The 72,089-nt window shown below is 41.6% G+C and overlaps 2 protein-coding genes and 1 long non-coding RNA gene across 3 annotated transcripts in view; all 3 read right to left on the reverse strand.

Annotated features, from left to right (window-relative positions):
* Window positions 1–23,461: 23,461 nt before the first annotated feature.
* Window positions 23,462–38,225, reverse strand: LOC135462439 (uncharacterized). The gene is made up of 5 exons (XM_064739662.1): window positions 38,061–38,225; window positions 36,722–36,790; window positions 36,157–36,216; window positions 25,664–25,753; window positions 23,462–23,569 (listed from the first exon to the last, which is right to left on the reverse strand). The coding sequence occupies exons 1-5, from the start codon at window positions 38,119–38,121 to the stop codon at window positions 23,532–23,534; spliced, it is 318 nt and encodes a 105-aa protein (XP_064595732.1). The 5' UTR covers window positions 38,122–38,225; the 3' UTR covers window positions 23,462–23,531.
* Window positions 38,226–44,894: 6,669 nt separating this feature from the next.
* LOC135462617 (hemicentin-2-like) lies at window positions 44,895–51,609 on the reverse strand. Its single transcript, XM_064739840.1, has 6 exons — window positions 51,327–51,609; window positions 49,609–49,896; window positions 48,154–48,408; window positions 46,589–46,852; window positions 45,181–45,498; window positions 44,895–45,049 (listed from the first exon to the last, which is right to left on the reverse strand). Exons 1-6 carry the CDS (start codon window positions 51,607–51,609, stop codon window positions 44,895–44,897), a joined length of 1,563 nt encoding a protein of 520 aa, XP_064595910.1.
* A 13,101-nt stretch (window positions 51,610–64,710) lies between these two features.
* Window positions 64,711–72,089, reverse strand: part of LOC135462705 (uncharacterized) — a 7,706-nt gene continuing 327 nt past the window's right edge. The window contains exons 2-3 of the long non-coding RNA XR_010443478.1: window positions 71,639–71,757; window positions 64,711–64,807 (exon numbers count right to left, since the gene is read on the reverse strand). This is a non-coding gene — a long non-coding RNA (uncharacterized LOC135462705). The remainder of the gene's footprint in view (window positions 64,808–71,638; window positions 71,758–72,089) is intronic.

Below are 72,089 nucleotides of genomic sequence, written 5' to 3' on the forward strand. Positions count from 1 at the left end.
TTATTGTAAGACACTAAAGGACGTGGTAAGACATGGAAGCATATTATAAGACACTAAAGGACATGGTAAGACATGGAAGTATATTGTAAGACTCTAAATGACGTGGTAAGACATGGAAGTATATTGTAAGACACTAAATGACGTGGTAAGACATGGAAGTATACTGTAAAATGCTGAAATAATTCGATATGACAGGAAATAAATAGTAAAAATATTGTGATATTCAAGGCTATTGTAAGATACTATAGGGTATGGTAAGGCAAAGATTGACAATGTAAGACACTAAAGAATATGACATATATAAAGAGTAGGACATGAAAGGATATTGTAAGATCATAACGGATATAGTAAGACATAAAAAGATAATGAAAGATGGTAGAATATGGTAGGGATGTTGTAAGATACTAACAGATATGATAAGACATGGAAGTATAATCTAAGAGCGTAAGGATTTGGGTAGATAATGTAAGATACTAAGGAATATTTCAGGATGTGGGAGCATATTATGAGATACAAAAAGATATAGTAGGATATGGAAGGATAATGTGAAATACTAAGATATAATAAGATATGGGAGGATATTGTAAGATACTAAAGGATATGGAAAGCCATAGAAGGATAATATAAGACATTGAAGGCTATGATAAGATATGGAAGGTTAATGTAAAATACTAAGATATATGCCAGGATATTAAAGGATAAGTTAGAATAAGGTCAGATTTGGCGTGTTTTCCCTAGGAGCTTTTAGAGAACAATCACTGCTTGTATTCCTCTCAGAACTGACCGAAGTCCATTTACCAATAAACCTGCTATGTTGACTATGAGACCTAACACCTTTCCAGTATTTGTGGGATGTCGGCTGGGACTAGAAAATTGTACTCCACTATCCGGCGGAGGCAAAAGTTGTGCGCCGCTGTCTGGTTATAGAGACTACGGCAGAGCGGTCGAATTTCTAATCAAACGCTCAAGAATAAATACTCGCCTTGTAAAAAACCGGTTATGGAGCCTATGGATATGGAGTCCGTGAAGTCTATGGAGCCCGTGGAGTTTATGGAGTCTATGGAGTCCGTGAAGTCTATGGAGCCCGTGGAGTTTATGGAGTCTATGGAGTCTATGGAAAAGTTGACCAATTATCACCATATATAAAGGTTAATGCCCCGTATATTGGTGAAGTTTCTGTGGTATCGCAATTGTCATCACCGACAAATTGAATAGTCGCTCTGCCATTTTACTTGGATACTTCCTCCTATATCACGGTAAATACATGGACGGAGAGCATAATGATAAAGTCTACAAATATCAACACCCACGCCTGAAATATATCACAGTAAAAAACTAAACAAAAACAAGCATAAAATACATGATAATAATTTTTTTTAATAAATCAATAAATATATGTATCAATGAATGCAATCAAACTACCCGTACATCAAAAAATGAACAAGGTAAGAAACCGTGACAGACTGACTACCGCATCAGCCGTATCGTATAATCCAGAAACTTCACAATCACAGCCCGTCTTAGTTCGGTTTTGGGATGTTACTAAGTCATGTATCTGAACACCAAGACATTTACAGTAAAGATTGCATATATAATGCCGTAATTAAATTAAACCATTGACTTTTTTGTTTTTGTTTGTCTTACAGATGCTATCCGCTAGGCCCTCCAGTGTAACCGAGATGATGCAGGTGGCCCGGTGTTTTCACTGATTAGAGGCTGTTTCTTTACTTTTATTTGACTAGATATTGATTGTAAAAGAGCGTCTTGTCAGCGATAGCAGTATACATATATATGTGAACTCTGTACCTTTAGCTTAAATCACAAGGTCGCAGAAAGAAATAAAGGTATATCTCTGTATAGTCAGCTCTGCTTTGCTCTGGTTTGGTCGATACACCTGACAGAGAGTAGGCCTATCACACACTGCCTCCTGACCTATCCACTCTGTACAGCTCTATCACAACCCAATCGAGCATAACAGACCATTACTTCCCCTTCCTATATAATTAGCCGTTACTGTATAATTGCCTTATTCAAGCCGTTCTGACCACTCGACCACAGAGGCCTTACTAACAACCTCTATGATAGCACCGCGGAAGTCGATACGTCTTCACAGAAAGTCTTAACAAGCGATGATAGAGAAGACGCTGTGAAAGGCGCCTGTCAATAAGGATGTTTGGTCACATTAGGGCCGAGGAGCTGAGCAAATATTTGACCACAACAGATTGCTTTGTGTCGAAACTCGAGGTTTGATGATCACCTGTAGCGGGTGTCACCATCAGTCATGAAGGCTACCCACTGGCTACTACGGATGGTATCAAAAATGTGCCTTTGATTTCCAGATATCACCTCGTCGGATGGGTGATATCGTAATCTCTAAACTCCTGACAGAAACAGAATGCTTATGTTTTGCCGACGGCTCGTCCAGACGTCCGACTAATGGTTTAGAACACCCATATCTATCGGGCTGCCGTTCGAGATCGGGCTCTACTCGAGACACACATGTTTCTCTGACCGATCTCGCGTGGACAGATTCACTCAATCTGTCTTATATACAAATAAATCAGAAATAATGCGTTAAACGCCACCTTCTTTGGAATGGACACCTAGGTTGATCAGCATTCTCAGCACTAGAATCAAATGTAGGGCTTTCACACGACTGACTGGCCTGACCCGTATTTGATCCTAGCAAAAGTAATCAAAGGGCGACCGAGAGGCAAGTTTATGTTTGAACATGATACAAGTTATGGTGTGTATAAGTCCCAAACCGATCATCACTGGCAAATGGAAGGTGTGGGCTGTTTGAATCTGGACAATGCTTAACCTTGACGGATGGTATGGTTGTGTCCTTCACTGGTCTTCTTTGACAATAATTTGTTTTTCGGTCTTTGGAGAATGGCCTGGAGTCCTGCCAAGCCATTATTTACTTTGGAATGTGTAATTTACGGCGAATGATAGATATCGACCTGAGAAAAATACCCAGAATTCCTCTGGATGGAACATAATATCTAGAATTACGTGATGTTCTGTATCATGAACCATGGATTTGCCCTGTGCACCTCACTGATTCTGCGAGGTCTGTATCATGAGCCATGGATTTGCCCTGTGCACCTCACTGATTCTGCGAGGTCTGTATCATGAGCCATGGATTTGCCCTGTGCACCTCACTGATTCTGTGAGGCCTGTATCATGAGCTATGAGTTTACCATGTGCACTTCATTGATTCTAAGCAAATATCTGTAACCCAATCAAATCTCAAGAGCTTTCTCCATACAGTTTGGCGCACTGTAACAACTGCATTTATAACAAAAGTAGAAAACCGTTTACATACAATACTATTATAAACCAGAATACCTTTGGATGTACGGAAGGCCCGACTGAAACAGAATGTGAGATTTGCAAAATTAAAGAGGTGGGTTCAAATTGCAAACAAAGGGAATATTTGTGATAAGAAAACCGGAAACTAGACATGTGCTTATTTTAGCTGAAATGAGATGAAAAGTGTCACTGAGTTGATCACTTTACATACCTACATATTTACATCTCGCCTGTATTTACCTGTGTGTCATAAGCGACTTTCATGTAACTTGTAAGAAAATGACGAGAGAGTAGTTTTATCTAGTAGTAATGTTAAACTATATCAGCTTCTTTTCAGATAAAAACATCATTACCTAAATCATGATAGTTATACGAAACCCTTTTTTAACGTCTGTAAAGTGTTTTTGCAGACATCACTTGGCTGTTTTGTACAATCTTCATGCGAGAATTCTTTTGTTACATTATGTCCTGCACAAACGAGAACCAGGTAAGTCTGGACAGTCATTCACTCCATGCTGTGACCGCCGTTGCACCTAATAAAATATTCTTCAGTATGGCTTTTAGTTTCAATGAAAAAGACAAATAAGTAACGGAAAGTCATTCCAAAGATGGCCCAGCTGACAACCTCTTGACTGTTTTATAGTCTATTCTAAAATATGTACCAGCTATCTGTATTTATGACGTATGTCGCAGCCGTAAATTACTCGGCCGTTTTATGCTGTATTTATGACGTATGTCGTAGTCGTAAATTACTCGGCCGTGTTATGCTGTATTTATGACGTATGTCGCAGTCGTAAATTACTCGGCCGTTTTATGCTGTATTTATGACGTATGTCGCAGTCGTAAATTACTCGGCCGTTTTATGCTGTATTCATAACGCATGTCGCAGTCGTAAATTACTCGGCCATGTTATGCTGTATCTTCCATCCACCATCTTCCAGCCGCCATCGTATAAGAGTACGGCGTAAAACACCAATCAAATAAATAAATAAATTATGCTGTATTTATGGTGTATGTCACAGCCGTAAATTACTGGGCAGTTTTATCCTGTATCTATGAAATGTAGCACAGTCATCGATCACAAGATCTTGGACACATTTTGCAGTCTTTGCTCAACATGGGAAGGCCGTCCATCAGCTCCACAGTCTACATTGTAGTCCAGTTTTTCCCGCCAGGATGTCCCCAGTTGTCCCTCGCTCGGCCATGTCGCACTTCACAGGCGCCACACAGTTACAACATTCAGACATTTCCCCGTCCTTGAGTGGCCAGTCTCATTACAGTCCATACTCCAGCATCTGGGAAAGTCAGTTTGAAATGGTAGTTTGTAATGTTTATGTTTTGATAGCAAGGAAGAATCATTGTACGTAAGCAGGGGAGCCTGCCGGCAACCTGCGGATGATCGTGGGGTTCCCAGGGACTTTTTTCCACCATGATTTGATAATGCTGGCCAATATGCTTCCAGTGAACATTTCTCGACTACGGCGTAAATAAATCAACCAATAAATAAATAAGTCATTCTAATATGGAAGAATATTGTAAGATTCCAAAAGACATGGAAAGATATTAAACGATAACTTTAGGATGTACCCAGCATTGCCACGTTTTTGCCCATGAGCATTTAGAGAGCAAATGTTGTTTGTATTCCACTCAGAACTGACTTAAGTCCATTCACCAATAAAACGTACAATGTTCCTCACGAGATCTGACATCTCTGCCGTATTTGCAGTGTGGACTGAGGACTAGAAAGTAGTACCGGGTGAACGCCAATCCCTTACCGCCAACACCAAGTTAATGTACGTCATTTTGTAGATTTTCCCGTGGGCATCATGAAGGGATCGAAGCGTAAAGATGATCTTTTCTGTCCACGGCCACAGACGACCATAATTCCTTCCACTGAATACACTCTTTACCAGTACGCACAGACTACGATTTTGTGCTGGATCAGAGTTGAGATTTGCACAGTGTAGCACGTGACTGTAAAGAGGCCACGATTATCACCAGTCGTATATGCTACTGTTATATGTATAAATTTATATCTAGTAGCTGGTTGTTCTGACAACGTTAGTGCCTTGAACAAAGCTGTGTTCATTGTATTCCCGCTAGAAATATGTATAGCTCTATGTGACACATGCCTGTTACTTTTACCAGCTGTGACTGTAATGTCCTTGAGTGGGTTACCATGGTTCTGACGTAGGACTGTGGGAAATTCCCTCTGATCTTTCTCAATTCCTCTACTTCGCCGCCTCGCAGCATATAAAAGCCATCATTGCAGTTCGCCTCCTGTTATTTGTTGCCATCGCAACATTGCTTTTACACTGCAACTATCTCTATTAACTTGTATTGCCATATTTTTTTTTCTGCCTATCCTTCTGCCGTGTCTGTAGGCAGAAGAAGGAAACCCGTTTGTGTAATCTGGATTTTATGTGGTGCTAATATCAGTTACCTACTCATCTCTTCGAACCGTTGCTCTATGTTTAACACTGTATTGTGTATATCATACGGTCGACATACTTTGTTTTGGAACCTTGACAAGAGTTCACTGACTTCAATATATCATGTATGTATGTACGAACATAGAATCGATATAGATGTATTTGTAAACTGATCGCTATTGTCACTTGGGATTTGTTTCGACAATTAAGCCTCAAGTTCCGTTTCGGCTTGCAGATGGTCAATGGACAATGAGCGCACATGGACAATTTCCTGGCTAAGATAACTCATGGTGACCAACTAGTTACGTCAACCACATCGCTAAATATCAATGGCAGTGCTTATAAAGAAGGTGTGAATTAGTTTATTAGCGCGTGCACGTGTCCTTCCATGCGTCTGTCCATGCGTCCGTTCGTCCATGCGTCTGTCCATGCGTCCGTCCACGCATCCTTCCATAATTAGTTTAATTAGCGCGTCTTCCATGCGTCTGTCCATGTCTCTGTCCACGCGCCCTTCCATGCGTCTGTCCACGCGTCCTTCCATGCGTCTGTCCATGTGTCCGTCCATGCGTTTGTCCATAAGCCTGTCCATGCGTCCGTCCACGCGTCCTTCCATGCCTCCGTCCGTGCGTCCTTCAAGGCGTCTGTCCATGCGTCCGTCCGCGCGTCCTTCCACGCGTATGTCCATGCGTCCGTCCACGCGTCCTTCCAGGAGTCCTTCCAAGCGTCTGTCCATGACGGTCGAGCTGTGTAAGTATGAATCTTGCGGGTATTCCATGTATCCTGTTTACATCAAGCTCATCACCAAGTCATAATGAAACCCAGGAGATCGCGTCAGGGAAGGGTGTGAAGTAGTTTACTCAACTGAAAATTACGTCTTGTTACCAAAGCAAGAGAAGACCAAGTCATCAATATTAATATTTGTCTGGAATCCAGGCGTCCAAACAAATAGTCGTATTCCAGAGGCCAAACAACATGGACGTTCTATGTCAATAATCATAAGGCCAGTTGCACCCAAAATCATCAAATAACTTTAAAAGTATATAAAGTAAGAAATGCGGGCGGAATCATGCAAATAGAAGCAGTCAACAGTTCTAAGACGAAAGGAAACGAGTGAAATTAGTATTTTAGTTTTAATCTCAAACATACACACACCATGTGGCTGACGGTGGAGAAAAATTAGCTGATGCAAATACCCGTCCAGTAAAAAGCCGCTAATTGTTGGCGATATTTAGACTACAGAAAAGTCCAGGTCACATGTCACCACATATAAAGGTTAACACTTGAAAACTTTCTCTTACATCGCGGTAAATACAGGAAGATCTGAACCGAGGCCATAGTGATGAAGTCTACAAATATCAATACCAATGAACGAAAAACATCAGAGTAAATAAATAAATACAAGCAATCCTAAAATCTATAAAATATTTCTTCTAATAAATCAAAATAAGCAGCTATATCAATCATTACAATCACACATAAGGACATCAAATAATCAATAAGTTAAGAAACTTAAAACAAACTGAAAATAGCCTCAACTGTATGATACTACTGTATGATACTACTGTGTGATACAACTGTGTGATACAACTGTGTGATACAACTGTGTGATACAACTGTGTGATACAACGAAGAAAGTTTAGAAGCACTGTTCTTCTTTTTTTCTGTGTTCTCTTTTGTGATCTCGTTAAAACGATGTAACTGAATACCAAAAAATTTGGAATGAATACTGCTTTGTCCTGACTTTGTCGATGCATCTGACATAGAATAGGCCTATCCCACACTGTGTTACAATTTATGCTGCCTAACGAACCATCTCTATACAGTTCTATCACAAACCGTTTTAGCATAACAGATAGTTTCGTCCCCTTCCTATATAATCAGCCGTTACTATATAATTGCCTGCAAGCCGTTTCTGACCACTCGACCACAGAAGGCTGGTTGACATTCTGTGATAGCACAGCGGAAGTCGATACGTCTTCACAGACACGCGTCTTAACAAGTGATATTCTTCATTATACCGTGTCAGCCATTATACCGTGGTGCCTGACACAGGCAGACCGAAAATGCTTGTCTTTTCTCGCGGGCTCTTTCAGACGACTCACCAATGATTTATAGCAGGAGAATCTGTTTGCTAGGGGTGACTTCCTGTGTCTATGTGGGGCAAAATAATTTCTTTTGCAACACCTAGCGTGGGTTTTAGAAAAGCAGGAATAAAATGCTATGCTATAGCTGTGCTATGATGGGGGTAGTAATGTTCAAATATATTGCCTTATTTATAAGTAAACCAAAAATGTTCTCACTATTTACACATTAAAAGACCTTTTCCTAACCCTTTAGATGGACACAACAGTTGATCAATATCCTTAGCCTTTAAATCAGATGCAGTGCTTTTACACCATTGAATGGCATGAGCTGTATTTGAGGCCAGCAAAGATTTTGATGGTACTACTGGGAGGTAATTTTTGTTTGAACATGACAGAAGTCATCGTGTTAAATTTCCAAGCTAATATTGATTGGTGAGTGAAAGATGTATGCTGTTTCCTTTCTAGACAATATTTAGTTCTGATGGATGATTTAGTTTTTTTCTATACAAGCCCTTTTTGTCCCTAATTTGTTTCTTGGTTACCTGGGGATTGTTTAAGAAACCAACAATGACATTACATGGTTTAACTGTACAATTTACGACGAATGATTGGTAAAAAAGAATTTCCTGGATGCAACATACTATCCAGAGTTAGGTGAGTTCTGTATCAGGAGCTGTGAGTTTGCAATGTGCACCTCAGTGATGCTAAATTGACTACGTATTTTTTTACTGAACAGAAAGAGACTTTTTTTGTTTTCTTAAACTATACAAACTTGCAAACGTATTCTGTGCAGTCTGTATGCTGTACTATACTGTATTCCTCCATGATACAGGCCTATGCTGGTGGAGTAAGCATTTCCGAGGTCTAGACAGTTTGCATTGTTTCAATTGTGTGTTAAATGTGATGACAACACAGCATTTTGAGTAATTTTAGACCAGTGACGTCTATTCAATTGCAATTAACATCACTGCATTTGTCCTACCAAATTCTGCTTAACGCATGCTCCCAGGTGGTGTGTAGATTGTTACTATCTATGCATCTACATGAACCGAATAAGACCTCAATTAGTGTCAAAGAGAGTTACGTGAGACAATTTTCCAACTATCACGCTGTCGTCGTTGTCATGGTTTTCGTCTCTGTGATGTAAGTTTTTTTTATATTATTTATCAAATATGTCTCAGCTGTAACTCTAACGACATTTTTACACAGTTGTCATAACATGCCCTGCTGTCAGCTGCTTGACAGTTTTGGACAGTATATGCCCAGAAGATACCTACATGTAGCTCCAGTCGCTTGTCTGGGTGAACATCCAACACTCTCTGCCAGTTACCTTGAAACTTTCATTCTTTTGTATTGCTCTTTAGTTTCTCTTAGTGATAATTTAAAGTAAAGTAAATAAAAACATACTAGCGGTAGGGATGTTAGGCATTTATGCATTCTTGTTATTTTTCATTCCTTTTTGTTTAAGGTGGAACTTTGTTCCATCGCGCTATATCAACGAAGCTAAAGGGAAATTCCCATCGGCTACTGCTAGTTTAAGGCTTGGGAAGTTGTTCCAGTAATACACCTAGGGCGTGGACATTTGGTCACAGACTCCCATTACAACTTCCGTTTTTCGGGAGGGACGAATGTAATTCTGTGTATGTTAGGGTGTAAAGTTGTCTTTTGCTGCCAGCCTGCCGTTTTGGTGTACAGGTGCATGCTTGGTATCAAAATGATGGATATTGTCTAAGCTTTGGGCAGGTATGAGTTTTAATGATGGAAGTTTGAAGTTTGAAATTCTGGGAGAGAGGACACAAAGAGACAGGTGGTGATGAGTCTGCGAGTGACGTCCCCTTGGCGTTGTTAGGCATCCCTCCCAGCTGCCGGCATAGAAAGGTCCAGATTTTGACGGTCAACCTATGTCAAGATTTTTATGGCTTCTTTCTCACAGGCTGGGCCAGGTATGCACCAAAGCTTACTGGCCAGTGATTGTTTGGAACTCAGCTACAACGCTAAACGGTAACACTGTCGCTTATGGAAAACTAATGGGCATCTGTGGGCATCAAGGGTTAAAATCTTTCACCAAATTACATTCCAGCAGCAGTCACATACTCATTAACCTGGACAGTCTTCGTCAAACACATCCCAAGCATCAGCCATATCGGCAATTTTGCCACTTCCCAATGGTTCACAGTGAGGACCGATTTGATGATTTTGGAAAAACATGCATTATTGGGTCTCTGTAGGACTTCATTTTACACTTTAGGGATGTATTTTCCCAGTATGGTCCACTAGTTAAACTGTAGATAGACGTGTCATTGCTCCATATATCCAAGCCCTATACCACTCGGCAGCCCCTTCCAACCCCGGGAATACGTCCTCTCCGTGTTTTATTTTCCAATATATTCTTGCTGTAATCAACCAATGGACAATTTTGGACAACTGGGCCATGATACGGTGAATAATGTGAGAAATGATAGGATATGGCAAGACATAGAGGGATGCGGTAGGATATGGCAGTACATTGTAGGATGTGGAAAGATATGGTAGGATATGGCAGTATATTGTAGGATGTGGTAGGGTATGGTAGGATATGACAGTACAGTGTAGGATATGCAAATATATGGTAGGATATGGCAGTTCATTGTAGGATGTGGAAAGATATGGTAGGATATGGCAGTATATTGTAGGATGTGGTAGGGTATGGTAGGATATGACAGTACAGTGTAGGATATGCAAATATATGGTAGGGTATGGCAGTTCATTGTAGGATGTGGAAAGGTATGGTAGGATATGGCAGTATATTGTAGGATGTGGTAGAGTATGGTAGGATATGACAGTACAGTGTAGGATATGCAAATATATGGTAGGATATGGCAGTTCATTGTAGGATGTGGAAAGATATGGTAGGATATGGCAGTATATTGTAGGATGTGGTAGGGTATGGTAGGATATGACAGTACAGTGTAGGATATGCAAATATATGGTAGGATATGGCAGTTCATTGTAGGATGTGGAAAGATATGGTAGGATATGGCAGTATATTGTAGGATGTGGTAGGGTATGGTAGGATATGACAGTACAGTGTAGGATATGCAAATATATGGTAGGATATGGCAGTTCATTGTAGGATGTGGAAAGATATGGTGGGATAAGGCAGTATATTGTAGGATATGGTAGGATATGGTAGGAAATGACAGTACAGTGTAGGATATCCAAATACATGGTAGGATATGGCAGTACACTGTAGGATATGGAAAAATATGATAGGATACGGCGGTACTCTGTAGGGTAGGGTAGGATATGGCTTGACAATTTTCCACATAAGACCTACCGTCTCTGCTGTACTGGGGATGTTGGCTGAGGGCTGGTACGTCGTACATGGCTTAGGCCAACCCAGTAACGTCAGCATCGAGTCAATCTGCGTCATTTTGTAGCTTTTTCCGTGAAAATTATGATGGGAGCGAGGCGTAAAGACTGGCTCTCTGTCCAGGGTCGACGTCACGACTATAAATCTTTCCACTGAATACACTCTACAGACAGGTCATTTGCCTTTACGTAGAGACTTTGGCCGGATCGGAGTTGAGATTGCACACTGTACCACGTGACTGTGACGAAGCATCGCTGGTCACTCGCCGTGTGTCTTAGTGTGGTTACAACCTCAACGAGTTTACCATGGCAACGTTTCTTGTCTGGAACACAGTTGTGTTTAATGCAATTCCGCGGGACATACCTTTGGGTCGAGGCTTACCTTAAGTAAAACACGCCTGTTAATTTCACCAAATGTGACCTGGCACCCAAGTAACCTCGAAACTCCTCAATATACATGTTACTGTATGTTGTCTTTTATTACCTTTCGTCCGGGAAAGTCCTCCAGGACAACTGAAAATAGTTCCCAGTGTTTAAATGACATTTCCAGACCAGAATCAAGTCATTTAGTGTAACCCTGTGTCAGAATAAATCTGTTGTAAAGATCCCCACGTGGTTTGTTGTGAATCGATTAATGTGATATACGATGTATTTAAATCGCGAACAACAAAATATTACTTTAATAATCACGCTTTGACACTGCAATACAGCACAGTCCCATAAACCCGATTTGTACATATCACCATAACTTACCATACTGTTGCCATAGCGTCTTGTTTGTTGGCCGCCAGAAAATGCAAATGTTTGATTCCGAGTGAAGACCCATTTCGGCCGATTTTGTGTGGAGCTAATATCATCTTTATTCATCTCTTCGCACCTTTGTTCTATATTTTCCGCTATATTATGTACGTCACACGGTCGTCATACTTTGTTCAGGAACATTGCCAAGTCTATTGACTTATAGATTTCATGGATCTATGTGTGTCCATAGCATCGATATAGGGATACATACATTTGTAATTGATCGTCATCGTCACTTGGATTTTGTGTTGACATCTAAGCCTCCATTTCCGCTTCGGCCTGAAGATGGTCAATGGACAATGAACGCACATGGAAAATTTCCTGGCTTAGGTAACGCATGGTGACTGGCTAGTGACCGGTGAAAACGTTCACTCTGTTTTTGAGGGTGGCGCTGTGTACATATTGATAGTGTCTGTAGTACGTCTGTCCATGCGATAGTTCACTTGTCAACCCATGCGTCCGTCCCGCGTCCGTCCATGCGTCCGTCCATGCGTCCTTCTATGCGTTCTTCTGTCACTGCGTCTATGCGTCAGTATTCGGCAGTTAACCAGTTCGCATACATCTATTGTCCATGGCATACATGAGGTATACACATTTCCTTGAATATGTCTCTTGGTGAAAAAGTTTGTCAGATAAACAATTTTTATCAATTAGGTTTTCTTGTTGTCATGATTCTTATTTGTGTTTATTCTCTGACAGACAGCAAATATCCACACTGAGTGCACCTTTTGCGATTAAAATCGGGCGTTGTTGTATACGCACGAGGACAAAAGATGTCAAAAGCAATAATTCGGCCTGAAGAGGTTGATGTAATCTCGTTCTCACGGTGAAAATGGTACATATAACGAAGATACTCCAATTCGTCACGGTATACGTTTTCTGCTAGTAAAGGCTCCACCACCAATTTCTTGTAATCTCTTATTTAAATAAAAGCCTCTTTACTCACCTGTTTGATGATACATGTAAATTACAAGTGCTTTTGAGTACATTTCCGAATTGATGCGCATGTCTTTAATTACAACCTGTGTACCATGCGGGAGGCTGTATTTTAATATGAATGGAGATTTTTATAAAGCTTTTGTCCCGTACAGGTGTCGTTTATCCAGCACCTAACTTTGGACCGTAACTCTCATCTTCACATAGGGCGCCACAGATTGCTATCTCGAATAAAGCACTGACAGCCAACACTTATCTATATAGAAACCAATAAGCAGGCCACATCAAACCGAGAGGAGGTACTCAGGTTCAGATCATCACATTGTGTTTTCGCTGTTTATACTGTAACCTTAAACATAAATCTGTGCACACAAAACATGTTTATCTGATGAAATGTGAGAGCATTTCTCTTTGCCTAGGAAATTATTAGCCTGTTTATTTTGAATAACCATCGGTATACAAGCCCTGGGGTGGAGCTGTCGAGAGTGCTTCAGATGTCCTACACCAACTGACAGTCCATGTACAAGGAGTTCATCCACATCAGTTTTAGCATTTGAATACTCTTGGTATTTAGATGGACACATTATAGATGACTAGTAAGTGATACCAATAAAAGTAAAAATGAGAAGGGAAGACGCCTCTTAGAAAAAATCTAATGACAAAAATCTACTGTACAAAAAAGTCAAAAAATTTTGCCGCAGGTCGTAAATACATAGCACCGAGTGAACAAAAGACGTAATGGAACTCTTCTTCAAGAGTTATTTCATGTCTCAGCATGTCTTTGTGCACAAAACATCAGGCTTTATTATAAGTCTTACATTTATTTTGTAATTTTTGCTTTTTTTGCTTGGAGATATGCAAGCCTTATCCATACCAACTTATCATACATTTTTATTTATTTATTTGATTGGTGTTTTACGCCGTACTCAGGAATATTTCACTTATACGACGGCAACCAGCATTATGGTGGGAGGAAACCGGGCATATCCCGCTGGAAACCCACAACCAAACGCAGGTTGCTAGAAGACCTTTCCACATACGGCCGGAGAGGAAGCCAGCATGAGATGGACTTAAACTCACAACAAATGCATTGGTGAGAGGCTCCTGGGTCATTACGCTGCGGCAGCCCGCTAACCAATTGAACCACGGGGTCCCCCCCATACATGGTTATTAAAAACGTTTAAGCGTTATTCTTGTAACCCTTGTCATGCTATGGTTCTCCGCCAGGGCGGTGTTTCCTCCTTCATGCTATGGTTCTCCGCCAGGGCAGTGTTTCCTCCGTCATGCTGTGGTTCTCCGCCACGGCAGTGTTTCCTCCGTCATGCTATGGTTATCCGCCAGGGCAGTGTTTCCTCCGTCATGCTATGGTTCTCCGCCAGGGCAGTGTTTCCTCCGTCATGCTGTGGTTCTCCGCCACGGCAGTGTTTTCTCCGTCATGCTATGGTTATCCGCCAGGGCAGTGTTTCCTCCGTCATTCTATTGTTCTCCGCCAGGGCAGTGTTTCCTCCGTCATGCTATGGTTATCCGCCACGGCAGTGTTTCCTCCGTCATGCTATGGTTCTCCGCCAGGGCAGTGTTTCCTCCGTCATGCTATGGTTCTCCGCCAGGGCAGTGTTTCCTCCGTCATGCTATGGTTCTCCGCCAGGGCAGTGTTTCCTCCGTCATGCTATGGTTCTCCACCAGGGCAGTGTTTCCTCCGTCATGCTATGGTTCTCCGCCACGGCAGTGTTTCCATGCTGTGTCTCTCTGTGTGTTGCCATAAAAACGTTACATTCTCTCAATATTTTCTGTGTTCAAAATATTTTGGACGGCGAATCTTTATACTGAGTGTTTACAGAACTGATGTGTATCTCTGACTTTTTCCTCTCTGGAATTTCCTTTTGTGCAGCTTTATGTTAATACTCATTCGTGCAGAACTCACACCGTACTTCTGTGTGTGTATCAGATGAGTAGACTATGTCAATGACAACAAACTAGTGTATCATGTACACGTTAATACTTATGGCCCCTGTTCGTTTGGTGCTCCTGCCTCTGTAACACAATCGCGCTATGGACAGTCCTTGTACAAAACCGGTCTATGTACTCAGCAAAACAATGCGCGGTTCTGACTGCATTGTTTTTAATTCAGAGGTACATGTAAATACAGGACTATTACAACCTGTGATATGTCAGTCCCAGGGTAAACTAATGAAGAGCTGTTGTAAATTTAATTACAAATTCACTTTGTTCTTTACGTGTATCAGATGCTCTGTAGTGCTATAGGAAGTAGTTTATTTGTCCTGTCTTTTCTTCGCTGGAGCGGACGTTTATGTCTCAAGGTTTCTCCAATCACTCTGGAATACCTGGCAATGAACAGGCAGATAGTCTGGCCGAACTGGCATTAAGACTGAGTAATATCTCATCTGATGTCTGACTGGCCATATCCACATTTCTTATATGAAGTGGCACCTTTCTGGATTCTGCAATGGCAAACCCACTGGGTCGGTTCATACAATGGTTGTTTTCATCGCTCATTTACCCCAGTATTGGCCTTTTCAACCATAAACGTCTTGTGTTTCCAGCATTGGTCGAGTTATCTCCCAGTCATTGTTTAGAACAGTTCAGCAGAAGCAATTCAGATTAATGACATGTCTGCCACGTGCAGAGGAGACCGTTAAGCACGTTTTACTGGTTTGCAAATGGGAGATCATTGTTTTTTTCAGGTCTTCCAGAGGCTAAAATTGTAGACTCTGGGAAGTGAACTTTGTCTGAGTAATGTGGAAGTTTAGGTTTTAAGGTATAGAGAAATATCTATACAGACTGAGTCAGTTGACTATTGTTGATTAGTATGACCTTAATCCGTGAAACAATGTATTGCCTTGGAGAACCTATGACTTTTCTGATGCGGAAAAATGACTGAGTGAAAATAAAATTGGTCGTTTTTCAACTTACCACAATTTTGCATTCCTACAGTAGTTCTTACGTGGTATAACAGTCAGCCAGGCTTTTTATACGAGCATGTCCCCACGGAGCAAACGGTCACTGGGACACTAAATTTTCAAGTACATTATGACATATCATTGTGAACAGCTATGCACCGAAAGAGATAAAAAAAGAGCCCACCTGTCTGTCTGTCTAACTTTACATAAACAAGTACGGAGTTATTTATATTAAACTGGGGACACTTTGTGGCTCTGAAGCAATCAACGTCTGTCCGCGAGCATTCTGTTAAAAAGTCTGACAGCCAGCATTCTGTTATAGGTCTGTCAGCAAGTATTCTGTTACACATCTGTCAGTGGGGAGAGCCCCGAAGAAATCCAGGACAATTCACAAGTTGCTGGCACACTTTTCTAAGTACGACTGGCGAGGGAGCCAGCAGGAGATGGACTTTAAGGAAGGCAAGCAAACTGCATGTCAAACTTTTCTGTCAACGATAGAACTATACTCCTTGGAGGCTTGACTCTAAAATAAACAGCGTATTGTCACATTCAACAAATCGCACTGGGTACGCTTGTCGTTATAGCCCCATAGCCGTCAGACCGTCGTCTAGTCGGACATGTCAGAAATAGCCAGTTGATCACATATTACATGTAACAATGAGGGGTTTAACGATCTGCCAGAATTCCCCCCATCTCCTAAGTCGTATAGCAGCTGAATTCTTCGCACAGTCCAATCCATACCTAATTAAACGACGACATGACACACGACCCAACATACATCACAAACACCCACCCCGCAAGTTCATTTTGGTGAAACAACGACATGACAAATTGCTCTGCATACACCACACGCGTCCACACACCGTGTTAATTTGGTGAATAGACATGACAAACGGTCCTACATACATCACACAGGCCCACACCCCGTGTTAATTTGATGAAACGACGACGTGAAAAAGTGCCCTACCTCCATCACACAGGCAAACACCCCGTGATAATATGGTAACACGACGACACGACAAACTGCCTTACATACATCACAAACGCTCACACCCAATGTTGATTTTGGTAAAACGACGCCACGACAAACTGCCTTACATACATCACAAACGCTCACACCCAGTGTTGATTTTGGTAACACGACGACACAACAAACTACTCTACATACATCACAAACGCTCACACCCAATGTTGATTTTGGTAACACGACGACACAACAAACTACTCTACATACATCACAAACGCTCACACCCAATGTTGATTTTGGTAACACGACGACACGACAAACTGCCTTACATACATCACAAACGCTCACACCCAATGTTGATTTTGGTAACACGACGACACAACAAACTACTCTACATACATCACAAACGCTCACACCCAATGTTGATTTTGGTAACACGACGACACGACAAACTGCCTTACATACATCACAAACGCTCACACCCAATGTTGATTTTGCTAAAACGACGACACAACAAACTACTCTACATACATCATAATCGCCCACACCGAATGTTACTTTGATGAAACGACGACATGACAAAGTGCACTATATCCATCACATAGGCCCACAACCTTTGTTAATTTGGTAAAAGGATAACACAAAAAACTGCCTTACATAAATTACAAACGCTCACACAACATGTTAATTGTTGTCAAACGACGATATGACAAACGGTCCTACATACATCACACAGGCCCTCACACCGTGTTAATGACAAACGTTCATAGGGATATATAACAAACACCCTCACCCCATGTTAATTTGATGAAGCAACGACATGACAAACTGCCTTACCTACATCACAAACGCTCACACCCTATGCTATCTTGGTGAAAGGACGACTGGACAAACAGCTCTATAGACATCACAAACGCCCATGGCACACGACCAAACATACATCACAAACACCCACACCGCAAGTAATTTTGGTGAAACGACATGACAAACTGCTCTGCATACAACACGCGCCCACACACCGTGTTAATTTGGTGAAAAAACATGACAAACGGCCCTACATACATCACACACGCCCAAACTCTATGTTAATTTGGTGAAACGACGACACGACAAACGGTCTTACATACATCACAAACGCCCACACCCCGTGTTAGTTTGGCGAAACGACGACACGACAGACCGTCCCTCAGAGGGCGAGGAGGTAGGACGGCTTGTTTATAAGGGGTGAAGTCGAGTTAGAGAATGAAGACGGATTAGAAGGTGAAGACAGCTTTAAAGCGCGAACACGGCTTAGAGGGTGACGGCGGAATATAGAGTGAAGATTGCTAAGAAGGTTGACCGGTGAGAAGGTAGAAGGTGGATTAGGGGGCTAAGACGGCTATAGAGTGTGAAGACGGATTAGAGGGTGAAGACGGATTAGAGAGTGAAGATGGCTAAGAAGGTTGACCGGTGAGAAGGTAGAAGGCGGATTAGGGGGCTTAGACGGCTATAGAGTGTGAAGACGGCTTAGATGGATAAACAGGTGGGAAAGTAGAAGACTAAGTCGATGGTGAAGACGAGTTATAGGGTGAAGTCGAATTAGAGGTTGGAAGGCTGGTTAGCAGAGGGTGTAGAGACATAAAAAATGTCGTTTGTCACACTATTATAAGACCAAGCTCTTCTTTGTAAACAACATATGTCCATTATTATAGACAAAAACATACATCCACTATTATAGACAACAACATATGTCCATTATTATAGACAACAACATATGTCCATTATTATAGACAACCTGTACGTAAACATAAGTCGACAAGATGTCGATTTCTTGTTACTCTTTTTTATTTTGTGTCTGCTTTGAAATTTGCGGAGTGGGCAGATTGAAGTCAAGTGAGTGAGTGCTTGGGGTTTAAGGTCGTATTTAACAATTTTTTAGTCATTTGACGACGAAGGAATCATTAGAGAGCATGTAATGTACCTCCTTGTTGCAGGACGGATTTCCACCGCTGTTTTATTTAGTGCTGCCTTACTGAAACGCCTTTTCGAAGGCAAGTGATCCGCCCCACCGGATCCATTATACTGATGTGGGTCAACCAGTCGTTGCAATATCCCCTTCAAGCCGAACTCCAAGCGAGAAAGTTACAACTTCCTCTTTTAAGGTCTTAGGTGTAACTCGACCCAGGATTGACCCGGAATCTATCGCTCCTGAAGCGGATGCTCTACCAACTGTCCTATCGGGGCCGGGAGAAGTCGAGATAATAACTTACGAAGAAAAACTCTGAACATTTTGTGTGTCATGGAAAGTTGAATTTACTTGGGAAAAAAAGCTGGACCACACATACATGTGCCCAAATAACAAAGGAATTAACCAAATCTGGGACATGGGAAACGAGTACCTACTCCATGATAGACGCAGTAATATTTAACATTACAAATATACGGAAAATGTAAAAAAAACACAAAATAAAAGCTGTTGTAAAAAGCATACTTTAACTTCTATAATGTTAAATATATGTCAAACTCTTTACTGTGGAAACTATTGAATAAGAAATATTTATTCCCTCCTAAACACAATATGTTATGTCCTCACCTTAAACAGAACACAATAGGTTATGCCCTCGACGTGGACGAAACACAACAGGTTATGCCCTTACCTTAGACAAAACACAAAATGCTATGTCCTCACCTTAGACAAAGCACACAATGTTATGTCCTCGCCTTAGACAAAACACAAAATGTTATGTCCTCACCTTAGAGAAAACACAAAATGTTATGTCCTCACCTTAGACAAAACACAATATGGTATGTCCTCACCTCAGACAAAACACTATATGCTATGTCCTCACCTTAGAAAAAACACAATATGTGATGCCTTCACCTCAGACAAAACACGATATGTTATGTCCTCACCTTAGACAAAACACAAAATGCTATGTCCTCACCTTAAATAAAACACAACATGTTATGTCTTTACCTTAGACAAAACACAAAATGTTATGTCCTTACCTTAGAGAAAACACAATATGTTATGTCCTCACCTCAGACAAAACACAATATGTTATGTCTTCAACTTAGATAAAACACTATATGTTATGTCTTCATCTTAGACAAAACACAATATGTTATGTCCTCAATTTAGACAAAACGCAATATGTTTTGTCCTCAACTTAGACAAAACACAAAATGTTATGTCCTCACCTCAGACAAAACACAATACGTTATGTCCTCATCTCAGACAAAACACAATATGTTTTGTCCTCACCTTAGACAAAATACAATATGCTAATTCCTCACCTTAGACAAAAGACAATATGTTATGTCCTCAATTTAGACAAAACACAATGGGTTATGTCGTCACCTTAGACAAAACAAAATAGGTTATGTCCTCGCCTCAGACAAAACACAATATGGTATGTCCTCACCTCAGACAAAACACAACATGTTATGTCTTCATCTTAGACAAAACACAAGAGGTTATGTCCTCACCTTAGACAAAAAATGCAATATGTTATGTCCTCAATTTAGACTATACGCAATGGGTTATGTCCTCAACTTAGACAAAACACAATAGGTTATGTCCTCACCTTAGACAAAACACAATATGGTATGTCCTCATCTTAGACAAAACACAATATGTTATGTCCTCATCTTAGACAAAACACAAGAGGTTATGTCCTCACCTTAGACAAAACACAATATGTTATGTCCTCAATTTAGACTAAACACAATGGGTTATGTCCTCAACTTAGACAAAACACAATATGTTTTGTCCTCACCTTAGACAAAACACAATATGGTATGTCCTCACCTTAGACAAAACACAATACGGTAAGTCCTCACCTTAGCCAATACACAATAGGTTATGTCCTCACCTCAGACAAAACACAATGAGTTATGTCCTCAACCTAGACAAAACGCAATATGGTGTGTCCTCACCTCAGACAAAAATCAATAGTTTATGTCCTCACATTAGGCAAAACACAAGATGTTATGTCTTCACCTTAGACAAAACACGAGAGGTTATATCCTCACCTTAGACAAAACATAATATGTTTTTTCCTCTCCTTAGACAAAACACAATAGGTTATGTCCTCACCTTAAACAAAACACAAACACGTATCATTAAAAAGTCTAAATACGACACATTAGCTATATACGAAAAGGGAGACAAATATCAGCAGCATATTGGCGATAAAACAAATATTACGCATAGCATTTTCTAACAAAGCAGAAAGCCACATTGTATTTACTGAAAAAAATATACGATGGTATTTTCAACACGTTACATGGGTAAGCTGAGAAATGTTAACACACGCTAAAACACCAACAATTCGTCAAATTTAAAAAAAAATGGCGAATGTTGAAATGATAAAATGCTACTGTTTGTAATATCTTGAAGAGTGCAAAATGGCACATGTACATCAAACCCAGTCGGTGTAGAATGAAGTCGTGATAGCCTATCCGCCTGGCTTTCAGATTTGGAGTAGCGACTTAACCAGCCACGGGTGGATTCGAACCTTTCACCTCACTGGCCAAGATACATTCGCCGAAGATCCGAACTTTTCACTGTTGTGGAATGTCCCATATAAATGTAGAAATTCCGCTGATAGTCATTTTGTGTTAAATTCAAATACGGATTTAAGAGTTAGTATCTTTATAGTATTGGCGGTGATTTGCTGTATTTGTTTTACAGATACTCATAGACTAGCCTGTGTATCTGGCCTTTAGATTATATACCTCGGATTAGATTATCGCCAATACCCATGCCAAGCATGCTAAGTTTACAGCATATTTACTAACTAGCAGTAAGACCACAGATTGACAGGGACGTCATGACCTTTGCCACCAGGTATTTACAGTAGACACCTATTTTAATGATCACTTTATCCCTGATGACTATGTGCGACGAGCGTGTTAAGGAAAAGTACATCAACATTCGGTCCGAGCAAATTCTGTGACTTCAGGTATGGCGTAAATATTAAACAAAGGTGCATCTTGGCTAAGACTGTGATACAATTTTGAAACCAATTAAGACAAATTCTGAAATATGGCGTTACTTGTAGCATTGTGGGACTGTGAGCACAATAACACGTTGACATAGATGGTGTGCACACTTTCTTCCGTGATTCCTCACAACTTAATAATAGCTTTCTAAATAGCAGATCCAAATTCTTACGTTCACCAACCTTGGTGGGGCTTAACGCCTTGTATGCCACACAAATGGTTCACTTTGATCGTGAGGAAAATCTGATTATATATGGGTTTGTTGCTTGTGACAAATGAAGACAATACTTTGGACATTAACGGGAGATTGATTGAGACGGTTAGACTCGGCAAACGGACTAATGAGCGCCATTACCCGAGAATGGTTAGTTTGACACTCCCAAAATGTTCTGTCCAACACAAGGATTGAAACTCCACCTTGATGGGCCCAGTCACTGAAAAGACAAACGTCATTCGGCCACAGTCCGCTGCCTATTATGATGGAGACAGATAATAATCTTAAGTTTGGGTTGGTCCAGAAAAGCAACGGTCAAATGAGTCGATAGAGGACTTTAAGGACGTTTGGCTATTGTCCGATGGGATAAGGTCACTGTGATGGTCTGACCTTATTTACTCATGGACACTGGGGTGTGCTCACTCAAGAAAAAATACTTTTAAGATCAAGAAAATAAAAACCAGCCTTCGAAGACCATTGTCCATGTACCAGTGAGGTCACAGTCCTGATTACAAACTTGGAAATGTCGTCCCTCTCAAATATTTGTATTAGCCCAGTTCTCACCTCTCAAACGTTTGTAGTCACCCAGTTCTCTCCTCCCAAATGTTTGTAGTCGCTCAGTTCTCACCTCTCAAATGTTTGTAGTCCACCAGTTCTCACCTCTTAAATCTTTGTAGTCGCTCAGTTCTCACCTCTCAAATGTTTGTAGTCACTCACTTCTCTCCTCTCAACTGTTTGTAGTCCACCAGTTCTCACCTCTTAAATCTTTGTAGTCGCTCAGTTCTCACCTCTCAAATGTTTGTAGTCACCCACTTCTCACTTCTCAAACGTTTGTAGTCGCTCAGTTCCCTCCTCTCAACTGTTTGTAGTCGTCCAGTCCTCACCTCTCAAATGTTTGTAGTCGCCCAGTTTTCACCTCTCAAATGTTTGTAGTCCACCAGTTCTCACCTCTTAAATCTTTGTAGTCGCTCAGTTCTCACCTCTCAACTGTTTGTAGTCGCTCAGTTCCCTCCTCTCAACTGTTTGTAGTCGTCCAGTTCTCACCTCTCAAATGTTTGTAGTCGTCCAGTTCTCACCTCTCAAATGTTTGTAGTCCACCAGTTCTCACCTCTTAAATCTTTGTAGTCGCTCAGTTCTCACCTCTCAACTGTTTGTAGTCGCTCAGTTCCCTCCTCTCAACTGTTTGTAGTCGTCCAGTTCTCACCTCTCAAATGTTAGTAGTCGCCCAGTCCCCACCTCTCAAATGTTAGTAGTCGCTCAGTTCCCTCCTCTCAAATGTTAGTAGTCGCTCAGTTCCCTCCTCTCAAATGTTTGTAGTCGTCCAGTTCTCACCTCTCAAATGTTAGTAGTCGCCCAGTCCTCACCTCTCAAATGTTAGTAGTCGCTCAGTTCCCTCCTCTCAAATGTTTGTAGTCGTCCAGTTCTCACCTCTCAAATGGCTGTAGGCGCTCAGATCTCTCCTGTCAAATGTTAGTAGTCGCCCAGTCCTCACCTCTCAAATGTTTGTAGTCGCCCAGTTTTCAGCTCTCAGATGTTTGTAATCGCTAAGTTTTCAGCATCAAAGCCTGAAATAAGACAACGTAAGTAATAAAAAAATCATTTACCATGATTTACAGCAATAAGAAAACAACATCGCCTTTAGTTTCTCGTGAAACTCTCTCTCGTAGTTTATTTTAGGAATGCTACATTGATTTCTTTTGATATGCATCGATAACATCTCGATAAAAATCCCATAACAACGACAGCCGTGTGGTTCCATGATATAAAATAGGGTAAACGCGATGCGAAAAACGGGCAAAGTCAGTAGCTCTCAAGAAAATGTCAGTTCAAAAAACATTCAACTCATCCGACAAGGCGGCATGCGTGAGTAATGGATTCCAGCCATACAATGTATTAAAAATCATCACTTCAACCGGCAGGGCGACATGCGTGAGTAATGGATGCCAGCAATACAATGGTACCAATAAACATCACTTCACCCGGCAGGGCCACATGCGTGAGTAATAGATTCCAGCAATACAATGTATAAATAAACATCACTTTACCCGGCAAGGCCACATGCGTGAGTAATGGATTCCAGCAATACAATATATCAAAAATCATCACTTCACCTGGTAGGGCCACATGCGTGAGGAATGAATTCCAGCAATACAATGTATCAAAAATCATCGCTTCACCCAGTAGGGCAACATGCGTGAGTAATGGATTCCAGCAATAAAATGTATAAATAAACATCACTTCACCCGGCAGGGCCACATGCGTGAGTGATGGGCAGGGCCACATGCGTGAGTAATAGATTCCAGCAATACAGTGTATAAATAAACATCACTTCACCTGGCAGGGCCTCATGCGTGAGTAATGGATTCCAGCAATACAATGTATCAAAAATCATCACTTAACCCAGTAGGGCAAAATGCGTGAGGAATGGATTCCAGCAATACAATGTATCAAAAATCATCACTTCACTCGGTAGGGCAACATGCGTGAGGAATGGATTCCAGCAATACAATGTTTTAAAAATCATCACTTCCCCTGGCATGGCCACATGCGCGAGTAATGAATTCCAGCAATGTTTTTTCTTAACATAGATAAATATTTACAGATTTTAATTGTCATTCCGTTGAAATTACACCATGAAATATCACAATCATAAAGGTGCATAAGCAGCTGTCAACTCGTTGTAGTCTCACACGGTTGTTACGGGGTTGTACATGTGCTCCTAGTTAGAGTATCCACAACAACAGAGGCCTACTTATACACTAAGTTGTCACGTTGTTGTAGCCATATATAGAACACCCAGCATAATATACGCCTACTTATACCCTGAGTTGTCACGGTGTTGTACCTATAATCAGAATGTCCAGTACTATGTGGGCCTACTTATGCCCTGAGGTGTCACGGTGCTGTTTCTGTATTTAGAATGTCCAGTACCATGTGGGCCTACTTATTCCTTGAGTTGTCACGGTACTGTGTCCGTATTTAGAATGTTCAGTACAATGTGGGCCTGCTTATTGCCTGAGGTGTCACTGTGCTGTGTCCGTATTTAGAATGTCCAGTACCATGTGGGCCTACTTATGCCTTGAGGTGTCACGGTGCTGTGTCCGTATTTAGAATGTCCAGTACCATGTGGGCCTACTTGTTCCCTGAGTTGCCACGCTGTTGTGTCCATATTTAGAATGTCCAGTACCATGTGGGCCTACTTATGCCTTGAGGTGTCACGGTGCTGTGTCCGTATTTAGAATATCCAGTACCATGTGGGCCTACTTATTCCCTGAGGTCCCACGGTGCTGTGTCCGTATTTAGAGTGTCCAGTACCATGTGGGCCTACTTATGCCTTGAGGTGTCACGGTGCTGTGTCCATATTTAGAATATCCAGTACCATGTGGGCCTACTTATTCCCTGAATAAGAGCCAGGGGATCTGCAGGTTGTTAGCAGACCGTCCCATTTACGGCCCCAGAGGAAACTAGCATGGGCTGGACTTGAACTCACAGTAATCGCATCGGTGAGAGACTCCTAGGTCATTGCGCCTTGTTGACATGCAAGCCCAGTCAGCCTTGGATGCCTCCAATTACGCTTTGAGATGTCGCTGTCATGGACATACAGGTTGATTGATCACTATGTTATATTTCATGCGTACACATAACTACCTTCTACTCACTATCTGAGTCGTTGCTTACACTTGTCAGGGAAGAGGTGAAGCTACTCCTGTTAATCTGTTCCATCAAACCATCCAGTGTTGTAGGGAAGGCTAAACAACAGAGGGAAAGGTTACTCAGGGAATGTCGAGTGTTGTAGGGAAGGCTAAACAACAGAGGGATAGGTTACTCAGGGAATGTCGAGTGTTGTAGGGAAGGCTAAACAACAGAGGGAAAGGTTACTCAGGGAATGTCGAGTGTTGTAGGGAAGGCTAAACAACAGAGGGAAAGGCTAGTCAGGGAATGTCGAGTGTTGTAGGGAAGGCTAAACAACAGAGGGAAAGGTTACTCAGGGAATGTCGAGTGTTGTAGGGAAGGCTAAACAACAGAGGGAAAGGTTACTCCGGGATTGTCGAGTGTTGTGGGGAAGGCTAAACAACAGAGGGAAAGGCTAGTCAGGGGATTTCTAGTGTTGTGGGGAAGGCTAAACAACATAGGGAAAGGTTACCCAGGGAATGTCGAATGTTGTGGGGAAGGCTAAACAACATAGGGAAAGGTTACCCAGGGGATTTCTAGTGTTGTAGGGAAGGCTAAACAACAGAGGGAAAGGTTACCCAGGAGATTTCTAGTGTTGTAGGGAAGGCTAAACAACAGAAGGATAGGTTACCCAGGGGATTTCTAGTGTTGTAGGGAAGGCTAAACAACAGAGGGAAAGGCTACTCAGGGGATTTCTAGTGTTGTAGGGAAGGCTAAAGAACATAGGGAAAGGTTACCCAGGGAATGTCGAGTGTTGTGGGGAAGGCTAAACAACAGAGGGAAAGGTTACCCAGGGAATGTCGAGTGTTGTGGGGAAGGCTAAACAACAGAGGGAAAGGTTACTCAGGGAATGTCGAGTGTTGTAGGGAAGACTAAACAAACGAAAGGAAACGCTACACAGGGAATGTCGAGTGTTGTAGGGAAGACTACACATACGAAGGGAAAGGCTACACAGGGAATTTCCAGTGCTGTGAAATAAACAAAGGGAATGATATTGAGAAAACCTCCAGCGTTGTAGGGATTGTTAAACACACAAAGGGAAAGGTTACTCAGGAAATGTCTAATATTGAAGGGAAGGCGAAACAAACCGAGGGAAAAGTTACTTAGCAAATGTTCAGTGTTGTAGGCAAGGCTAAACAACAGAGGGAAAGGTTACTCAGGGAATGTCGAGTGTTGTGGGGAAGGCTAAACAACAGAGGGAAAGGCTAGTCAGGGGATTTCTAGTGTTGTGGGGAAGGCTAAACAACATAGGGAAAGGTTACCCAGGGAATGTCGAATGTTGTGGGGAAGGCTAAACAACATAGGGAAAGGTTACCCAGGGGATTTCTAGTGTTGTAGGGAAGGCTAAACAACAGAGGGAAAGGTTACCCAGGGGATTTCTAGTGTTGTAGGGAAGGCTAAACAACAGAGGGATAGGTTACTCAGGGGATTTCTAGTGTTGTAGGGAAGGCTAAACAACAGAGGGAAAGGCTAGTCAGGGGATTTCTAGTGTTGTGGGGAAGGCTAAACAACATAGGGAAAGGTTACCCAGGGAATGTCGAATGTTGTGGGAAAGGCTAAACAACATAGGGATAGGTTACCCAGGGGATTTCTAGTGTTGTAGGGAAGGCTAAACAACAGAGGGAAGGGTTACCCAGGGGATTTCTAGTGTTGTAGGGAAGGCTAAACAACAGAGGGATAGGTTACCCAGGGGATTTCTAGTGTTGTAGGGAAGGCTAAACAACAGAGGGAAAGGCTACTCAGGGGATTTCTAGTGTTGTAGGGAAGGCTAAACAACAGAGGGAAAGGCTACTCAGGGGATTTCTAGTGTTGTAGGGAAGGCTAAACAACAGAGGGAAAGGTTACCCAGGGAATGTCGAGTGTTGTGGGGAAGGCTAAACAACAGAGGGAAAGGTTACCCAGGGAATGTCGAGTGTTGTGGGGAAGGCTAAACAACAGAGGGAAAGGTTACTCAGGGAATGTCGAGTGTTGTAGGGAAGACTAAACAAACGAAAGGAAACGCTACACAGGGAATGTCGAGTGTTGTAGGGAAGACTAAACATACGAAGGGAAAGGCTACACAGGGAATTTCCAGTGCTGTGAAATAAACAGAGGGAATGATATTGAGAAAACCTCCAGCGTTGTAGGGATTGTTAAACACACAAAGGGAAAGGTTACTCAGGAAATGTCTAATATTGAAGGGAAGGCGAAACAAACCGAGGGAAAGGTTACTTAGCAAATGTTCAGTGTTGTAGGCAAGGCTAAACAACAGAGGGAAAGGTTACTCAGGGAATGTCGAGTGTTGTGGGGAAGGCTAAACAACAGAGGGAAAGGCTAGTCAGGGGATTTCTAGTGTTGTGGGGAAGGCTAAACAACATAGGGAAAGGTTACCCAGGGAATGTCGAATGTTGTGGGGAAGGCTAAACAACATAGGGAAAGGTTACCCAGGGGATTTCTAGTGTTGTAGGGAAGGCTAAACAACAGAGGGAAAGGTTACCCAGGGGATTTCTAGTGTTGTAGGGAAGGCTAAACAACAGAGGGATAGGTTACTCAGGGGATTTCTAGTGTTGTAGGGAAGGCTAAACAACAGAGGGAAAGGCTAGTCAGGGGATTTCTAGTGTTGTGGGGAAGGCTAAACAACATAGGGAAAGGTTACCCAGGGAATGTCGAATGTTGTGGGGAAGGCTAAACAACATAGGGATAGGTTACCCAGGGGATTTCTAGTGTTGTAGGGAAGGCTAAACAACAGAGGGAAGGGTTACCCAGGGGATTTCTAGTGTTGTAGGGAAGGCTAAACAACAGAGGGATAGGTTACCCAGGGGATTTCTAGTGTTGTAGGGAAGGCTAAACAACAGAGGGAAAGGCTACTCAGGGGATTTCTAGTGTTGTAGGGAAGGCTAAAGGACATAGGGAAAGGTTACCCAGGGAATGTCGAGTGTTGTGGGGAAGGCTAAACAACAGAGGGAAAGGTTACCCAGGGAATGTCGAGTGTTGTGGGGAAGGCTAAACAACAGAGGGAAAGGTTACTCAGGGAATATCGAGTGTTGTGGGGAAGGCTAAACAACAGAGGGAAAGGTTACTCAGGGAATGTCGAGTGTTGTAGGGAAGACTAAACAAACGAAGGGAAACGCTACACAGGGAATGTCGAGTGTTGTAGGGAAGACTAAACATACGAAGGGAAAGGCTACACAGGGAATTTCCAGTGCTGTGAAATAAACAGAGGGAATGATATTGAGAAAACCTCCAGCGTTGTAGGGATTGTTAAACACACAAAGGGAAAGGTTACTCAGGAAATGTCTAATATTGAAGGGAAGGCGAAACAAACCGAGGGAAAGGTTACTTAGCAAATGTTCAGTGTTGTAGGCAAGGCTAAACAACAGAGGGAAAGGTTACTCAGGGAATGTCGAGTGTTGTGGGGAAGGCTAAACAACAGAGGGAAAGGCTAGTCAGGGGATTTCTAGTGTTGTGGGGAAGGCTAAACAATATAGGGAAAGGTTACCCAGGGAATGTCGAATGTTGTGGGGAAGGCTAAACAACATAGGAAAAGGTTACCCAGGGGATTTCTAGTGTTGTAGGGAAGGCTAAACAACAGAGGGAAAGGTTACCCAGGGGATTTCTAGTGTTGTAGGGAAGGCTAAACAACAGAGGGAAAGGCTACTCAGGGGATTTCTAGTGTTGTAGGGAAGGCTAAAGAACATAGGGAAAGGTTACCCAGGGAATGTCGAGTGTTGTGGGGAAGGCTAAACAACAGAGGGAAAGGTTACCCAGGGAATGTCGAGTGTTGTGGGGAAGGCTAAACAACAGAGGGAAAGGTTCCTCAGGGAATATCGAGTGTTGTGGGGAAGGCTAAACAACAGAGGGAAAGGTTACTCAGGGAATGTCGAGTGTTGTAGGGAAGACTAAACAAACGAAAGGAAACGCTACACAGGGAATGTCGAGTGTTGTAGGGAAGACTAAACATACGAAAGGAAAGGCTACACAGGGAATTTCCAGTGCTGTGAAATAAACAGAGGGAATGATATTGAGAAAACCTCCAGCGTTGTAGGGATTGTTAAACACACAAAGGGAAAGGTTACTCAGGAAATGTCTAATATTGAAGGGAAGGCGAAACAAACCGAGGGAAAGGTTACTTAGCAAATGTTCAGTGTTGGACTCAAGGCTAAACAACAGAGGGAAAGGTTACCCAGGGAATGTCGAGTGTTGTGGGGAAGGCTAAACAACAGAGGGAAAGGCTAGTCAGGGGATTTCTAGTGTTGTGGGGAAGGCTAAACAACATAGGGAAAGGTTACCCAGGGAATGTCGAATGTTGTGGGGAAGGCTAAACAACATAGGGAAAGGTTACCCAGGGGATTTCTAGTGTTGTAGGGAAGGCTAAACAACAGAGGGAAAGGTTACCCAGGGGATTTCTAGTGTTGTAGGGAAGGCTAAACAACAGAGGGATAGGTTACTCAGGGGATTTCTAGTGTTGTAGGGAAGGCTAAACAACAGAGGGAAAGGCTAGTCAGGGGATTTCTAGTGTTGTGGGGAAGGCTAAACAACATAGGGAAAGGTTACCCAGGGAATGTCGAATGTTGTGGGGAAGGCTAAACAACATAGGGATAGGTTACCCAGGGGATTTCTAGTGTTGTAGGGAAGGCTAAACAACAGAGGGAAGGGTTACCCAGGGGATTTCTAGTGTTGTAGGGAAGGCTAAACAACAGAGGGATAGGTTACCCAGGGGATTTCTAGTGTTGTAGGGAAGGCTAAACAACAGAGGGAAAGGCTACTCAGGGGATTTCTAGTGTTGTAGGGAAGGCTAAAGAACATAGGGAAAGGTTACCCAGGGAATGTCGAGTGTTGTGGGGAAGGCTAAACAACAGAGGGAAAGGCTAGTCAGGGGATCTCTAGTTTTGTGGGGAAGGCTAAACAATATAGGGAAAGGTTACCCAGGGAATGTCGAATGTTGTGAGGAAGGCTAAACAACATAGGGAAAGGTTACCCAGGGGATTTCTAGTGTTGTAGGGAAGGCTAAACAACAGAGGGAAAGGTTACCCAGGGGATTTCTAGTGTTGTAGGGAAGGCTAAACAACAGAGGGATAGGTTACCCAGGGGATTTCTAGTGTTGTAGGGAAGGCTAAACAACAGAGGGAAAGGCTACTCAGGGAATGTCGAGTGTTGTGGGGAAGGCTAAACAACAGAGGGAAAGGTTACCCAGGGAATGTCGAGTGTTGTGGGGAAGGCTAAACAACAGAGGGAAAGGTTACCCAGGGAATGTCGAGTGTTGTGGGGAAGGCTAAACAACAGAGGGAAAGGTTACTCAGGAATATCGAGTGTTGTGGGGAAGGTTAAACAACAGAGGGAAAGGTTACTCAGGGAATGTCGAGTGTTGTAGGGAAGACTAAACAAACGAAGTGAAAGGTTACTCAGGGAATGTCGAGTGTTGTAGGGAAGACTAAACATACGAAGGGAAAGGCTACACAGGGAATTTCCAGTGCTGTGAAATAAACAGAGGGAATGATATTGAGAAAACCTCCAGCGTTGTAGGGATTGTTAAACACACAAAGGGAAAGGTTACTCAGGAAATGTCTAATATTGAAGGGAAGGCGAAACAAACCCGAGGGAAAGGTTACTTAGCAAATGTTCAGTGTTGTAGGCAAGGCTAAACAACAGAGGGAAAGGTTACTCAGGGAATGTCGAGTGTTGTGGGGAAGGCTAAACAACAGAGGGAAAGGCTAGTCAGGGGATTTCTAGTGTTGTGGGGAAGGCTAAACAACATAGGGAAAGGTTACCCAGGGAATGTCGAATGTTGTGGGGAAGGCTAAACAACATAGGGAAAGGTTACCCAGGGGATTTCTAGTGTTGTAGGGAAGGCTAAACAACAGAGGAAAGGCTAGTCAGGGGATTTCTAGTGTTGTAGGGAAGGCTAAACAACAGAGGGATAGGTTACTCAGGGGATTTCTAGTGTTGTGGGGAAGGCTAAACAATATAGGGAAAGGTTACCCAGGAATGTCGAATGTTGTGGGGAAGGCTAAACAACATAGGAAAAGGTTACCCAGGGGATTTTCTAGTGTTGTAGGGAGGCTAAACAACAGAGGGAAAGGTTACCCAGGGGATTTCTAGTGTTGTAGGAAGGCTAAACAACAGAGGGAAAGGCTACTCAGGGGATTTCTAGTGTTGTAGGGAAGGCTAAAGAACATAGGGAAAGGTTACCCAGGGAATGTCGAGTGTTGTGGGGAAGGCTAAACAACAGAGGGAAAGGTTACCCAGGGATTGTCGAGTGTTGTGGGGAAGGCTAAACAACAGAGGGGGGAAAGGTTCCTCAGGGAATATCGAGTGTTGTGGGGAAGGCTAAACAACAGAGGGAAAGGTTACTCAGGGAATGTCGAGTGTTGTAGGGAAGACTAAACAAACGAAAGGAAACGCTACACAGGGAATGTCGAGTGTTGTAGGGAAGACTAAACATACGAAGGGAAAGGCTACACAGGGAATTTCCAGTGCTGTGAAATAAACAGAGGGAATGATATTGAGAAAACCTCCAGCGTTGTAGGGATTGTTAAACACACAAAGGGAAAGGTTACTCAGGAAATGTCTAATATTGAAGGGAAGGCGAAACAAACCGAGGGAAAGGTTACTTAGCAAATGTTCAGTGTTGGACTCAAGGCTAAACAACAGAGGGAAAGGTTACTCAGGGAATGTCGAGTGTTGTGGGGAAGGCTAAACAACAGAGGGAAAGGCTAGTCAGGGGATTTCTAGTGTTGTGGGGAAGGCTAAACAACATAGGGAAAGGTTACCCAGGGAATGTCGAATGTTGTGGGGAAGGCTAAACAACATAGGGAAAGGTTACCCAGGGGATTTCTAGTGTTGTAGGGAAGGCTAAACAACAGAGGGAAAGGTTACCCAGGGGATTTCTAGTGTTGTAGGGAAGGCTAAACAACAGAGGGATAGGTTACTCAGGGGATTTCTAGTGTTGTAGGGAAGGCTAAACAACAGAGGGAAAGGCTAGTCAGGGGATTTCTAGTGTTGTGGGGAAGGCTAAACAACATAGGAAAAGGTTACTCAGGGAATGTCGAATGTTGTGGGGAAGGCTAAACAACATAGGGATAGGTTACCCAGGGGATTTCTAGTGTTGTAGGGAAGGCTAAACAACAGAGGGAAGGGTTACCCAGGGGATTTCTAGTGTTGTAGGGAAGGCTAAACAACAGAGGGATAGGTTACCCAGGGGATTTCTAGTGTTGTAGGGAAGGCTAAACAACAGAGGGAAAGGCTACTCAGGGGATTTCTAGTGTTGTAGGGAAGGCTAAAGAACATAGGGAAAGGTTACCCAGGGAATGTCGAGTGTTGTGGGGAAGGCTAAACAACAGAGGGAAAGGCTAGTCAGGGGATCTCTAGTTTTGTGGGGAAGGCTAAACAACATAGGGAAAGGTTACCCAGGGAATGTCGAATGTTGTGAGGAAGGCTAAACAACATAGGGAAAGGTTACCCAGGGGATTTCTAGTGTTGTAGGGAAGGCTAAACAACAGAGGGAAAGGTTACCCAGGGGATTTCTAGTGTTGTAGGGAAGGCTAAACAACAGAGGGATAGGTTACCCAGGGGATTTCTAGTGTTGTAGGGAAGGCTAAACAACAGAGGGAAAGGCTACTCAGGGGATTTCTAGTGTTGTAGGGAAGGCTAAAGAACATAGGGAAAGGTTACCCAGGGAATGTCGAGTGTTGTGGGGAAGGCTAAACAACAGAGGGAAAGGTTACCCAGGGAATGTCGAGTGTTGTGGGGAAGGCTAAACAACAGAGGGAAAGGTTACTCAGGGAATATCGAGTGTTGTGGGGAAGGTTAAACAACAGAGGGAAAGGTTACTCAGGGAATGTCGAGTGTTGTAGGGAAGACTAAACAAACGAAGGGAAAGGTTACTCAGGGAATGTCGAGTGTTGTAGGGAAGACTAAACATACGAAGGGAAAGGCTACACAGGGAATTTCCAGTGCTGTGAAATAAACAGAGGGAATGATATTGAGAAAACCTCCAGCGTTGTAGGGATTGTTAAACACACAAAGGGAAAGGTTACTCAGGAAATGTCTAATATTGAAGGGAAGGCGAAACAAACCGAGGGAAAGGTTACTTAGCAAATGTTCAGTGTTGTAGGCAAGGCTAAACAACAGAGGGAAAGGTTACTCAGGGAATGTCGAGTGTTGTGGGGAAGGCTAAACAACAGAGGGAAAGGCTAGTCAGGGGATTTCTAGTGTTGTGGGGAAGGCTAAACAACATAGGGAAAGGTTACCCAGGGAATGTCGAATGTTGTGGGGAAGGCTAAACAACATAGGGAAAGGTTACCCAGGGGATTTCTAGTGTTGTAGGGAAGGCTAAACAACAGAGGGAAAGGTTACCCAGGGGATTTCTAGTGTTGTAGGGAAGGCTAAACAACAGAGGGATAGGTTACTCAGGGGATTTCTAGTGTTGTAGGGAAGGCTAAACAACAGAGGGAAAGGCTAGTCAGGGGATTTCTAGTGTTGTGGGGAAGGCTAAACAACATAGGGAAAGGTTACCCAGGGAATGTCGAATGTTGTGGGGAAGGCTAAACAACATAGGGATAGGTTACCCAGGGGATTTCTAGCGTTGTAGGGAAGGCTAAACAACAGAGGGAAAGGTTACCCAGGGGATTTCTAGTGTTGTAGGGAAGGCTAAACAACAGAGGGATAGGTTACCCAGGGGATTTCTAGTGTTGTAGGGAAGGCTAAACAACAGAGGGAAAGGCTACTCAGGGGATTTCTAGTGTTGTAGGGAAGGCTAAAGAACATAGGGAAAGGTTACCCAGGGAATGTCGAGTGTTGTGGGGAAGGCTAAACAACAGAGGGAAAGGTTACCCAGGGAATGTCGAGTGTTGTGGGGAAGGCTAAACAACAGAGGGAAAGGTTACCCAGGGAATGTCGAGTGTTGTGGGGAAGGCTAAACAACAGAGGGAAAGGCTAGTCAGGGGATTTCTAGTGTTGTGGGGAAGGCTAAACAACATAGGGAAAGGTTACCCAGGGAATGTCGAATGTTGTGGGGAAGGCTAAACAAACAGAGGGAAAGGTTACTCAGGGAATTTCTAGTGTGATAGGGAAGGCTAAACACACAGAGGGAAAGGTTACACAGGGAATTTCTAGTGTTGTAGGGAAGGCTAAACAAACAGAGGGAAAGGTTACTCAGGGAATTTCTAGTGTGATAGGGAAGAATAAACAAACAGAGTGAAAGGTTACCCAGGGAATTTCTAGTGTTGTAGGGAAGGCTAAACAAACAGAGGGAAAGGTTACTCAGGGAATTTCTAGTGTGATAGGGAAGGCTGCACACAGACGGAAAAGTTACTAGTGTTATAGGGAAGGCTAAACAAACAGAGGGAAAGGTTACTCAGGGAATTTCAAGTGTTACAGGGAAGACTAAATAAATATAGGGAAAAGTTACTGGGGAAACTTTTAATGTTGTAAAAAGTTCTAAACAGAAGCAGGAAGGTTTTACTGGGGAAACTTCAAATGCTGTAGGGAATGCCAAACACAAAATGGGAGTGTTGTAGCGGATACTAAACAAATAGAGAGAAAAAGTTACTGATGAAACTTCCAGTGTTGTAAGGACAAACAGAGGGGACATATATGGGGAAAGGAGAAAACTCCAGAAAATTCCAGGAATGCATGAACTGATTAATACATTTTAAAGGCCCAATAAATTAACTTAACTCCATTTTTTTACCAAATTCGTCATAAGCCATGGTGATAGGGTATGCCTAAGAAGCTACCCTTTAACATTTACATGCGCAGTTTGAATCAAATCTTATTTATTTATTTAGTGGGTGTTTTACGCCGTACTCAAGAATATTTCACGTATACGACGGCGGTCAGCATTATGGTGAGAAGAAACCGGGCAGAGCCCGGGGAAACCCACGACCATCTACAGGTTGCTGGAAGACCTTCTCACGTACGGCCGGAGTGGAAGCCAGCATGAGCTGGACTTGAACTTTCATTGGTGAGAAGTTCTTGGGTCATTACGCTGCAGTAGCGCGCTAACCAACTGAGCCACGGAGGCCCCCAATCAAATTATAATCTAAGTAAAGGCTAGCCCAGCGATCTGTATCTTGGAACTGAAGCGTAAAGTTTAAAGATGTTTAAATGAGATATAATTGGTATTGTATGCGAATAATAACACAGGACAATACTCTGAACAATACCTCGAACAATGCCCCTAGCAATATCTCGAACAATGCCCCGAGCAATGCCCTGAACAATGCCCCGAACAATACCCCGAACAATACCCCGAACAATACCCGGAACAATGTACAATACCCCGAACAATACCCTGAACAATGTACAATACCCTAAACAATACCCTGAACAATGTGCAATACCCTGAACAATGCCCCGAACAATGTCCCAAACAATAGCCCCGAACAATGCCCCGAAGAACGGCCAGAAATGGTTAAAAAATGGCCCAACGTTGAGAACAGTCGCAAAAATCCTAGCATAGTTGACGGCTTTTTTCGGGGGTTTTAAAAGCACAAATCACCTTTGGAGCCAATTGGAACCTTCAGTGTGGACGCCCTGGACAGTTCCTCGTCACTCAGTCCTGCAGTGGGGAATAAGAATATAAACATTTACAGGAGGAGGGACATAGAAATACACGTGTACAATCTGTTGATCGGTCGGATCTGAATCTGAGCATGAGAATATAAACATTTACAGGAGGAGGGACATAGAAATACACGTGTACAATCTGTTGATCGGTCGGATCTGAATCTGAGCATGAGAATATAATCATTTATAAAAGGCGCTACATAGTATTACAAATGTACAATCTGTTCATTGCTGAGTTCTGCAGCTGGGAAGTAAACATTAAGAGCACAATATCATTAAGAAGTTGGCTGAATGATAAACTTAACTTCATAAACTTGAACAAGAATAAAAAACGGTGGTTCTTAATTTATAAATTTGGCCTCTGCTCACAAATGCAAGCATCATTATCGAGATGTTGTTACGCTAAGTAATTGCTCTTGTTCCTGTTTAATTTTTCAGTCCAGTTATCGCTGTGAATTCTTACCGCCCTTCAGCAGACTTGGAGTATTACGTGTTACCTGAGGGACTAGAGATTCGTTTGTCCGTTCTCGCCATACCAGCTCTGAGATACGGCACATCCAAGGAACCTGTGGTATCCAAGAACATGACACCAACATCCAGTGTCTAGGACATGACCAGTGTGAGATTCTACATGATTGTGCACGTATCTATTTACCGAAACAGATTTATTTGTTCTTTTCCTCTGTAGGATGAGTTGTCAACTGTTGGCCTTGAATATACATGTACTTGTCTTTCCCGTTGCAGGTACTGCTGTTTACAGGATATTGTTTATGACACGTAATGAAGTCATTTTACACCAGTAAAATCGAATAATCAGAAATTAACATGATTTCTGTTTATTTAAGTATAATCGGCGGGAAAAAACAACAGGTGTTTGTTTAACGTGGATGGAGAATTAGTGTGCTTGCCTTGATTTGGGGATATTATGGGTGGAAAACAATGCATTGGTTTTGTGTGTACTGTAACATGCCATATGTGATACTGTAGCCTGTGATATTCGATACTGTAGCATGCCATGTGTAGTATTGCAGCTTTCTATGTGTGATACTGTAGCGTGGTAAGTGTGTACTGTAACATGCTATGTGTTGCACTGTAGCATGTTATGTGTGATACTGTAGCATGCTTTGAGTGCTACTCTAACATATTATGTCTGATATTGTAACATGTTATGTGTGATGCTGTAGCATGCGATGTGTGATACTGTAGCATGCCTTGTGTGATACTGCACCATGCTTTGTGTGATAGTGTTGCCTGTTATGCGTGTACTGTAGCACGGTATGTGTGATACTGTAGCCTGTTATCTGTGTACTGTAGCATGATTTGTGTGCTACTGTAACATGCTATGTCTGATACTGTAACATGCTGTGTGATACTGTAGCGTGGTATGTGTCTACTGTAACATGCTATGTGTGACATTGTAGCATGTTATGTGTGATACCGTAGCATGCTTTGTGTGATGCTGTAGCATGCGATGTGTGCTACTCTAACATGCTATGTCTGATACTGTAGCATGTTCTGTGTGATACTGTAGCATGCTATGCGTGATACTATAGCCTCTTATGTGTGATACTGTAACATGCTATGTGTGATACTGTAGCTTGCCGTGTGTGATACTGCAGCATGCTATGTGTGACACTGTAGCATGTTCCTATTGACAAACACTTAAAAGTGCTCATCACAAGAAGATTGTGAATTTCTAATTTGAGCTTTTAAGAGATAACCTCAGTTTGTGTAGTAACAGTCTAACAACTGAAATTCTCATACCCACACATGTGCGACGCTAAACTTAACGATTGGTTCCCATTAACTCAATACAGACAGGAAACTGGTACTTACTGTGAGAGCGGCCGACAGGAAGGCGGACTCGCGATCTCAACATAGAACCTGTCATAAACATGGCATTTCACTCTGTACGTTGGAAATACTACTAAAGCTTTAATAACAAGATCTAATACAAATTAACATGTTTTCTGTTCAATTAAAATAAAATATTTCGTTTAATTTTTGTAATTGTTGCCCTTATTTTTCAATGAACAGAATGATTGTATTGTGCATCTGGGTAACGACTGCCATGGATTAAATAGAATTACACCAGTTGCCAAATTTTATTTATAACAGTTAAAGCGGTTTACAATGGCTTACATTACACGTACATGCACCCTAATGATTCCTTCGTCGTCATATGACTGAAAAATTGTTGAGAACGACGTTAAACCCCAAGCACTCACTCACTCACTCAATGGCTTACAACAGATTAGAATTAAGATTTTCACTTGAGTTTCGAATCCTGTAAAATTATCCTATACATATCCATCGGTGTGGTAAGCCATTATTGCATCTTGGTTGATGGCTGGTATACGAATGCCTGTTTCGAAGACATAGATTCTACCGTTAACATTTTCTGCTAGCCAAAGATGGAAATATTTAATATATATATATATATATATATATATATATATATATATATATATATATATATATATATATATATATATATATATATATATATATATATATTAAAATATATTAAATATATTAAATATTTCCATTACAAAACAGTGCTGAACAGCTCGGAATGTTATGACGTAAACACTTTATCCGTCAGAGCCGTGTATGTGTATATATATATATATATATATATATATATATATATATATATATATATATATATATATATATATATATATATATATATATATATACGTATAACATAAAACAACAGTGGTGAACCGTGTATGTATACGTATAACATAAAACAACAGTGGCGAACAGCTTGGAATGTGATGCTTAAACACTTTATCCGTCAGAGCCATGTATTCGTACATATAACATTACAAAACCGTGTTGAACAGCTCAGAATGTGATGACGTAAACACTTTATCCGTCAGAGCCATGTATGTGTAGCCTACATATAACATTTCAAAACAGTGCTGAACAGCTGGGAATGTGATGACGTAAACACTTTATCCGTCAGAGTCGTGTTTGTCTACATGTAACATTACGCAACAGTGCTGAACAGCTCGGAATGTGATAACGTAAACACTTTATCCGTCAGAGCCGTGTATGTGTACATATAACATTACAAAACAGTGCTGAACAGCTCGGAATGTTATGACGTAAACACTTTATCCGTCAGAGCCGTGTATGTATACGTATAACATAAAACAACAGTGGCGAACAGCTTGGAATGTGATGCTTAAACACTTTATCCGTCAGAGCCATGTATGCGTACATATAACATTACAAAACCGTGTTGAACAGCTCAGAATGTGATGACGTAAACACTTTATCCGTCAGAGCCATGTATGTGTAGCCTACATATAACATTTCAAAACAGTGCTGAACAGCTGGGAATGTGATGACGTAAACACTTTATCCGTCAGAGTCGTGTTTGTCTACATGTAACATTACGCAACAGTGCTGAACAGCTCGGAATGTGATAACGTAAACACTTTATCCGTCAGAGCCGTGTATGTGTACATATAACATTACAAAACAGTGCTGAACAGCTCGGAATGTTATGACGTAAACACTTTATCCGTCAGAGCCGTGTATGTGTACATATAACATTACAAAACAGTGCTGAACAGCTCGGAATGTGATGCTTAAACACTTTATCCGTCAGAGCCATGTATGCGTACATATAACATTACAAAGCAGTGTTGAACAGCTCAGAATGTGATGACGTAAACACTTTATCCGTCAGAGCCATGTATGTGTAGCCTACATATAACATTTCAAAACAGTGCTGAACAGCTGGGAATGTGATGACGTAAACACTTTATCCGTCAGAGTCGTGTTTGTCTACATGTAACATTACGCAACAGTGCTGAACAGCTCGGAATGTGATAACGTAAACACTTTATCCGTCAGAGCCGTGTATTCGTACATATAACATTACAAAACAGTGCTGAACAGCTCGGAATGTTATGACGTAAACACTTTATCCGTCAGAGCCGTGTATGTGTACATATAACATTACAAAACAGTGCTGAACAGCTGGGAATGTGATGACGTAAACACTTTATCCGTCAGAGCCGTGTATGTGTACACATAACATTACAAAACAGTGCTGAACAGCTCGGAATGTGATGACATAAACATTGTATTAGTTGAAAGCCGTAGCTTACCGTTACAAATTGAAGCTAAATCAGCTAGAGCCAGGTCAACTTCCTGTTGTTGCCTGCCAAAACAAACAAACAGTTTAAACAAATGAGTGCGAAAGCAGAAATAGAAGAATTCATAATTTTTCAGCGGGAGTATCAAGCTGTAGTTTTACATATGACACAGATAACTACCAGCTACCGTGCGCCTCAGCATGGCCAGTAAGTATACACCGGATTTTTGAGTTTTACATGTGATAATGAATTATTATAGCTGCACGTTATTTTGCCACTGTTGCATTCAGGTGGCAAACAGGCAGGTTTGTTATCACAGTGTTTTACCATAATGTGTTATCACAGTGTGTTATAAGTTGATCTGATCATCAAAGACAGAAGGTTATTCAGCCAAATTTCCGCTTTGGTATGTTAATAAATCTTTTACATGCACATCAAATATATATGTATGTATAAATATCCCTAGCTTTCCTTTGATGCCGACGTATGTATAAATATCCCTAGCTAACCTTTGATGTCGATGTATGTACAAATATCCCTAGCTAACCTTTGATGTCGATGTATGTATAAATATCCCTAGCTAACCTTTGATGCCGATGTATGTATAAATATCCCTAGCTAACCTTTGATGGCGATGTATGTATAAATATCCCTAGCTAACCCTTGATGCCGATGTATGTATAAATATCCCTAGGTTTCCTTTGATGATGATGTATGTATAAATATCCCTAGCTAACCTTTGATGCTGATGTATGTATAAATATCCCTCGCTAACCTTTGATGCCGATGTATGCTATCCAAAAGAAGAAACGCATAACCCGGTTTTTTGCGGAGGTGATGCAGTCTTTTCAATTATGCATAACTAAATAAGAATTGCTATTCTGCAAATGTTTTTTTACACAGATTAAGGAAGGGTCCATATCTAGACAACAAGGCCATCAACTTGAGGTAAGACACTCACAATGAGTCTCCCACTTGAGTGGAATGTCAGTATCTCTTGTGACCACCACGGGCACGAATAACAGTTCTGACACGCCTTGTCATGGACTGGATGAGACGCTGGATAGAGGCCTGGGGAATGTTCTGCCACTCCTCCTGCAAACATGCAACTTGCTCTTGAAGTGTTTGGGGTTGAGGTTGACGTTGGCGTAGACGTCGATCAAGTTCATCCCACAGATGCTCATTTGGGTTAAGATCCGGGGAACGGGACTGCCAGGGTAGCACATTTACATTGTTTTCGGCGAGGAAGTCCCTTGTGACACGTGCCGTGTGCGGTCTGGCGTTGTCCTGCTGGAAGAACTCCCGCTGAACGTCAATGACAGGTAAGCGGTGTGGCTGCAGGATGGTGTCTCGGTAGCGTACGGCCGTAAGATTTCCGTGAACGTGGACAAGATTTGTTCGACCAGTATACGATATTGCTGCCCACATCATCACACTCCCTCCACCAAATCTGTCCACTTGGCGTACGCAGTTAGGGGCATAACGTTCGTGAGCACGTCTGTAAACCCGGTTTCTACCATTACGTCTCTGCAATAGGAATCTGGACTCATCACTGAAGCAAATGCGTCGCCAGTTGCGTAGATTCCATGCAGTCACGTTGTTACACCATCGGAGGCGATTGGCGGGATGGTGAGAACGCAACACGATCCCAACATAGGGCCTCCTGGCTCTCAGTCCATGTTCCTTCAGCCTGTTCCGCACTGTCTGACCTGATATCCTCCTCAGTCCCGGTATGCTGGCTGCTGTGCTTTCAGCTGTAGCACAACGGTCACGCAAATGGAGGACCCTTATGTAGCGATTGGGCTGCTGTAGTGACACGTGGTCGACCTGAACGCCGACGGTCATTTGTTGTCCCAGTATTGTTGTAGGGGGCAGCAAGCCGTGAAATCGTGCTCTGGCTGATGTGTAGACGCCTAGAAATGGACGATCGGGACTCTCCAGCTTGAAGTCTTCCAATGGCAATATTTCTTGTGACAGTGTCAAGAGGTGGCATGTTGAATCAGCTTGAAAACACCACTTGAAAGACGCCGATTTCCGGCCCGAAGTTGCGGGTTTATAGTCACACACTGCATGCTTTCCATGCGTAAGTTCGGCGTGTAAGACTGCACGTGATGCAGTGTGGTGCTGTATTTCTTACTTCTTCCAAAAACGGCCTCCAAACCCAACATTTTCAACCAAGAAATGTTTTGAGGAATAAAAAGTGTGCTAACTGTGACTATTAACACTATTAAAACGCATTTTGCTCATGAAATGCAGACAAAATGTATTTATTTCATTTTAAAATAAAACAAAACACCTATGGGTTTCTGTTTTTGGATAGTATATGTATAAATATCCCTAGCTAACCTTTGATGCCGATGTATGTATTAATATCCCTAGCTAACCTTTGATGCCGACGTATGTATAAATATCCCTAGCTAACCTTTGATGCCGATGTATGTATAAATATCCCTAACTAACTTTTGAAGCCGATGCATGTATAAATATCCCTTGCTAACGTTTGAAGCCGATGCATGTATAAATATCCCTAGCTAACCTTTGATGCTGGTATATGTATAAATATCCCCAGGTTTCCTTTGATGCTGATGTATGTATAAATATTCCTAGCTAACCTTTTATGCCGATGCATGTATAAATATCCGTAGCTAATCTTTGATGCCGATGCATGTATAAATATCCCTAGCTAGCTATTGATGCCAATGCATGTATAAATATCCCCAGCTAACCTTTGATGTCGATGTATGTATAAATATTCCTAGCTAACCTTTGATGCCGATGCATGTATAAATATCCCTTGCTAACGTTTGATGTCGATGTATGTATAATGTTTTGTCATGTCTTCAAACATTACCCATAGCCTAATGAGTTTTACCATGCTAACAACACTGATACACCATTATCTTTAACCATGCTCAGAACACTAAACACCTATTATCTTTAACCATTCCGGGAAAACTAAGGGTCCATTGATCCTAACCCTTGATCAGAACAGTATGGGCCCATTTTTTACAAACCATGCTCAAAACACTGTTAACCTATTGTATGTTTATCTTGCTAAGAACACTGTCAGCCTGTTCCACTTAACCACACTTAGAACAGTGAGGGCACATTGCTTTTAACCATGTTGAGAACACTAAGGGTCTATCGCACTTAACCATGCTAAGAACACTAAAAATCTTAACCATGCCAAGGATAATGATGACCTGTTGAGTTTAACCATGCTCAGGACAACGAGGGCCTTTGTGTTTAACCATGCTAAGGACAACGAGAACCTGTTGTATTTAACCATGCTGATGGCCTGTTGTCTTTGACCATGCTCAGAACACCGATGACCTGTTGTATTTAACCATGCTAAACCACTGATGGCCTGTTGTCTTCGACCATGCTCAGAACAACGAGGACCTGTTGTATTTAACCATGCTAAACCACTGATGGTCTGTTGTCTTTGACCATGCTCAGAACAACGAGGACCTGTTGTATTTAACCATGCTAAACCACTGATGGCCTGTTGTATTTAATCATGCTAAACCACTGATGGCCTGTTGTCTTCGACCATGCTCAGAACAACGAGGACCTGTTGTATTTAACCATGCTAAGCCACTGATGGCCTGTTGTCTTCGACCATGCTCAGAACAACGAGGACCTGTTGTATTTAACCATGCTGATGGCCTGTTGTCTTTGACCATGCTCAGAATACTAAATACCCATGCTCAGACTATTGAGTGTACAATGTCTTTAACCATGCTCTAAACACTGATAAGCTGTTTAACCATGCTCAGGAGACTGAAGGGGTATTGTTTTAACCATGCTCAGAAGACTGAAGGGGTATTTTTTTAACCATGCTCAGAAGACTGAAGGGGTATTGTTTTAACCATGCTTTGAGCTAAGAAACTGTTTTGTAGCAAGTATTAGATACAAATGCCTACCTTATTAATTGTTCCGCTGTAAAAGTTTGACATTCAAAGAACATAGTGAGCAAAGGCAAAATTATCCATAATTTACTTGGACAAACATTACAAGTGGAACTGATATTTTCGAAAAAATATTTGTAAGATGGACATTCAATATGTACAACAATTATCAAAACCATATGTCACAATATAATCTAAAAGCTGAAGGTGTTTATGGCAAAAGTACACAGGCAAAATTGTCATACAAAACACAGAGCACAAATGTTTGCTGCACTAATTGCTTCTAATGTTACATTTACGTTGGCAATAATCTAACCGTTAGAATCAAAACATTTGACTGATTAGGTCTTCGCCACTCACATATCTGGAACAAAATCCACATGCAATCAAAAAAGACCCTTCAACCGTTCATATATATACCATTTCACTGACTAATCAACTTAAAACGTATTTTCACGTGGATTTCGATACAGATTTTGAACAAAGCAATGCAACAGTCGAAGTGGTGCTCGTCAGAATTCTGTAAACGGTTTTAAGACTTGTAACTAACTGAACAACAGCGCACTCTGTACTTAATTGACAAACAATGCCAGTGATTTCAGTAACAATACAATTGATCGGGGTAATCATAACTGGTATTGTTATCTAAGAAGGTTAGATTGTATCTTTGTCTTGCCTTTTGTTTTCTGTCTGAAGACATACAGACACACGATGATGAGAAACACAACCACGAGGACAGCACTGACGATGGCAGCTGTTTTTAGTGGACCTAAACCACCATCTGTCTCGCTTGGCACTGCAAAAATCAAATGGACAATGACAAAATGATGACGATGTTTTTGCAATGGGAACACCAATTATATGGATTTTAGTTCCGGCGTACTTTTCTACGGCTTAAGATCTATATTTTCTTTCTAAATATAGTACCTTCACACAGCGTCAGCCGTACGCTGGAAGATCCCACGCTGTTAGTTACTGTGAGGGTAAAACTGTCGGACAGGCCATCGGGAAAATCCCACACTACAGCCTGACCCAGGATAGTGGCTTTACGGACAGTTCCACGAACAGTCATTTCTACGATGACGTTCTCCATCTCTTCAAGAGTTGTGTTAACATGAGTGGTCTCCCCTGAATCAGTCTGCCACAGTGTGTTGGTGAAGTTTGGGTAAGCGTAGAAGGGGACAGCGATACTAGTCTTGTTACTAATACATTTCCTGAAAGCACCATCACCAATAAGGGGTTTACCTATAACAAATAACAGAGTTTTTAAGGAGTCATCACAAATCCCTTGGAACCACAAATCCGCGTCATATATGTAGCCTGTCGTGACCAATCCGTGTCATGTGTAGCCTGTCATGAGCAATCCGCTTTATATATGTAGACTTAGAGTGGCATGACCAATCCGTGTCATATATGTAACCAGTCGTGACCAGTCCGTGACAGATATGTAACCAGTCGTGACCAATACGTATCATGTATGTGGCCATACGTTAGCAATACGTGTCATATATGTCGCCTGACGTGACCAATAAGTGCCATATATGTAGCCTGTCCTAACCAATCCGTGTCATACCTGTAGTCTGTCATCACCAATCCGTGTCATAAATGTAGCTTGTCATCACCAATCCGTGTCATAAAGGTTGCCAGTCGTGGCGATTCCGTGTAATATATGTAGTCAGTCCTGACCAATCCGTGTCATATGTGTAGCCTGTCCTGACCAATCCGTGTCATAAAGGTTGCCAGTCGTGGCGATTCCGTGTCATATGTGTAACCTGTCGTGGCCAATCCGTGAAGGTTAACAATGGCTGGTGTGGTTGAGTACACATTTGTAGCTGCCGTTTGCACATGAATCTGGAAATGTCTCCTGATAGTATTTACACTGTTAAAAATCTTCACAAGAAATCTAATAAAGCTCAGCATCTATACACATCAGATTACTCTGATCTTCGCTCAACATATTCATTCTCAGATGAAAATGTCCTTTTAATTTAGTTAAGATAGGCTTTCAAATTCCTTGCTTATATCCTCAACAGTTATAGGGTGTGTATCTGCAAACCACAACGCACTGGACAGAAAAATCTCCCATTGTCACTGTTTGTGAGGAACTGGTGACAGTCTAATGATAGGTGAAGAAGGGCGTTCGTTGTACTCGCTGACAGCCACTTCATAACCACCAATAATTACCTGAAAGTTTTATGCTAAACGTGGGAAATGAAGGGGATTGCTGACTATGATCAGTACTTCCTCTTGATACTCGCCCAATGGATGTAGTTGCACCGATATCTAAATACACCAGCAGGAACAGATTCCTAATAAATGTATTAGATTAACTTACAGTTTGGTCTATGGAAGAATTCCCCTCTGGCCGTTCCGTGAGTATTTCCTACTATACAGACGTATAATCCCATCGTGTTACAGTTCTCAGGAAGAAATAATCTATAGATATTCTCATCCTGTCTTTCCCCAGGAATCAGGCTTAGAGTTACCTCCCCTAACCGCTGTTCCCACGGCCTAAAGTAGAATTTCCGAGGCATCCCGTCAACCGAGCATTCCAGGGCCTGAAGACCATTGTTGTAAAAAACAGAGGCGACAGGTGGATCTACAGGTGAGGCAGAAAAAAAACATGTTATGATACTCCACGTGATACAGACCCAAAGCCTAATTTCTGATAACGGCGTTTCTAATTGTGGTGGAGATGTAGAAGATCTGTGACATAAGGAGAGTATTTAATTCATGATTTTGTGAATAAAATAGAAAAAAACTTTCTCGTTGATCAGAGCCCATCATGAATTAACGGCTTTAGAGGACAGGGTGGTGAATAATCCTCGCCATGATCTCAAAGCTTGTCCATCAACTGAGCACATGTACACATGCATCGGACCATTGGTGTACCAGTTTCCAGGACTAATTACAGCGTCACCATAACAGGAAACTGAGCGATGATCCATGGCAAGAAGCGCATGCAATCGCCAGTGCCTTTGCAAAGGTCAGTTATTTACTCTTAAAATCTGCTGCATTTAACAGAAAGTCTGTTGTATGAGTGATGCTAGAATGTGTTATGTTATTGTAGCAGATTACTCCGTTAAATATAGCACAACTCATTCTATTAAATCAATGTAGAGGCTATATATTAGACCAACAGGAGGCTATGTCCAATAGCTTTATGTTGTTATGACCGAAGACATTCTAGTATTACTCAGGTAACAGGTTTTGTGCTAAAATAAACTGATTATTTCTTGCGTCTTTACCGGGCATGTCGCTGTCCTTGGCCTGTAAAATCAACCAACATCGTAAAATACCAAAAGAAGTAGGCCACAGACAGTTTGTGTTCTGGGTCAGGGCTTTCTAGTGCATCTTAATTATCATTACCACGAAAGTCAAGCATCTCAACACTGCAACATTAGCCAGATTCACAATTCTGATTGCAAAGGGACTCGTAATTCAAGCTAACCAAAATCTTGTAAAAGCCTCAACAACTTAAAGTAAAATATTTTTCATTTACTGAGTTAGATGCTGTGAAATGTTGGAATTATAAGGTGGGCTTTATGAACCATTTTGTCAGATATGTATCGTCATATTGACCTCTCGTTAACAGACTCACCTTACTTTATTCACAATGTTGGCATGAAGTTTATCCTTAACACGTGGGTGCAGAAATCATTTTTTTCACGTCATTGGCGATATACTTGATCAGTGGGCTAATGTCCATAACGCCCATAATATCTGAATGCATTTATTCAATGTAAAATATCTAAAATAAAATAAGGGCATTTTAAGACAAGATTTTATTTGGGCTCTCTACTGATTTTATGTTTCTGTTCCTTTAAGGAGAACAGATAAATTAATCAAAGTACTTGAAAATAGTCAAAATATTGAAATGTGTGTTAACCATACACTCACATTCAACGATCATCTCCACAGATACTGTTCTGTTACCAGCATCGTTCCTGCCTCTACATTCATAAGTGCCCGCCTGTGAGCGATTTACTGACACTACACTGTAGATGGCGCTGTTCTCAGGAAGTCGTTCTGATTGGTCGCCGTGCATTCTCCACCAGGAGAAAGATGGTGGTGGGTTTCCTGTGATGTTGCACCTCAAGTCAACACTTCGGTTTTCTGATACTGATATGGATGATTGTACTGACGGACTGATATCTGCAGGGGAAGAGACATCTGTACGGATATGAACATTTTCAAAAGAAATCCTTGTTTTGTGTGTAAAAAGGTCAAATTTTTCTATAACAATCATACAAAAAAACATACAATGTATGACCTTCTATTTCATGCCAGGTCAGTCGGCCAGTTATGCCTGCAGAAACTCCCAAATATGAAAGAGGTAATTAAGGGCTAAACCAAAGGAGAATCTTGGAAAATAAACAATGGTTAAGTGTAAATGGTAAGAATTCCAAAGAAGATCAGTTCCAACGTGGACGAAGCTGCATTTTATCGTACTAGACCAAGGTATCGATCATAAAAATTTACCTGTGTTCGCATGTTCACGAGTCTCAATATTTGGAGAGAAAGAACTCATGGCCTAAGGCAGCAAAGTGTGTCGGAGATTTAATCCGAGTTATTCATAGAAAAATATGAAATGGTTAGAATCTGTTATGTAAGACCAGTTACATAGTGGCATAGTATTATGTGTTCATTTTTGCAAAATTGTTGATAAACTTTACGACGGCAAACATGAAACTGTCATCAATTATTGATTATTTAATCAGTCCTTGCATTTTAAGCCTACTGACGATGATGAAACCTTTCACCGCATAGCCTAGCATGTCTAATGCTACCAATATTTTTCTAAATATAATTAAAGACATGCAACACAGAGGATAACACCACAACAGCGTCGACATTGTGATAACTGGCAAACGGGCACACCTGTCCGGTGAAATGTAGCCTCTCGCCAATTTACTTCAGCGAGGCTTCATTCTAACTGTCCATGCAAGTGTCTATGTAACAAGTTGCACGCCCTTAATACCATGGCTTAAACGGTAACAAGTTGCACGCCCCTTAACACCATGATTTAAACAGTTACAAGTTATACGCCACCTAATACTATGACTTAAACAGTAACAAGTTACACGCCCCTTAACACCATGATTTAAACAGTAACAAGTTGCACGTCCCCTAATACCATGTCTTAAACAGTAACAAGTTGCACGTTCCCTAACAGCATGGCTAAACAGTAACAAGTTGCACGTCCCCTAATGCCATGTCTTAAACAGTAACAAGTTAAACAGTCCCCTAACACCATGGCTTAAACAGTAACAAGTAGACTTAAACAGAATTAAGTAAAAATATGCAGTGATTTTGAATGCAGTTTTTTAGGTGTACTTCACCCTTATTACTTACACAGAACGTTGAGGATGGTCTGTTCCGTCTTAGCCCCTTGTGGATACCTAACTTTACACTCCAGTATTGACCCGTTGTGATATTCCTCCACTTTCAGTGTTACAGCACTTTGTGCCCCGTGTGATCTGTTCAGCACACAGTCATTTAAAGTCCAGGTAAAGTTGAACTCCGGAAAGCTGGAGTCTGACTTACACAAGACCGGTAATGGCTTGCCCTTGGTCACGTTGAGGAAAAGGTTACCTCCCTTTGTGAAGGTGTTTGACAGTGTGAGTTTGGTTGGGCTTGGATCTGCAAGACATTTAGATCTTTGTTCAACATTTATTTTTCTTTGGGACGTAGTATTATTTGATAATCAATGAGTTTCTTCTTTATTCACTTTAATCAATCAATCCATTTCCGTTTTAAAACATTTTTCAATCATTTTTATTTTAAAAAAATCTTAGCAGTTTAATTTTCATTTCACTTATCAGTTAACATGACCATGGTTAAGCACACTGTTTTTCGTTTATGGTGGCTGTTTAGTAAAAGTCGATGCATTTTGGTATGTATGGCAGCCAATCTCTCGCATTGTACGACTGACACTCTCTACTGATCCAGTCTGGTGTCTTTGACACGATGATATAGTGAGGAAGTATTGCTACAATATGCATGTCTGCATTAAGGTCAGCCTTCCGCTGCGATATGATTAAAGTGATACAACATAGTTGTTAGAACAAATAAAGCACAAGGTTCGGAGACCTGGGAACAAACCAGGGTCAGAACATTAAAAATGGTACTTGTAGCTGACTCGACGTTCAGCGCTGAGAGGGCAGTACAATTATTAAGATGCACTTTTGGCTTTTCGCGGCCCAACAGACTACGTGACTCGAAAATTCTCACTACAGCAATGTTCCAATATTATAAATCTTGTGTGATAATACATGAAAAACGGATAGTGCACCTAGCTTGAAACAGGGCTGGTAGACCCACTGTCAGCAAAATATTTCTGCATAGGGTGTCATGTTAGGTGTGTAGGGCAAGGTACTCGTCCTGTCACAAGAAAGACATTGATAGGACACAGACCTCCATGACAACTTCCGTTTTGTAGTTCTATGTATTTTAGGGTGTAAAGTCTTTTCTTACTGCGAGCATGATGGAAATTGTCTAAGCGTTGGGCAGGTATGAGTTTTAATGATGAAAGTTTGAAATTCTGGGCCAGAGGACACAAGGAGACAGGTGGTGATGAGACTGCCAGTGACGTTCCCTTGGCGTTGCTAGGCACCCCTCCCAGCTGCCGGCATGGAAAGGTCCAGATTTTGACGGACAACCTATGTCAAGAATTTTATGGCTTCTTTCTCACAGGCTGGGCCAGGTATGCACCAAAGCTCACTGGCCAGAGAATGTTTGGGACTGAGCTACAGCGCTAAACGTTAACATTGTCACTTATGGAAAACTAATGGGGGTCTGTGGCCAGTATATGCACATACCGTAAGACTCCTCGCCGTCACAAGACTGCAAACTGTGTATGTAGTACGTAAAAAACCAAATATACATGCATACTTACATGTACATGCAAACACACAAACCCGCACACACGCAAGCATATACATAGATATACATACCAACCAAGACTGTTCTACTAAAAAGAATACATATGTTAACCTTACACTATTGACATCAGACTCAGACTTCGTATATTGCATGTACTGTTTTGTACTTTAAACACAGTAAACACTCACAAACTGTCAGCTCCACCTCTGTTGACAGCCCACCATTGTCACACCGAAAACTTCCATTATGCAGTTTGTAGTCCAGCCTCAATATATGCAAACTTCCGTCACCATCCATCGTGATGTTCCTGTTATACTGTGATGAATGTGCAGAATATTTAACGTCTCCATTTACCAGCATTGTGGCAATCACATTTCGTTTGAGGTGGTTTGACCAATGCCAGGTAACATCATTGCCCGCTATACTTCCTTCGCATTTGAGAACCATGGACTCACCCTCTTTTCCGTTCATCTTTATAACACTGGCAGTCACAGGCTGCATTTCTCTGTTTTGAAACACCACTGTGTGCAATAGGACAAAAAAACCCTCATTATTAACGTGACCGATATCTATACACAGCGTAGCTGTTCGGTCTCATAACATACTCACAAGTCAAAATCATAGATGGAAAAATCGCCATTTCAGAAATAGAAGACCTCTGCCAGGAATAAAACAAACTAATCTGTGAAACACAGATACAGGACAAGAAGTATCGACAAGTAAAGCCTTACCTTAGTAAGGAATATGAGCGACAATAACCAACCTGGGGACAAGGTATAATGCTTTTGAAACTTTACTTCCAACCTTACTGACCTTTACTGTGATTTAAGACCGGTGTTTTTGCTTAGTTCACCAATAACAAATTCGATTGATCACCCTTGTGAAATACCGTTTTCTTGTCAAGAGAATCTGAAGTCAGGTTTTATGTAAAATTAGTAAACCTAAAACAGGCTTGTCAAATATAGTCATGATATCAACAATATAACGAAAAACTGAGAAAGTATTAAATGTTAATACATTTTACCATGTCTATTGGTGTAGTATTCATTCAACTTACACGTGACGTATTTGCTAACAAATGTATTACAACATTTATTCAGTAATGAGATATTTATTAACCACACATTGCCGTACAACAGTCACTTCAATCAGCAATAACACAGCACCAACCAGCAGTCACACAGTGCCAATCAGCAGTCACACGGTACCAATCAGCAGTTGTACAGTACCAATCAACAGTCACACGGTATCAATCAGCAGTCACACAGTACCTGTCAGTGTTACACACATTGGCAATCAGCAGTCACACAGTACCAATCGCCAAGCACACAGTATCAACCGGCAGTCCCACAGTACCAACCAGCAGCCACACAGTGGCAATCAGCAGTCACACAGTACATATCAGCAGTCACACAGTACCAGTCAGCAGATATACAGTAGCAGTCACACAGTATCTATCAGAATTACACACAGTTGCAATCAGCAGTCACACAGTACCAATCAGGAGTCACACAGTACAAACCAACAGACACACAGTACCAATCATTAGTCACACAGTACCAATCACCAGTCACACAGTACCAATCACCAGTCACATAGTACCAACAAGAAGTCGCACAGTACCAATCAGCTGTCACACAGTATTAATCTGCAGTCACACAGTGCCAATCAGCAATCACACTGTACAAACCAGCAGAAGAAGAGTACCAATCAGCAGTCACACAATACCAATCACCAGATACACAGTACCAATCATTAGTCACACAGTGCCAATGAGCAATCACTCACTTCCAATCAACAGTCACCCACTACCAATCAGGAGTTGCACAGTACTAATCAGCAGATACACAGTAGCAGTCACACAGTACCTCTCAGAACTACACACAGTGGCAATCAACAGTCACACAGTACCAATCGCCAAGCACATAGTATCAACAAGCAGTCACACAGTACCAACTAGCAGTCACACAGTACCAATCGCCAGCCACACAGTACCAATCAGCAGTCACACAGTATGAACCAGGAGTGGCACAGTACCAATCAGCAGTCACACAGTACCAGTCAGCAGATACACAGTGGCAGTCACACAATACCTATCAGAATAACACACAGTACCAATCGGCAGTCACACAGTACCAATCGCCAGCCACACAGTTCCAATCGGCAGCCACACAGTACCAACCAGCAATTATGCAGTAGCAGTAACACGGTACCTATCAGAATTACACACAGTGGCAATCAGCAGGAACACAGTACCAATCAGCAGTCACACAGTACCAATCAGCGGACACACATTACCAATCAACAGTCACACAGTACCAATCAGCAATCACACAGTACCAATCAGCATTCACACAGTACCAATCAGCAGTCACACAGTATTAATCAGCAGTTACACAGTACAAACCAACAGAAACACACAGTACCAATCAGCATTCACACAGTACTAATCGGCAGTCACGCAGTACCAATCAGCAGTCACACAGTACCAATCACCAGTCACACAGTGCCAATCAGCAGTCACACAGTACGAATCAGCTGTCACACAGTACAAATCAGCAGTCACGCAGTACCAATCAGCAGTGACACAGTACCAATCAGCAATCCCACAGTATGAATTAGCAGTCACACAGTGCCTATCAGCAGATACACAGTACCAATAAGCAGTCACACAGTGCCAATCAGCAGTCACACAGTGCCATTCAGCAATCACGCAGAAGCAATCAGCAGTTGCACAGTGCCATTCAGCAGATACACAGTGCCAATGAGCAGTCACACAGTGCCAATGAACAATCACATATTATCAATAAACAGTCGCACAGTACCAACCAGCAGTCACACAATACCAATCAGCAGTAACACAGTACCAATTAGGAGTCACACAGTACCAGTCAGCAGACTCACAGTACCAATCAGCAATCACACAGTACAAATCAGCAGTCACACAGTATCAATCAGCAGTCAGACAGTACCAATCAGATGTCACACAGTACCAAGCAGCAATCACACAGTACTAATTGCCAGCCACACAGTACCAATCAGCAATTACACAGTACCAATCAACAGTTACACAGTATCAATCAGCAGTCACACAATACCAATCAGTTGTTGCACAGTTCCAATCAGCTGTCAAACAGTACCAATCTGCAGCCACACAGTGCCAATCAGCAGTCACACAGTACAAACCAACAGACACACAGTACCTATCACCAGTCAAACAGTGCCAATCACCAGTCACACAGTACAAATCAGCAGTCACATAGTACCAACAAGAAGTCGCACAGTACCAATCATTAGTCACACAGTACCAATCAGCAGTCACACAGTGCCTATCAGCAGTCGCACAGTACAAACCAGCAGACGAAGAGTACCAATCAGCAGTCACACAGTACCAATCAGCAGTGACACAGTAACAATCAGCAACCCCACAGTATCAATCAGCAGTCACACAGTGCCAATCACCAGATACATAGTACTAATCATTAGTCACACAGTGCCAGTGAGCAATCATTCACTTCCAATCAGCAGTCACCCAGTACCAATCTGTAGTTGCACAGTACTAATCAGCAGATACACAGTACCAATCACCAGTCACACAGTATTAATCAACAGTCACACAGTACAAACCAACAGACACACACAGTACCAATCAGCAGTCACACAGTATCAATCAGCAGTCACACGGTGTCAATCACCAGATACACAGTACCAATCATTAGTCACACAGTGCCAATGAGCAATCACTCACTTCCAATCAACAGTCACCCAGTACCAATCAGTAGTTGCACAGTACTAATCAGCAGATACACAGTAGCAGTCACACAGTACCTCTCAGAACTACACACAGTGGCAATCAACAGTCACACAGTACTAATCGCCAAGCACATAGTATCAACAAGCAGTCACACAGTACCAACTAGCAGTCACACAGTACCAATCGCCAGCCACACAGTACCAATCAGCAGTCACACAGTATGAACTAGGAGTGACACAGTACTAATCAGCAGTCACACAGTACCAGTCAGCAGATACACAGTGGCAGTCACACAATACCTATCAGAATAACACACAGTACCAATCGGCAGTCACACAGTACCAATCGCCAGCCACACAGTTCCAATCGGCAGCCACACAGTACCAACCAGCAATTATGCAGTAGCAGTAACACGGTACCTATCAGAATTACATGCAGTGGCAATCAAGAGTAACACAGTACCAATCAGCAGTCACACAGTACCAATCAGCAGTCACACAGTACTAATCAGCGGACACACAGTACCAATCAACAGTCACACAGTACCAATCAGCAATCACACAGTACCAATCAGCAGTCACACAGTACCAACCTGCAGTCACACAGTACCAATTAGCAGTCACACAGTACAAACCAACAGACACACACAGTACCAATCAGCATTCACACAGTACCAATCACCAGTCACGCAGTACCAATCAGCAGTGACACAGTACCAATCAGCAGTCACACAGTACCAATCAGCGGACACACAGTACCAATCAACAATTACACAGTACCAAACATCAATCACACAGTACCAATCAACAGTCACACAGTACCAATCAGCAGTCACACAGTACCAATCAGCAGTCACACAGTGCAAACTAACAGACACACACAGTACAAATTAGCATGCACACAGTACAAAGTAGCAGTCACACAGTATCAATCAGCAGTCAAACAGTACCAATTAGATGTCACACAGTACCAATCAGCAATCACACAGTACTAATTGCCGGCCACACAGTACCAATCAGCAATTACACAGTACCAATCAACAGTCACACAGTACCAATCGGCAGTCACACAGTACCAATCAGCAGTCACACAGTGCAAACTAACAGACACACACACTGTCAGTACAAATTAGCATGCACACAGTACAAAGTAGCAGTCACACAGTATCAATCAGCAGTCAAACAGTACCAATCAGATGTCACACAGTACCAATCAGCAATCACACAGTACTAATTGCCGGCCATACAGTACCAATCAGCAATTACACAGTACCAATCAACAGTTACACAGTATCAATCAGCAGTCACACAGTACCAATCAGTTGTTGCACAGTTCCAATCAGCTGTCACACAGTACCAATGACCAATCACACCGTATCAATGAACAGTCGCACAGTACTAATCAACAGTCACACAATACCAATCAGCAGTCACACGGTACCAAGCAGCAATCACACTGTACCAATTAGCAGTGACACAGTACCAATCAGGAGTCACACAGTACAAATCAGCAGTCACACAGTACCAATGAGCAGTCACACAGTGCGAATCAGCAGTCACGCAGTACCAATCAGCAGTGACACAGTACCAATCAGCAATCTTACAGTATGAATTAGCAGTCACACAGTGCCAATCAGCAGATACACAGTACCAATGAGCAGTCACACAGTGCCAATCAGCAGTCACACAGTACCAATCAGCAATTCCACAGTATGAATTAGCAGTCACACAGTGCCAATCAGCAGATATACAGTAAGAAAAAGCAGTCACGCAGTACCATTCAGCAGTGACACAGTACCAATCAGCAATCCCACAGTATGAATTAGCAGTCAAACAGTGCCAATCAGCAGATACACAGTACCAATAAGCAGTCACACGGTACCAATCAGCAGTCGCACAGTACCAATCATTAGTCACACGGTACCAATCAGCAGTCACACAGTACCGATCAGCAGTCACACAGTACTAATCAGTAGACACACAGTACCAATCAGCAATCACATAGAACCAATTACAGTCACACAGTATCAATCAGCAGTCAAACTGTACCAATCTGCAGTCGCACAGTACCAAAAAGCAACCACACAGTACCAATCAGCAACCACACCGTACGAATTAGCAGTCACACAGTACCAATCAGCAGTCGCACAGTACCAGTAAGCAGCCACACAGTATCAACCAGCAGTCGCACAGTATCAATCAGGAGTCACACAGTACCAATCAGGAGTCACACAGTACCAATCAGCAGACACACAGTACCACTCAGCAGTCGCACATTACCACTCAGCAGACACACTTTATCGGACAATCCTCTTTCGTCCAGCATCGCCTAACACATGCATACGTGACAAATTTGTTTAATACGACTAAGCACGAGTGAAATGAACCAAGTCACCTCATAGATGCCCTCTGTACATGTGGATAGAGGTGTATTGCCCATCTTGTATAACCCTAACAGGCGAACTCACAACCACTACTAACAATGAAATACATATGTATAAGTAATCCATATTAGTATTTATAGACATTCCAAGGCCAAAGTTGTCTATACTTACGCCAAAGTAACACCGTCCATAGGAAAACGTCCATGTTTAAACCAAACCCTGTTGTATTACAGCAGACGCGCTCATATGGAGTAAACTGCTCTAACTTCCTCATATGCGCCCAAATCACATGACAAGGACATACTTGTCCGAGAAGAGGAAGATTTTAATTAGCATAACGCAGTAATTATGTATAGTCATACATCAGCTGTGTCGTGTGCTTGGATATACTGCCATATAGTTTGTCTTTTAACACAGAATTCAGATCTGTATGTACATTAACATTAGCTGATGAACATTGGCTGTGAGAGTGTACCTCTTAATTACCTCGATATTGCGGACCAGCACTCGCTGGTGACGTCACCTACAAGGGTATGACAAACCAGCAGTCACCAATGACGTTTCGTAGATGTATACCGGTTTTACGGACCAGTAAAAACAAGTGACGTCACCTACAACGGTTTGAGTAAGCAGCAGGCACCAATGACGGTATAACGGCTTACGGACCAGCAAAAACCAGTGACAGACCAACACAGACCAGTGACGTTATTTTTAACATTATCATACCGCTATGCATGCTGGGCAGGGTATACGTACTGGGAAAACGTCCTTTCCTGACTTTATAGCAAGTTTGTTGTCCAGCGCTGAGACAAGGTTGGCATTTCAACAGTGGAGTGCATTTATACTCTACCCGTTTCAACCTGTTTTTCTTGCTGACCAGAGTTACACACTGCTTGATTCAAGTGACATCACCTGTTGACGAGAGGGCTGTTACGCCGGCCTAATCACCATTACGTCTCATGCTGATGGCATACGCCGCCTTTGTATTTGCGACCGGCGTACCGTTGTGAATCCTTTGAGAAACAACCGCCCATGGCTCTCTTCTAGTCATTTCATCTAATTACTCTTGATGATTGGAGTTACACTGTGTTCATTTCATGTGTTTCCTCTTGTCGAGCGGAGTTATACCCTAGCTGTTTCAAGTAATTGTGTTTGTTCACTAGAGTTATACTCTAATTATTTTATCTAATTCCAGTTGTCAACCGGACTTACGCCCTGGCACTTTCAAATTAGTTCATTTGTTGACCAAAGATAAGAATCTTCATTGCAAATCCGCTGGGTGCACCACAATCAAAGCAGTAGTTTTTCTGTTTCAGATAAGTTTATTTGTGGAACGGATCTAAGAATTAGGGGTCTATTCCAGCCATAGCTGACTTCAGTCAAATTGAACACTTCTTCACAATGCTTTTCCTTTGATGGTAGAAGTTCAAGTTTGGACACTATTGTCTTAAGATGATAATGATTAGGTGGACAAAATTTTAATTTCGCACGCCGAAAAATGATTTTTAAGGTCGCATTTTAAATTTTATCTGAAGTCAGAAATGAGATTGAGGAATCGGCCCCTGTTCATTCCAAACCGCTGAGAATACTACGATCAAGGCAGTAGTTTTCCTGTTTCAAATGATTTTATATGTGGACCAACGGAGGCTCCGTGGCTCAGTTGGTTAGCGCGTTAAACGCCTCTCACCAATTCAGTCTCTTATGCTGACTTCCTCTCAGATCGTACATGGATAGATCTGTCAGCAGTTTGCGGATGGTCGTGGGTTTGCCTTGGGGATATCCCGGTTTCCTCCAACCATAACGCTGACCGCCGTTGTACAAGTGAAATATTCTTCATTACGGCATAAAACACCAATGAAATAAATAAATAAATCATTTCTATTCTAGCAAACTATTGAGAAGTCATATGACTTTGTTTTTAAAATTCAAAATAGAAATCATGATATATGTGTGATACATGTAATAGAGAGAATACTCATATTGTCCGTGGTTGTGAATATATTAGTTTGGAACAGAACAAACATAACATGAGTGGATGGATACCTGGAAGGGGTTGTAATAAGATGTTAGTTTTAAGGCACGGCACAAAATGTGGCTGGAAAACCCGATACACTGAAAGAATTCCCAGATATTTACATGTGTATAAATGGCAGTTGCAGGATAACTACTGCCTTGGTCTTTTTTTTTAAATTTTAAAATCAAAGTCACAATACTTCTCAATAGTTTGCTAGAATAGAAATTAAAGGTAGTTTGAAACTCATGTTCAAAGCAACGTGTTCACATAACGCACAGCTGACGTTGTCATCTTTTATAGGAGGACTTTGACCGGTAAGCCTTATCAGGCCGACAAGCTTAGTCGCCGGAAAACCATCAAGCTATCATAGAAAATCAAGGAACTATTGTATAGCCTTGTAGGAAACCTTTAGTAACCAGAAAAACAACACAACAGTTAAGCTTTTAAGAAACCTACAACTTAAAGTCACAGGAAAAAAATATTCATATGCTGGGTCACCGAGAAATTGCTTTCCCAGAGCAATGAAACTTTGCAAAAAAGAACCGAAAGCACTAGAGGCAGTCATGACAACGTATGTATAGGGATTTTATTACGTATAGCGATTTTATTACATATAGGGATTTTATGAAACATGGCGAATATTTACATGGCAGATGTGGAAAAATGGCACCATGGCACCTCAGCGTTCCTCTCTTAGTATGTAGGATTGGAATACATGTGAGAGACGAGGGTTGAGATTAGAGAATGAGTTAACAGGTATTTGCAGTAATAGTTGTATTACAGATAGACGACGTTTACGTACAGTGATAGTACGTGTTCAGATATGTAAAGGGGAACACACATCAAGTTTCCTATCAAAATATCTAACACGTCTGTGTTTCAGACAGCCATGAGTCAGGAGTTCAGTACTTCAGACAAGTAACAGCAGAACAAATGTAACCAAAACGTTAGTCATATCTAATACACAGCACCAGGTTAGAATAATAAAACAATCAAAGTGCAAGCGATGCACTCAGCGTATAGTATGAGAGGGTTGTTTCTGAAAAGTTTCTTAATTTTTCAAAGGCGTAAGGCATTCACGAGGGACCAACATTTTAGCTATGCCGGTTTCTCAAAGCACGTCTTAGAACTCAACCTATTATCTCGGCTGTGAACTTTTAATACCGGGTTAGACGTTGATCACTGCCAGGTTAAATATTGGTATTTAGGAACAGCAAAAATCTGTGCAAAAGGAACCAACACCTGCATTAACCAGGTAAAACTCCACGAAATTATGTTCACCAAGACATTATCTGTTCCTCTGCCATTTTGCCCCACATTCTGTAGCCTTTACGAGCAGTAAATCCAAGATAATTTACAGTTGTGAATTTCCCTCACATGCTGTGTCGACATCGTGGCCTAAACTATCCGGTTGTTGCTTCCCGCGCATGCGTTGTAGACCATTCACGACGTCAATATGTTTTGATCAGCTGACTTTCAGTTTTGACAGACAGAAAGCCATGTTACTGCAGAGGAGCGAATTTGCAACTGACTGAAGGTTACGGAGCAGAAAAGCGGACCCCACAGTTCGTGCGAACTGTCAAATTAAGTTTGCAGTAAACACGGGGTGTTATTATCGGCATCCGTCCCATTATTAATTTCACAGAAAGGTCAACCGCTGCTGCGAATGCATGCCTCGCTGACTCAGATTTTAAAAACGTGGCAGCTCACGACGGTCTTCTAAATATGAGCCTATTTTACACGTCTGCTAAGGTTTACAGGAGAATGGTGATGTAAAGGCAAGAAGGAATTGTGGCAAAACGTGCGTAAATATTTTAGCTTTTAGAAAGGCCGTGCTATATGTGTATTGGTAAAAACTGACCTACAGGACTACAAGATTTGTTTAAAATGTAGTTAGTCTAAAGTACTAATATCTTACGAGCATGAACATTATTGATTCAATGGCTCAATCAATCAATCAATCAATCAATGAAGGTTGTGAAAATGTAACAAATATTTTGCAATTTCTATATTTTGAAATGCATACTAAAAATTGTAAAAGGACATTGGTATCTAAAACATACCTGAAAGATTTTCACATGTAATTAAATTCTACTCATACATCAATGTGGCAGTGAATTTGAACCTTATAAAATTGTTCACACCAATTTCAAAAATAATACTGTCATCTTATTTCACGTAGGTGTTTAATTCTTCGTGCGTCATGTGAAAACTTTCTTCAACCGCAAAAAATGCACAATTATCCAGCAAATGCGTTCACGTATTGTGTACAGCATAGCTACCATTGTGTGCCCTTTACCTGTATCTAGGTTAAGAACTGTAAGCATATTTTCATATCTTCAAGTTGTTTATAGTCGCTGATTTCTCGTTAACATCTTGAACACGTCTTTTCGTCAAGGCACCACCCAGTGACCATAGGTGGAAGTTTGACTGCCGACGGGCCAACAGAAGCTCGCCCGTTCATGTACGGTAGTGACTTCAGCATAGGTTCTTCACTTGCCCTCGTCCCTGGCGTTTCCGCGGCACAGTGATGGGGGCTTTCTAAAACATTGGACATGCATTGTGCACTGTGCGGAGTAGATCGTTCAAGTAATAGGACAACTTACCTATATGTATGACCTACCAAGTTGTAACTGTTGGTTGAAGGATATGTGTAACTGTTTATCAAATTATAGTAAAAGTTCAAAATCGTTGACGTTTTTACATGTACGCTTTCGAAACAAACGTTTGGATATATGTGCTGTTGTATTAAAAAAGACATTTATGGTGTAGTATTAAAAAAACTTCAGCTTTATTGTAAGAATAATGCCTTACCTATTACCCCACAAAAATCAGAATAATGTCTTACCTATGACCCCGCACAAATAACAAACATGCCTTACATATGACCCCACACAAATAAGAATAATGTCGTACCTATGACCCGACACAAAGCAGAAATATGTCTTACCCATGACCCCACTCATATAAGAATAATATCTTACCTATGGCCCCGCACAAATCAGAATAATGTCTTACCTATGACCCCACACAAATCAGAATAATATCTTACCTATGACCCCACACAAATCAGAATAATGTCTTACCTATTACAGCTGACAAATAAGAAACATGTCTTACATATGACCCCATATAAATAAGAGACATGTCTTACATATGACCCCATATAAATAAGAGACATGTCTTACATATGACCCCACACAAATAAGGAACATGTCGTACTTATAACCCCACACAAATCAGAATATTGTCTTATCTATGACCCCACACAATTAAGAATAATGTCTTACCTATTACAACTTACAAATAAGAAACATATTTTACATATGACCCCATATAAATAAGAGACATATCTTACATATGACCCCACACAAATAAGGAACATGTCGTACTTATAACCCCACACAAATCAGAATAATGTCTTATCTATGACCCTACACAAATAAGGATAAGGTCCTACCTATAGCCCCTTACAAATAAGAATATTGTCTTATCTATGACCCCACACAAATCAGAATAATGTCTTACCTATTACAACTTACAAATAAGAAACATATCTTACATATGACCCCATATAAATAAGAGACATATCTTACATATGACCCCACACAAATAAGGAACATGTCGTACTTATAACCCCACACAAATCAGAATAATGTCTTATCTATGACCCTACACAAATAAGGATAAGGTCCTACCTATAGCCTCTTACAAATAAGAATATTGTCTTATCTATGACCCCACACAAATTAGAATAATGTCTTACCCATGACCCCACACAAATAAGAATAATGTCTTACCTATGACCCCGCACAAATAAAAGTTATGTCTCACCTATGGCAACGCAGAAATAAGAATAATGTCTTACACCGCACAAAAAAGAATAATGCTTTACCTATGACACCACACAAATAAGAAACATGTCTTACATATGACTCCACACAAATAAAAAGCATGTCTTACCTATGACCCCACATAAATAAGAAACATGTCTTCCATATGACCCTACACAAATAACTATAATGTCGTACCTATGACCCCACACAGATCAAAAAAATTTCTTACCTATGATCCCACACAAATAAGAATGATGTCTTACCTATAGCCCCCCACAGATAAGAATAAGGTCTTACCTATAGCCCCACACAAATAAGAGTAATGTCTCACCTATGGCAACGCACAAATAAGAATAATGCCTTACACCGCACAAATAAGAATAATGCCTTACCTATGACACCACACAAATAAGAAACATGTCTTACCTATGACCCCATATAAATAAGAATATCGTCTTACCTGTGACGCCATACAAATCAGAATAATATCTTACCTATGACCCCGCACAAATGAGAATAATGTCTTACCTATGAAACACACAAATCAGAATAATATTTTATCTACAGCCCCACACAAATAAGAAACATGTCTTACATATGACACCACACAAATCAGAATAATGTCTTACCTATGACCGCACACAAATCAGAATAATGTCTTACCTATGACCGCACACAAATCAGAATAATGTCTTACCTATGACACCACACAAATCAGAATAATGTCTTACCTATGACCGCACACAAATCAGAATAATGTCTTACCTATGACACCACACAAATCAGAATAATGTCTTACCTATGACCGCACACAAATCAGAGTAATGTCTTACCTATGACCCCACACAAATCAGAATAATGTCTTACCTATGACCCCACACAAATCAGAATAATGTCTTACCTATGACCCCACACAAATCAGAATAATGTCTTACCTATGACCCCACACAAATCAGAATAATGTCTTACCTATGACCCCACACAAATCAGAATAATGCCTTACCTATGACCCCACAAAAATCAGAATAATGTCTTACCTATTACAACTTACAAAAAGAATAATGTCTTACATATAACCCCACATAAATAGGAAACATGTCTTACATATGACCTCACACAAATCAGAATAATGTCTTACCTATGACCCCACACAAATCAGAATAATGTCTTACCTATGACCGCACACAAATCAGAGTAATCTCTCAAGTATGATCCCATGAAAATAAGAATAATGTCTAACCTATGACCCCACACAAACAAATCTTTCACTTATACAACAGCGGTTAGCATTATGGTGGGAGGAAAGCGGGGCAGTGGCCCTTGTAAGCCCATGACCATGTACTGGTTCTCACTCAAATTGTGATACAGAACGTATATTAGGTCACTCGTTATGCAAATGACGTCATCAAATCTTTATCCAAATTTAGTTCCAACAACAGCTTCAAACAGACAGATACATTTTTGCATTTACCTTAAATGTGTGTTGTGAAACTAAAATTTCTGATCAAGTTTAGTTGTTTTAAAAGCTGGTAGGATTTAATCATGTGTTTTGCCCTGAAAAACTGGCAAAGAGTACATACGTGTTCTCTCTCGACACCAGACTACGGCTCGTTGTAACTGACAGCAGGAACAAATCGTCAAGCCGATGACACTGGTGACAACACCAGATGTTCCGATACACCCTGGTAAAACAGCAAAGACGATAGACTCTGATAACACAATCTGATAACACAATGATAACAAAGTGAAAGCGATACACCTTGATAACGCAGTAAAAATTATACATCATGATAACACAGTGAAGGCAATACATCCAGAAAACCCAATGGAGACGTACACCCTGAAAACACAGTGAAGACTAATGACAGTGAGCACTATAAACCCTGATAATACGGTAAAGGTGATACACCCTGATAACACAGTAAAGACGACACACCCTGACAACACAGTAAAGATAAACGCCCTGATAACACTGTGGAGACGACAAACCCTGATAACACAGTGGAGGTGACACACCCCGATAACACAGTAGAGATGATGCACCCTGAAAATACAGAAAAGACGACCCGCCCCAATAACATTTAAAGGCGGTACACCCGGATAACATAGTAAAGTGATACACGCCGATAAAAGAGTAAAGACGACACACCGTAATAACACAGTAAAAGCAATACACTCTAACAACACTGTAAAGACGAAACACCCACATAGAACATAAAGGCGATGCACCCTGATAACACAATAAAGGTAATGCACCGTGATAAGACATACAAAGCGATACACCCGAATAATGCAGTAAAGGCCACACACCCTAATGACACAATAAAGACGACACACCCTGATAAGACATACAAAGCGATACACCCGGATAATACAGTAAAGGCCACACACCCTAATGACACAGTAAAACGACACACCCTGATAAGACATACAAAGCGATACACCTGGATAATACAGTAAAGGCCACACAGCCTAATGACACAGTAAAACGACACATCCTGATAAGACATACAAAGCGATACACCTGGATACTACAGTAAAAGTCACACACCCTATCGACACAGTAAGACGACACATCCTGATAAGACATACAAAGCGATACACCCAGATAATACAGTAAAGGCCACACACCCTAATGACACAGTAAGACGACACATCCTGATAAGACATACAAAACGATACACCCGGATAATACAGTAAAGGCCACACACCCTAATGACACAGTAAAGACGACACATCCTGATAAGACATACAAAGCGATACACCTGGATAATACAGAAAAGGTCACACACCCTAATGACACAGTAAAGACGACACACCCTGATAAGACATACAAAGCGATACACCTGGATAATACAGTAAAGGTCACACACCCTAATGACACAGTAAAGACGACACACCCTGATAAGACATACAAAACGATACACCCGGATAATACAGTAAAGGCCACACACCCTAATGACACAGTAAAGACGACACACCCTGATAAAACATACAAAGCGATACACCTGGATAATACAGTAAAGGTCACACACCCTAATGACACAGTAAAGACGATACATCCTGATAAGACATACAAAAAGATACACCTGGATAATACAGTAAAGGCCACACACTCTAATGACACAGTAAAGACGATACACTCTAATAAGACATACAAAACGATACACCCGGATAATACAGTAAAGGCCACACAACCTAATGACACAGTAAAGACGACACACCTTGATAAGACATACAAAGCGATACACCTGGATAATACAGTAAAGGCCACACACCCTAATGACACAGTAAAGACGATACACCCTGATAAGACATACAAAAAGATACACCTGGATAACACAGTAAAGGCCACACACCCTAATGACACAGTAAGACGACACATCCTGATAAGACATACAAAACGATACACCCGGATAATACAGTAAAGGCCACACAACCTAATGACACAGTAAAGACGACACACCCTGATAAGACATACAAAGCGATACACCTGGATAATACAGTAAAGGCCACACACCCTAATAACACAGTAAAGACGACACATCCTGATAAGACATACAAAACGATACATCCGGTAATACAGTAAAGGCCACACAACCTAATGACACAGTAAAGACGACACACCCTGATAAGACATACAAAGCGATACACCCGGATAATACAGTAAAGGCTACACACCCTAATGACACAGTAAAGACGATACACCCTGATAAGACATACAAAGCGATACACCTGGATAATACAGTAAAGGTCACAAACCCTAATGACACAGTAAAGACGACACACCCTGATAAGACATACAAAACGATACACCCGGATAATACAGTAAAGGCCACACACCCTAATGACACAGTAAAGACGACACATCCTAATAAGACATACAAAGCGATACACCTGGATAATACAGTAAAGGTCACACATCCTAATGACACAGTAAAGACGATACACCCTGATAAGACATACAAAAAGATACACCTGGATAATACAGTAAAGGCCACACACCCTAATGACACAGTAAGACGACACATCCTGATAAGACATACAAAACGATACACCCGGATAATACAGTAAAGGCCACACAACCTAATGACACAGTAAAGACGACACACCCTGATAAGACATACAAAGCGATACACCTGGATAATACAGTAAAGGCCACACAACCTAATGACACAGTAAAGACGACACATCCTGATAAGACATACAAAACGATACTCCCCGGTAATACAGTAAAGGCCACACACCCTAATGACACAGTAAAGACGACACACCCTGATAAGACATACAAAGCGATACACCCGGATAATACAGTAAAGGCCACACACCCTAATGACACAGTAAAGACGACACACCCTGATAAGACATACAAAGCGATACACCTGGATAATACAGTAAAGGTCACACACCCTAATGACACAGTAAAGACGACACACCCTGATAAGACATACAAAACGATACACCCGGATAATACAGTAAAGGCCACACACCCTAATGACACAGTAAAGACGACACACCCTGATAAAACATACAAAGCGATACACCTGGATAATACAGTAAAGGTCACACACCCTAATGACACAGTAAAGACGATACACCCTGATAAGACATACAAAAAGATACACCTGGATAATACAGTAAAGGCCACACACTCTAATGACACAGTAAAGACGATACACTCTAATAAGACATACAAAACGATACACCCGGATAATACAGTAAAGGCCACACAACCTAATGACACAGTAAAGACGACACACCTTGATAAGGACATACAAAGCGATACACCTGGATAATACAGTAAAGGCCACACACCCTAATGACACAGTAAAGACGATACACCCTGATAAGACATACAAAAAGATACACCTGGATAACACAGTAAAGGCCACACACCCTAATGACACAGTAAGACGACACATCCTGATAAGACATACAAAACGATACACCCGGATAATACAGTAAAGGCCACACAACCTAATGACACAGTAAAGACGACACACCCTGATAAGACATACAAAGCGATACACCTGGATAATACAGTAAAGGCCACACACCCTAATAACACAGTAAAGACGACACATCCTGATAAGACATACAAAACGATACATCCGGTAATACAGTAAAGGCCACACACCCTAATGACACAGTAAAGACGACACACCCTGATAAGACATACAAAGCGATACACCCGGATAATACAGTAAAGGCCACACACCCTAATGACACAGTAAAGACGATACACCCTGATAAGACATACAAAGCGATACACCTGGATAATACAGTAAAGGTCACACACCCTAATGACACAGTAAAGACGACACACCCTGATAAGACATACAAAACGATACACCCGGATAATACAGTAAAGGCCACACACCCTAATGACACAGTAAAGACGACACATCCTAATAAGACATACAAAGCGATACACCTGGATAATACAGTAAAGGTCACACACCCTAATGACACAGTAAAGACGATACACCCTGATAAGACATACAAAAAGATACACCTGGATAATACAGTAAAGGCCACACACCCTAATGACACAGTAAAGACGACACACCCTGATAAGACATATAAAACGATACACCCGGATAATACAGTAAAGGCCACACAACCTAATGACACAGTAAAGACGACACACCTTGATAAGACATACAAAGCGATACACCTGGATAATACAGTAAAGGCCACACACCCTAATGACACAGTAAAGACGACACATCCTGATAAGACATACAAAACGATACACCCGGATAATACAGTAAAGGCCACACACCCTAATGACACAGTAAAGACGACACACCCTGATAAGACATATAAAACGATACACCCGGATAATACAGTAAAGGCCACACACCCTATCGACACAGTAAAGACGACACATCCTGATAAGACATACAAAACGATACACCCGGATAATACAGTAAAGGCCACACACCCTAATGACACAGTAAAGACGACACACCCTGATAAGACATACAAGGCGATACAGCCAGATAATACAGTAAAGTCCGCACACCCTAATGACACAGTAAAGACGTTACACCCTGATAAGACATACAAAACGATACACCCGGATAATGCAGTAAAGGCCACACACCCTAATGACACAGTTAAACGACACACCCTGATAAGACATACAAAGCGATACACCCGGATAATGCAGTAAAGGCCACACACCCTAATGACACAGTAAAGACGACACACCCTGATAAGACATACAAGTCGATACACCCAGATAATACAGTAAAGTCCGCACACCCTAATGACACAGTAAAGACGTTACACCCTGATAAGACATACAAAACGATACACCCGGATAATGCAGTAAAGGCCACACACCCTAATGACACAGTTAAACGACACACCCTGATAAGACATACAAAGCGATACACCCGGATAATACAGTAAAGGCCACACACCCTAATGACACAGTAAAGACGACACACCCTGGTAAGACATACAAGGCGATACACCCAGATAATACAGTAAAGGCCACACACCCTAATGACACAGTAAAGACGACACACCCTGATAAGACATACAAAATGATACACCCGGATAATACAGTAAAGGCCACACACCCTAATGACACAGTAAAGACGACACACCCTGATAAGACATACAAAGCGATACACCCGGATAATACAGTAAAGGCCACACACCCTAATGACACAGTAAAGACGATACACCTTGATAATACAGTAAAAGGTGATTCACTCTGGTAACACAATCAAGACTATACACCTTGATAAGACAATTAAGACGACACATTCTGATAACAAAGTAGATACGATACACCTTGATAACACAGTGAAGACGATACAGTCTGATCACTAAGTAAAGACGACACATCCGGATAACACATTGAAGGGGATACACAAAGCAGGGTCAAAAAGCACCAAACCCACGACACTCTTGACGACGCCTGCTGTCTTAATACATTCTGATAATAGTAGTGAAGTGCAGAGGCGTTATGGATGTGTCACTTTACAGGGCGGACATATTGGCCAAAAAATGGCTACCTTATTAATACAGACAGGAAATTTTGGAAAAAAGCCGTTTGGAAGGTAACAAAGCTTCTTTCTGCGTGAGCCTGTTGTCTGCCTTGGGTGAGAACTATGCATGTGGGTCTACACATACAGGCAGGAACGAGCCAAGTGGTCACGCTAAATAGTACCAAGCTTACTCAATCAGGTATGCACAATCAGGAGGCTTCAAAGAGTGGTGACCGGCCCGGATAGCACAGTTGGTAGAGCGTCCGCTTCGGGACCGGTAGATCCAGGATCAATCCTTTGTCGAGTCACACCTAAGACTTTAAAAGAGGAAGTTGTAACTTCCTCGCTTGGCGTCCAGCATGAAGGGGATGGCGCAACGACTGGTTGACCCGTATCAGTATAATGGCTCGGGCGGGGCGGCTTACTTGCCTTCGGTAAGTAGTCTCAGTGATGCAGCACTAAATAAAAGAGCGGTGGAAATCCGTCCTGCAACAAGGAGGCACATTACACGTGCATGCACCCTAATGATTCCTTCGTCGTCATATGACTGAAAAATTGTTGAGTACGACGTTAAACCCCAAGCACTCACTCAAAGAGTGGTGAGTGGAAAGGGGAGATAACTCGTCTGGACAAACTGACACAGGCTGTGGAAAAGCGGCCATCAATAACACATTAGTTATCTGATCCTGTTTTCATAGCGTTATTAAAAAACCCAATAAGACAAACATTTCAGCTGAGTGTCCCCCACAATCCTAACGGGAGTAGAATACATTAGTCACGTGAATTGCTATTTTAACGTAATGAATTCTACTATAAGTGCACGAGGTATTTGTTGTGAATAGGAGAACATTATTGATTCTTTCTGAGTATTTACCTCAAAGAGGTAAAGAGCTGTACATGGAAAGACTGGCAGCAACCTGCAGATGGTAGTGACTTTGCCTCGCTCTGCCCGATTTTCTCATAATACCGTAGTAGAAGTGAAATATTCTGGAGTAAAAACACTAATCAAAAACATCAATCGACAATAAATCGATGCACTGTTTCTGATAACGTTTGCCGAAACAATACCAGACATTCAAATAGGTAATGCAATAAGCGGATTCTTTCCCATTTCAAAAGCCATAACATATAAAAGCACAAATATAAACTACCTCAAGGTACTTTATAAGTTTAAAAAATCCTTTGTGCTCCAATACGCTTGTGTTCATTATTGACATGCGAGCACTTTTCGAAACATTCCTAAGCCAATCTTGTTTCACTTTCCACTTTCGATAGAGCTTTTCTGCTTGCACTCCATACTAAAGCATTTCTCTTACGAAAATTGTCGCAGAGTTGCCTAAATATTATAAAGAGAATTCCATCACGCCAAAATATAAGAACAAACGCGAAAAGATTCCACCAAGTAGATTAGCAAGAACAATACACAGGTACAAGTACCAATAATTTGTCTCTCAAAAGAAACAGGTTGTTCTAATTTCCTGTGATAACAGTCTTATAAATACATACCCCTGTACAACGTGTCATCCCTCAGGCTGTAACGTACCCAGAGGATAGTAGCTGACACCAGACACAGTCCTATCCCACAACAAGTCCATGTACAGGGCAAACAAGACTAAGGGGTAAATCTGGAATTGAACAATGATACAGAGGATGGTAGCTGACACCAGACACAGTCCTTATCCATAATAAATGTATGTACAGAGCAACAAAACTGAGGGGTAAACCTGGAACTGAACAATGATACAGAGGATGGTAGCTGACACCAGACACAGTCCTATCCATAATAAATGTATGTACAGAGCAACAAAACTTGAGGATAAACCTGGAACTGAACAATGATACAGAGGATGTAGCTGACACCAGACACAGTCCTATCCATAATAAATGTATGTACAGAGCAACAAAACTGAGGGGTAAACCTGGAACTGAACAATGATACAGAGGACGGTAGCTGACA

Source organism: Liolophura sinensis, chromosome 2 (genome assembly GCF_032854445.1).
Source record: "Liolophura sinensis isolate JHLJ2023 chromosome 2, CUHK_Ljap_v2, whole genome shotgun sequence".
Taxonomy (NCBI): domain Eukaryota; kingdom Metazoa; phylum Mollusca; class Polyplacophora; order Chitonida; family Chitonidae; genus Liolophura; species Liolophura sinensis.

Bases quoted from the DNA above. Each gene is read 5' to 3' on its own strand.
- LOC135462617 (XM_064739840.1), bottom strand. From the start codon at position 51,609: ATGAACGGAAAAGAGGGTGAGTCCATGGTTCTCAAATGCGAAGGAAGT. The intron at 48,409-49,608 runs GTAAGTAATAAG...CTTCCCCTGCAG, and splicing joins GACCATCCTCAACGTTCTGT to ATATCAGTCCGTCAGTACAA. The intron at 46,853-48,153 runs GTGAGTGTATGG...CCTCACCTGTAG, and splicing joins TGTGGAGATGATCGTTGAAT to ATCCACCTGTCGCCTCTGTT.
- LOC135462439 (XM_064739662.1), bottom strand. From the start codon at position 38,121: ATGTTTATGACAGGTTCTATGTTGAGATCGCGAGTCCGCCTTCCTGTC. The intron at 36,791-38,060 runs GTAAGTACCAGT...TGGATACCACAG, and splicing joins TCCTGTCGGCCGCTCTCACA to GTTCCTTGGATGTGCCGTAT. The intron at 25,754-36,156 runs GTGATTTGTGCT...TCTGTTGTTTAG, and splicing joins GGTTCCAATTGGCTCCAAAG to CCTTCCCTACAACACTGGAT.